This window comes from Sorex araneus, chromosome X, assembly GCF_027595985.1.
Source record: "Sorex araneus isolate mSorAra2 chromosome X, mSorAra2.pri, whole genome shotgun sequence".
NCBI classification, from domain to species: Eukaryota; Metazoa; Chordata; class Mammalia; order Eulipotyphla; family Soricidae; genus Sorex; species Sorex araneus.
The window spans coordinates 323376882-323448970 of record NC_073313.1 but is presented as its reverse complement, the minus strand read 5'-3'; positions in this window follow the sequence as shown (position 1 = coordinate 323448970).

The following is a 72089-nucleotide window of genomic DNA, read 5'->3' as shown; positions in this document are numbered from 1 at the left end:
CCCAAGGAAGCTACAGGACTACATAGATTTATGGTGAATGAAAGCAAGTAGCATAATACTAATCCTATACCATAAGTGTGAAGGAAAATAATGTAAATTCTTTACAAACTTTTCTGGGAAATTGATGAGAAAATATGCATCAACTCAATCAGAAATAGTCTGATAATGTAGCCAGATAAAGGCATTACAAGTCATTAAAATGACTAATCAGTATCCCTTATGCTTATATTGCATATTTCTCACCAGAATTTTATGTGCCAATCCAATCCCATTGTAACATATACTCATTACATATTGTAATATATACTTATACTATTATGATTATATGTTCTTTTCTTAGGAATGCAATACTGATTTAATATTTGAAAGAAAAAACAATTGAATTATCCCATTTGACAATTTTAATCAGAAGTATATAAATGATCATCTAACCATCTCAATAAATACAAACCAGAATTAAAAATAATACCCTTAACTATTTTGGCAAATTCCAACTTTTTCTGATATAAAGAATCAACAAATAAAGTATTGAAGTAAACTTCCTTGGCATTTTTTAATTAATTACAGTTAACATAGTCTTAAAGGCACTAGATTGAATGTTTTCTCCTTGCTCTCAAGTATAAGGCAAATCTATTTTTTTAGATTTGTTAAATATTTTTAATATTTACCAGGGTCTAGATAGATACATTGCAAAAAGAAAAAAAAAAGAAAAAACCCTCTAAATAGAGAAGGAAATCTGTATTTATGTATGGCATTACTGCCAATATATAAAATCTCATGAGATTTACAAAAAACCCAAACCAAACCAAAATAAAGAAACAAAATGCTTAAGCTGCAAATAACTAATAAATGGATTTAACGTCCTTGCAGGAAAGGTCAATATATACAATTTAATTGTATTTCTATATTCTAGCAACAATCATAAATTGAAATTTAAAATGTTATTTTTATAAAAGCATCTAAATTAAAATTAAAATACTCTAGACAAATATGATGAAAATTTTTGTAAGACCTGTGTTCTAAAATCTACAAAACAGTGGAAAGAGGAATTAAGGAAGAAGGAAGAAATTAAAACTTATGCAAAGATATACTGTGCTCAGGGATTGAAAGATTTGTACTTAGGATTCTCTACAAATGATCAGTCAAATAAAATCTCAGTAGTATTTTTCTTTTGGTAGAAGTCAACAAACTTCTAGTTCCTATGAATGCAAATTACCCAAAACAACTTGGAAGAACTATATTGGAGGATTTATTATAAAATTACAATAACCAAGACAGTGTGGTGTTTACAAAAGAGAACTAGGCAGGTCAATGGAACAGAATTGACACCCCTAAACAAAACAAAGCAAACGAAACAAAGCAAAACAAAATATTAAACACACTTCTATATTGATAATAACTCTTTTTTTCCCAACTTCTAAGTATTTACTCAAGAGAAATGATAGCACATGCTAATGTAAAGACTGGCTTAAAGATATTCATAGCAATTTCAATATATAATTGCAAAAATATCTAAACAATTAATTCATAAGCCCTTAACACTGGAATGGGATGTGATATACACACACACATATATACATATATATATATACAATGTAACTATAGCTAATAATGTTGTAGATATAAAGAAAAGTTAAGAGAGCAAATCCTATCCTAAGAATCCTTATTATAAGAAAAAATCATTTTTTCTATTTACTTTTTGCTATATCAAAGGAGAAAATGAATGCTAATTGAGCCTATTGTGGTAATAATTTTACAATAAGTGTAAAGTAAATCACGCTGCATGCATTAAACTTGTACAACAATGCATGTCAATATGTTTTTCAATAGAACAAAAATATCTCCAAGTTGAAAGGGTACACAAATTGTATTATTTCTTTATAGCAGGTAGTTATTCAATAATAAAAATGAACTGTTGACATATATAAATAAGATAGAGCACAAAATAATGATTTTGAGTAAAAGAAGATGAAAACAGAAAGAATATATTGCATAATTGCATTTATTAAAATATATCTAAAGGGGCTGGGGAAATAGTACTGTGGGTAGGGCGACTGCATTTCATCTGGAGAACCTGGGTTTGTTCCTCTGGAACTTCATTTGTTCCTCTGAGCCCTGCCAGAAGTGATTCCTGAGTGCAGAGTCAGGAGTAATTCCTGAGTAACTTCAAACCATAAATAATCATATAAAGCAGATAAATTATTGTCTGGGAGTGGTTTAAAGAAGGGAAGGGGCAAGAGAATGGACTTAATTGGCTTAAGGAAATACTCTTTATCATGCTGATGGATTCTTGAGTATACTTACATTCTTTAGTATACTTATATTTCAAACTTTTAAAATAGAATTTATTATTTGTTAGCAATACTAGTGATACTGTTAAGCACTGTTGTCCCGTTGTTCATTGATTTGTTCGAGTGGGCACCAGTAACATCTCCATTGTGAGATCTCTTGTTACTGTTTTTGGCATATCGAACATGCCACGGGTAGCTTTGCAGGCTTTACCGTGAGGGCAGGATACTCTTGGTTGCTTACTGGGCTCTCTGAGAGGGATGGAGGAATCAAACCTGGGTTGGCTGCGTGCCCTTCCCATTGTGCACTGTAGCACTGTAGCACTGTTGTCCTGTTGTTCATCGGTTTGCTCGAGCAGGGACCAGTAGCATCTCCATTGTGGGACTTGTTGTTACTGTTTTTGGCATACTGAATACTCCATGGATAGCTTGCCAGTCTCTGCAGTATGGGCAGGATACTCTTGGTAGCTTGCTGGGCTCTCTGAGAGGGACAGAGGAATCGAACCCGGGTCGGCCGTGTGCAAGGCAAACACCCTACCCGCTGTGCTATCACTCCAGTCCCCCGCTGTGCTATCACAACAAAAATGAAAACAGTATATTTTAAAATAAGAAAAGTCATATATTTGAATTCAAGTACTCAGACCTCTTTAAATTAGAATTGAGACTCATCATAATAAGAACAATATGTATTCAGTTACTGGGATGCAGAAAATCAATAGCATATAGCCAATAATGTTTTTTCTATCTTTACATTTAATTAGGCTAATAATTAAATTGGCAAGAGTGTATTTATAAAGAAGGTCCCTTCCAAATGCAAAGCCACATTCTGATTCAGCAGATCTGGGTTTTAAACAGAAAAAAAAGACTCTACAAATACTTTAAATAATTTGGTTACAAATGGATCACAAATTTGGTCACAAATGGATGTTAGAGAAAAAGCATGCCAAATTCTAGACAGCAAAATCTTTCTGTTCCTTCAAGCTTGGCTTGTGTTTAGTTTAGATTTATAGTTTGACGGGTCCCTGTAGTGTCTTCTTACTGGACAAAACCTACCTGCCTACCTTGGAAAAGAATCAATGCTCAGCATATTGTTACAACACAAGGCCTGGGAATTACCCCCTCTTCCCCCAACACACATACCACTACCACCACCCCCTTCCCCCACCCCCTGCCGTATAATTACAGCCACAAGAAAACTTCTTGGTCACATAGCCCAGGCCTTCTCTTCCCTAAAGAACAACCTTCCTTTTTAGACCATTTCAAAGTGAAGCTGGACTTTCAGATTCCTGGGCAGAGAAGCTCTCAGGACTTGCTTACTTACTTGATCCGGGGCCAGCAACTCATGCAGGAAGTCCATAGTGTTTTACTGTCTTCCTCCTGCAGCTGCCCTTGAGTGCTGTGACTTCTGCAGTCATTGAATAGATTAAGTCACTCATCTACTTAAAACCTTTTGGATGCTTTCCCTAGTTGGCAGGATAAAGCCTAGAGTTCTGACCTTGGCCCATAAACTCTATATGATTTCTGCCCTGATTGCTCCTTTTTCTGCACCTCCACTTAGTGCTAGGCCACCTTGGATTTGGATCTTGGTGTTTAAATACACCAAGAAACCCGCTTTGATCTCAGGACTGTCTCATACATTCTGAAAACTTTCTTTTTTCTTAGAAAAAATCATTACTGAGGTACCATTATAGTTACAATCGTGTCAATGTTGATGGTTTTGTTGTACAACTTTATTGCAAGCCCATCCCTAACTTGATTGCAAAAACCAGTGTCCTTCTAGTCTACCACTTCCTTCCAGTGTGTTTGGATTATTGTATGGCTCCTCTTACTCTTTCTTCTGCATTGTCAAGGCTCTGTCTCAGGGAGCCCCTCCCAGACATCTACTTTGAAGTTGACTTTTCTCTTCCATGTTATGCTTCATTATTTCATCACAAGTTGTAATTATTTTTGTTTTTGTATTTGGGTGACATCCAACTATGTTCAGTGTTTACTCTTGACTCTGTGCTCAGAGAGCACTTCTGGCAGTGTATACAGTGCCAGGGATCAAAGCAGGGTGGGTCTGATGCAAGGCAAGTGCCTTACTCTGTACTGTTTCTCTATCCTGAGTTGTAATTACTTTCATCAACTTTTTTCATTTCTTCCACTAGAATATAAATATGTTGAGTAGATCTCTGCTTAACTCACCATTAGAACATCATTATGTGTTAAATGAATAAGCTGCTCCAAGATTCTCTGATTTTTATAAATGTGCTTGTCCGAATGCCTTGGACATAGTATTTTCAAAATTGTTACAAAAATTCTGTTCAAATGGGTGGCAGTTCCCCCATCCTTTTATTTTTCTAGACCACCTACTCCATCTCCTATGCCTCAAAAGAAAAATATATTGCTTTCAAGCTCAACAATACAGAGCATTCAATGCAGATTGAAAAAGATAGAAGATACATACTAGTTACCAAACAATAGTCCTGATCCTGTTAGGCCAGGAGGCAACTTCCATATACAGAAAATGATTTGAAACTTGAGCTTAGGGCGTAGTTGAGTGTTTTCCTGATCTAATTTATGGTAGGACTCCACTATGAACTGGAGTCTTGGCAGTTTGGCTGGGATGGAACATGGCTAGATGTGACTCCATGGCTTTTCCAGGCAGAAGACTAATTGAAAGTGCTTCCTCTTGGGACATGGTGAACACCACATTTGTATGCAATTCTAAAGTCACAAATGTTGTAAATATTACTCCTTTTATTACTGCTTGATATTTGAAATTAGAACCAGTGGCCTAATTGCAAACTTTTGTAAGTGTTACTCAAAGTGCCACAGTAAGGTCTGACTAACAAGTAAACAGTTGAGTTTCCTTGAAAGTAGGGTTTTTGTAGAATCATTTTGACCCCATACTATTTCTCTCAGTGCATTTACATTTTACTTCTAGTTGTTTTCTCTCCTACCTCTTGTTTCTAATCCTTCTAATCCTTCTCTTTCATTTTCCATTCATCTCTAGATCTTTTTTAGCTTATCTCCATGACTCACCTTATATTCCTTTAATTTTTCTTTCCCCTCTTATTTTACTTGTCTCTGTTTAAGATTAGTAATCTTAATTAACCCTCTGATGCAAGGGACACTCTTTTCTCATCATTTGAACTTAGGTCAATGGTGACTGATTTTATTAATACCTATATGTGAATTTTAAGTGATATGCTTGTATACTCAATTGAATGTTTTTGTCATTGTAAAATGTCCCACTTTATCTCAGTGAACTGGCTTTTGTCTTAAATTCTATTCTATTTAAGATTAATTTCATTATGTCTGTTTGATTTTGGTTAATATTCTCAATCTTTTAGTATAATTATATTCAATGTATGTCACTTGTAAGTAGCATGTATTTTGGGGATTAAATTTTTTCTCATGTATGATAATCTTCCTCTTTTATTCTTTTTTATTTTATTGAATTATCGTGAGATACAGTTACAAAGCTTTCATGTTTGAGTTTTGGTCATACAATAATCAAACACCCATCTCTTCACCAATGCACATTTTCCACCACACAAATCTCCAGTATCGACCCCCCCGTCAACCCTTCCCCACCCTGTGTGCCAGACAATTTCCACAATATTCCATCTCTACTTTGACTACATTCAATATTTCAACACCAGTACCACCATTATTATTTGGAATTTTCCCGCCACTACTCAAACTTGCCGAAAAGGCAATGCTAGACAATTTATTTTGTATTGCTTGTTATGAATAGTATAGCTGCTCTTATGGCAGCTGACTCCTGGAATTCTAAAATTTTAGATAATTAGGGCCTGGGGAGATATCTGCAGGGAGCCGCTCGGTTCCGATTCTTTTGTGAGTCTCTGGATCATGGCCATTTAAGAGCTTAAATAGTAGCCCCATGCAATTCACAGCATCATATCGGGGTTCCATCAGGGCTGGGGGATGAGAAAGGCTGGCCAATCCCCTATCCTATGAGGCCTGGTGTTTGACATTACTGCTCCCTTGAACCTGGACTTCTCATTGTGTTCTGGAAGTTGTGGGCCAGGATTCCTAGTGGGCAGTCGGAGGACAGCACCTGCTCCTGTCTGGAGTAGCCCAGTGAAACGCGTCTGGTGCAAAGTCCGGAGGCATCTCTGCAGCGAGCTGCTTGGTTCCAAGATTCTTTTGTGTCTCAATCTTCCTCTTTAGCATGTTGTCAATTTGCTATTTAATTATGCGTGTATAGGTTTTCCTGATATCTGAAAGCAGAATGCTTAAGATTTTTCCATATGAATTAATTGTGGTATCATTCCCAGATCCCCAAAACGATCTACTAATAGGAGCATTCTACTTTTTTTTAGGAGGGCAAAACTATATTTGATTTATAAACCTACAGTCTTTCTGCCATATATTTGTCTTAGTTATAGTAGTACATGTTTTGACCTTCTTTCTTTCTTTTGGAGTTATTTTTAATTTTTTGAACTAGAATTTTAGTTATATTTTTATGGTTATTATATTTATATTCCCATCGTTGACACAATTGTAAAATGAATTAAACCTTTTGTTATTGGTTAAAGCAAAAACTCCCTCTCTTTATATGTGTGTGCATGTGTGTGTGTGTGTGTGTGTGTGTGTGTGTGTGTGTGTTTGTGTGTGTATGTCCTTGGTAACTTTTCTCTTTTACCTTATTTGCTACTATGATAATGAATATTAATTTTGTAGATATTTTAATCTTACAAATGTAATTGTTTTTCGTACTGACTATTCATTTAATTTGCTCATATATTTTCCCTTTATTTTGTTCTCCTGGTCTTCTTGCATCTTAAGATTCTATCTGGGGTCATTTTTCTTCAATATATAAATATTTTCTTTCCTTCAAGCCTGCTGAAAAAGTGTATTAGCTTTTGTTTATTTGAAAAAAGATCTTGATTTCACTGGTATTTTTCAAGGCTATTTCAGCTTGATGTGGTATTGTAGAGTAGCAGTTATTGCCTCAGCACTTTAAATATATTGTGACATTATTATCAGAGTTACAGTATTTGTGATGAAAATCAGATGTAAGTTCTATTGTTGAAATGTGATTATTCTTCTTAAATTCAAGGACCTCCATTTTTGATTAATTATTGGTTTTTTTTTTTACTTCTGATGAGAATAAGTTTTTAGTAGTTAAATTTTTAAAAGGCAATTTTTATTCTGCTCCATTTTTATAGTAAGATCTTTTTAAAAATGCATTCCTTTCTTTGTTTGTTTTAGCATTTTTGGAAAATGTTCTTTAAAAACTTCTGTATATTTTTCTTTTTCTATAACAATGATTATATACTTTGCTTCCTAAAAAGTTTTGACTAATTGTGAGCTTTTTTAAAAAATTATTTCATCTTAGTTATTTGTTCTGGATTTTATTATTTATTTTTTATTTGTTTTAGTGCCAGGGATCAAACCAGAGTCTCACACATACAATGCATGTATTCTATCACAAAGTCAACTCCACAGTCCTCCTTTTGACTTATTTTCTAGCTTACCAATAAGCTCTTCAGTTATGTTTATCTGTTGCTAAAAGCACCTGTTGATTTTAAATTTTAAAACAATGTATCTTCATTTCTTGCAATGTACCTTTTAGTCTGATTTTCTTCTTTTAAAAGTAATTTACAATTAACACTAGAATTTATTATGTTGCCATTAAATTTTCTGGATATATTAGGTATAGTTATTTTATCATCTGTGTCTGATTGCTATTATTTGAGTCCTACTGCCTGCCTGATTATTTTTGGAGTGAGTACTAGGTATAGCGTATGAAAAAAAAAATCAGAGATGATGCTTAGTATAAAGGTGTCTTACTTCAAAGAAGATTTAATTAACTTCTTGCTGAATGCTAGAAGTCCCAAGAAAGAAAAGGCAACTTAAATTAGGAAGAGAATTTCCAAACCTGACTTCTGTTCCTATTTTGAATCAAGCTGATCCCTAGAATACGGCTGTGCTCCTTTCAGGCTTTAACCCCATAGCTAGCAGTTTACTAGGCCCTTTGTCATCATGGATCCAAAATTTCTTCTCTATGTGCATGAGAATGTGCAAAGACCTATCAAGTTTTATATCTCTCAGCCACTTGACTTGTATGAGTTGATGACCCCCTACAGTTGGGGGGAATGTTACCTCAGAATGCCAGATTCACTTTCCTGGGTTTCCGTTTCATCCCACAATCTAGGCCCTGTACTTCTTTGTGGTCTTGGAACATCCCCAGTTCCAGATAATGTTTATTTATTGTCCAGATTTTCTGCCTGTTTTCTGCATGACGTTTGATTCAAGTTTCTGAATCTATCAAGTCAAGCAAGCTCTGCTATTATATTTCTGAGTAAACTTGGACAATCTTTTCCTATCTTTGGACCTCAGTTTTCACATCTGTACACCGTCTGCAGCACTGTCATCCCATTGCTCATCGATTTGCTCCAGTGGGCACCAGTAACGTCTCCATTGTGAGACTTGTTTTTACTGTTTTTGGCATATTGAATATGCCACGGGTAGCTTGCCAGGCTCTGGCGTGCAGGCTGGATACTCTCGGTAGCTTGCCGGGCTCTCCAAGAGGGATGGAAGAATAGAATCTGGGTCTGCCGGGTGCAAGGCAAATGCCCTACCCACTGCGCTATCGCTCCAGCCATTAGTATATAAAAAACAACAATAATCTAAATCCATCAGCTTTATCACCCAAGTACCTAAATGTTGAACTAACCCCTACCATCTCTTTTCCCCCACAAGATACAAGATCCTATTCAATTCTTGTTCTATAAATTATTAGGAAGGAACAATTAGGTCAAAATACATGTGCTTATACTCATTTCCACCTCTTACAATACACATCTATACAATAAGGAATTAAATTGGAAGACCTTCCATATCCATCTTTTGGTCAGTGCCAGCATTATTTTTTATTTATAAGCTGAAAGCCTCAGATGTGTGGGTTTGACTGTCAGTTTTATAGGGAAAGCTACTTCTTCCTTTATACTATGGGCATCTGCCCCATCTGAATAAGTTAACTAGTAACACTTTGGAGTTATGGTGATGAGTACATTTGTTGCTTTTTTTTGAGATTGAAAACATGCACTAGAATTCTAGAATACAGCTAGCTAGCTTGTAATAAATACACTACTATCCATATTGGTGTGAAATGTAGGCAGGATGTTTCATTTTTCTCTTGAACCAGAAATAGGATTCCCCAGGGCTATTTATCACAATCAGGAATGAGATAAATAAAGAACAGGGATATTGTTCATTTAGTCAAGCTCCGAACTCAAAATTTTTTTGATGGAGCAGCTCACTGGGAGAGCTCCGATGTGTTTCTTTCATGAACAATCCAGATGATCTGCCACTCATCTCACTTTATGTGCATGTGTGCACATGCAGACACATGCACATTCAGACAAACACACAACACACAATCCCAAAACCAAACATGCGAGTCCAATCATGTTCTTATTACAAACATGGTATTATATTCATGAATATATGAATATAATACCATGTTTGTATACTCATGAATATAATACCATGTTTGTAATATGATTACAACAAACATGATAGTATATTTATTCGCTTCCTTTGGGTTAAGAGTCCAGACTCTGGGGGCAAAATTGCTTGAGTTCAATTTCTGGCTCTGTCATACAGTTGCTGTTAAATCTGTGACAAATCATTAAATTTCCTGTGCCTCAATACCTTCATCTATACAATGATGATAATGACTAATCCATCCCTTTCTGTATTGTTGTGAGAATTAAATGAGTTGATACATGAGAAATGTGAGATGTTGGTTGGGACACTTAAGGGCTAATAATCCTTCTATATTTGCATTTCTGAAACTGTCAGACACAGGGAAGCACATAGGGAAGAGGACAAAGTGTTTGGAGCACTGAGACAGGAGACTCCTTGTTATGTGAGATTTGGATGTTTGCAACAGAAATTGCAAAATGTCAAGGATTGTGACTTTCTATTTTTATTCTTATGCTTGCTGTCTATCTGCATGACCCTCAGTACATGAACTGGCTTGCCGTGCTGTCCCATGGAAGGGATTTTGATATTGCCTCAGAACTAATCTTATATTCCACTTTTCTTCACTCAGGTTCTTGACTTGAAGACTCTAATCTTGGTATCTAATGGTGGATGTGATTAATTTGACCTACTGAGATCCTTGCTTCCCAGTGTGATCAGGATTTAAAGCCTCTCTGGAGAGACGATGGGGGAACCAAATCTTGGCATGGGTTGATCAACTAGATGTAGGTAGCCATATGTAATCAGAGCTCTGTGGTGGGTACAGGACAAGTGGCATGTTAGTTTCCTGTGGCTATATAATAAGTTACCAACAGCAGGTTATTCTTTATTGTTCTGGAGGCCAAATCAGTGCATCAAAATCAAGGTTTTGAAAAGCTCATGCTCCCTTCAGGGTTTCTAGGAAAGTATCTATTCCTTTTCCACAGAAGAAATTCTGTGGGAATTTCTTGTCTCTTGGCCACATAACTCTAATCTCTTCCTTTAGCTCCTCCATCATCACCTTTCTTTCTTTCTTTCTTTCTTTCTTTCTTTCTTTCTTTCTTTCTTTCTTTCTTTCTTTCTTTCTTTCTTTCTTTCTTTCTTTCTTTCTTTCTTTCTTTCTTTCTTTCTTTCTTTCTTTCCTTCCTTCCTTCCTTCCTTCCTCTTCTTTCTTTCTTTCTTTCTTTCTTTCTTTCTTTCTTTCTTTCTTTCTTTCTTTCTTTCTTTCTTTCTTTCTTTCTTTCTTTCTTTCTTTCTTTCTTTCTTTCTTTCCTTCCTTCTTTCTTTTTCTCACAGTCAGCGATGCTGAGGGGTTACTTCTGGGTCTGCACTCAGAAACTACTCCTGGTGATGCTTGGGGGACCATATGGAATGCTGTGGATCGAACTCGGGTTGCCCGTGTGCAAGGCAAATGCCCTACCCACTGTATGATCACTCCAGCCCCCTTCTTTCTTTCTTATGAGGATGCTTATGATGGCATTCTAAGGGCCCAAACAGATAATTCAGGTTTATATTCTCACCCCAAAACCCTCAATCAATCCTACAAAGACACTTTTTCCAAATAAGGCAATATTTACAATTTATAAATGTTAGAATATGTTAATCTTTTAGAAAGTCATTGTTTAGGTGGCAATACAGAAAATAGGGAAAGCAGGAGCACCAAATCTGAGGGATACCTAAAGTGAAGGCACTCATTATAGGGGATCTCTATGGACGGACAGAGGAAATTAGACAAAATTGGAAAGAAAACATATCTAAAAGGTGACTAACAAAGAAATCTTTGTCACAGTCTGACCTACGGCAGACACTGAATGAAAGAATGGCATTCACAGAACCCTTACTAAGTACTAAGGACTGTTCTAGGGGTTGGAAATAAAGCAGCAGCATTACATTTGCATTTATTCAATGAGTGAGTGAATCAGCAGAAGAGAAATGGAGGATGTTCTTTGCTGAGTAAGTTGGATCTCTGCTTCTGATCAGATCAGGTATCGGGAGCTCTCACAGAGTCTCTAGAGGTAAAAACTTAGAAAGCTGGTGTGTGGAGACAGTGAAGGAAGTTCCCTTTCTCCCAGTGAGAGGAGGTGAAGGTTTGTTTATTTTTTTATTTTTTTAAATTTTTATATTTTTTAGCTGAATGGTCTTAGCCCTAACTACATGTTGATCAGTTGGGGAGAATTTCAACAAATGTTTAGGTCATCACACTCTTTCCTTGACCCTAGAGAAATTCTAATTCAATTGGTCAGGGTAGGCTTGGGCATCTATTTGGTATAATTTTCTTAGGTGACTTTCAGTGTACAGTTTTGGGTGAAAACCAGGGTTAATGTCTATGCATTGCCTATGACTGAGAGTCAGATAGTCTTACTTCAGAGCAAGTGTCTGTGAGTTCCTTTAAGCTGGGTAACCTGAGGTGTATTCTACAATAACTGAGTCTTTATTTTCTCATTCTTAAAGTTGGGATAATCATATCTTATTAATCTCTGTAAGGAATGAAGTAGAAAATTCACTGAAAAACATTGATCATTCTATATTGCCCATAGTGAATATTCAATATTTCTCTTCTCTGAGGAAAGGATTAGTGTCCATTTTTCAGACTTGGGAATGAAAATTTAAATATGCCATTATAACTTTACTAAATTAAATAACTTTACTAGCACTATTTATTTAAATAGTGGTTATATAATTTAACCTTAATCATATATATCATATATATCACCATCCCATTGATCATCAAATTTCTCGAGTGGTCTCAGCAACGTCTCCATTTGTCCTAGCCCTGAGATTTTAGAAGCCTCTCTTTACTCGTTCTTTCCAAGGATGCCACATTGGAGGCTCTTTCAGGGTCAGGGGAATGAGACCCAGCTTGTTACTGGTTTTGGCATAGGAATACACCATGGGGAGTTTGCAAGGCTCTCCCAAGTGGGCAGGAAACTCTCAGTAGCTTGCCAGTTTCTCCCAGAGAGAGAAGTAGGCTATAAGGCTTCCAGGAGCTTGCTTGTAAGTCTCTGGATGTTGGCCATTGATGGGATTATACGGCGCTGGGGGCAGTCCCTGGATATGACTGCCTAGCTACTGGAAAGTGGGAAATCTGGGTGGAAGAGGCCCAATCCTGATCCGAGCAGGCTTGGAGGTCTCAGCCCCAGGTACCACACACCTGGGTTCCTCTGCCAGTACTTTCAGGCATAAAGCTCATCCAAACGTGTGGAGAGGGGCCTTGAGCATGTCTGTGGCTAGGGTCCAGTGGTCTTCGGCTGCTAGAAGCTCTGCTTGGGGTGGAAAGGGAATCTGGAGCCCATCCCCTCTGAGGAGCCCTGGGGAAGACAGCCAGGAGCGCAAGCAAGAGACTCTCTGCATCATATATGACCTAAGCTCTATCCATTATTTTTTGAGAGGGGAATCAGCAATGTAATATTAAAGGCAATGGAACGGTGTTGCCAGTAGAATGTCAAAACAATATAGCATTCATTCTGTCCCCTTTGGCCTCATGACTGTGACAGGGTATTGCACTGCTCCTCTGTTTAGCCCATGTTCTAGCTAAGAAGTGAAGTTGGGTCAAAATGTATTAGCTTTCAATTTTAGTCTAATCTCTTGCCTTGCAATAAGGAAAGGATAAGACTGCTGGGGAGCGGGCAGTTAGGACAGAAAAGGGATTACTATGGCAATGATAGTTGGAAATTATCACTCTGGACAAAAACTGAGTGCTTATAGGAGGTAAAGTGAAACGCATGATAATCTTTCAGTACCAATATTGCAAACAATAAAGCCCAAAAGGAGAGAGAGAAGATGAAGAAGGAGAAGAAGAAGAAGAAGAAGAAGAAGAAGAAGAAGAAGAGAAGAAGAAGAAAAAGAAGAAGAAGAAGAAGAAGAAGAAGAAGAAGAAGAAGAAGAAGAAGAAGAAGAAGAAGAAGAAGAAGAAGAAGAAGAAGGAGAAGAAGAAGAAGGAGTAGGAGAAGAAGGAGAAGGAGAAGGAGGAGAAGGGGGAGAAGGAGAAGGGGAGAAGGGGGAGAAGGAAGAGAAAGAAAGAAAGAAAGAAAGAAAGAAAGAAAGAAAGAAAGAAAGAAAGAAAGAAAGAAAGAAAGAAAGAAAGAAAGAAAGAAAGAAGAAGGAGAAAGGGAAGAAAGAAAGAAAGAAAGAAAGAAAGAAAGAAAGAAAGAAAGAAAGAAAGAAAGAAAGAAAGAAAGAAAGAAAGAAAGAAAGAAAGGAAGGAAGGAAGGAAGGAAGAAAGAAAGAAAGAAGAAAGGGAAGAAAGAAAGAAAGAAAGAAAGAAAGAAAGAAAGAAAGAAAGAAAGAAAGAAAGAAAGAAAGAAAGAAAGGAAGGAAGGAAGGAAGGAAGAAAGAAAGAAAGAAAGAAAGAAAGAAAGAAAAAGAAAGAAAGAAAGGGAAGAAAAAAGAAAGAAAGAAAGAAAGAAAGAAAGGAAAGAAAGAAAGAAAGAAAGAAAGAAAGAAAGAAAGAAAGAAAGAAAGAAAGAAAGAAAGAAAGAAAGAAAGAAAGAAAGAAAGAAAGAAAGAAAGAAAGAAAGAAAGAAAGAAGAAAAGCAACTGCCATAGAAGTAGGCTGTGGGGAGCATTGATTGGAGGGAAACTGGGAACATTGGTGGTGGGAAATGTACGCTGGTAAAGGGACATGTGTCAGAACATTGTATGACTAAAACTCAATCGTGAACAACTTTTTAACTTGTATCTCACAGTGATTCTATTTTGTTTTAAAAAGACTGCTTGTGGGGTGTACAGTAGACTAAACATTGCCCCTCTATAAAGATATGAAGTCTTAGTCTTCAAGAACAATAAAAGTCACCCTTTATGATAAAATTTGCATTTGTAGCTAAGAATATGACATGAGAAGATTATTTGGGATTATTTAGGTGACTTCTCCGTAAGTATTCTTATAAGATAATGGGGCAATGTGATCATAAAGGCAGAGATTGGAATCAATGTGGCCATAAGTCAAAGTGCTCTCAGCTGCCAGAAATTAAGGGAAGCAAAGAATTCTATCCTCTTTCATCTAAGGAAAATTTTTGTCGGGTATTCCTTTTAGACTTCTGACATCTAGAACTGTGTCAGAATAAATACATTTATTAAAAGGGATCCTTTCCCTTTGGTGCTAAAGGGCCTGGGGCGCACTTCCATGGTGCTCAGTGCTTAGAGAAACTACCAAGGCTACACCCAGAGATTCTGAGGAGCAGAGCTGTGCAGTACTGGAGATCAAACTCAGGGCCTTGCATATACAGGGCATGAACTCTACCCCTTCGTACTATCTCCTCTGCCTAGACAGTCCTTTCTTTATAAGCTACTCAGTTTGTGGTAATTGGTTAGCTAGTACCAGGGTCTATTTATTTATTTATTTATTTCAGAATTTCCCCTCAACCCCAGATTGGTTATATTATGTTAAAAAAAACCCAGTGAGCTTTACTTACATCTCTTCCAGCTGCCTCACTACTGGCTTCTTCTGCAGAGTAAGCATGACTCTACAGGGAGTGTATATATCTGCTCCCCAGGTCAGTAGGCAGAGTTTATTGCATTGTTCTACCCCTGACCTTTGCTGCCACATGGTTTGTGTGTCAAGGTTTACATATATGTACTTTTGTCACTTTGTTGCTGGAGGGAGATAGCATGTTCTCTGTTGGGGCCAGGGGGAGATGAGCAGAGGCAAATAGGAAAGGTAGCTGCCCCAGTTACTGTTCCACGTCCCTTTTTTGATATTGAGGGACCCCAGTTCAGTTTTTTTTCCTTCTTTCCACCCCTGTTGCTCAAGGGCAAGGGCTTTCTGGAACAATTTTATTCAGTGCAACAGGAACAAAAGAGAAACCAAATGCCTGCTTGGGAGCAACCCATATGGAAGAGGCAAGGCAAAGCCCAATGACAGGATAATTGCTTAAATACCTGCTTTAAGTATAAAGGCAGACTCTACCTCCAGCTGGAGTTCAGGTTCCCACAGGTCATGAAAACAAAGAGGGGAGTAGGAGAATTAAAGAGGAGTAGAAATGGAAATGATTAGGAAAGATTGGTGGGGGTGGGGGTGATTGTTGAGGAAGTTGGAAATTAACCCTTGTGCAGTTCTGCAAGAGGGGTGTGGGTTCATAACTCTTAGCTTCCCAACTCAGAATGGAAAATCTTAGAGACCTAAACTGATGGATAAAATGCCCTCTTGGGGACACCTCTCTCAGGACCCCAAGAAATGAGATGTGGGGCTCATCTAGGGCAGTGTGAGCTGGTGATGCCTTTGGGTGGTGAAGTGAGTTTGTGGGAAGCACATCCAGCTTTCACTATGTTAACACAGAATTCCTCCATCCTCCTCTGTACTTGAGTTATCTGTCTTCTAGTTAGTGATGCTTTATTATGTTTCTGCAGACCCCATACTCAGATAGTCCCAGGTTATTAGAGAACCTTTCTGCACTCATCCCTTGGCATGTTTCTTTTTTTTGTTATTTTCAGTACACTGATAATTGTTAAATTAGTTATATTGATATTTTCTCCTTAGATTTAGGAAGCACAGGATTGCACATTATTTGTGGAATTTGGACTTACCTAAATGGATATATTTAATGAGTCTATTTGATGTGGTCTCTCAGCAATATAGAACTAGTAGAATAGACATATGCCTACTATTATATATCACATATTCTATCTCTAAAGGAGTTGGCCTATCTGCTATTGTCTCTATCTCTGTTTAGCGAAAGAATTTCAAATGATTGTGGGAGAAGGCAAGTACAAGATCTGTAGGGTAGAACAGCAGGCTAGAAGTTCAAGTGTGCGTTTCTGTGTTGCAGTCTTGAGGCTACAATTACCTTTCTTTTCTAACCTTTAGCTTTTACTCTTAAGTCCTTCAAATGATTGGGTGAGGCTAGACAATTTAATTAAATAATTAAAATTAATTGACTGTAAATATTAATCATAGCTAAAATTTATCTTTACAGCAATATGTGGACTAGTGTTTGAACAAATAACTGGGCATCATAGCCCAGCTAAGTTGACATACAGCACTGTAGTGTGGGTGGTTATTGATTTATCTTCATTAATTTATTCATGTATTTTCTAAAAAATATCTATTGCAAAAGTGTCTACAGGACTGGGTATGTGGTTCAAATGGTAGAGCACATGCCTTGCACATATGAGTTTCTGGGTTTGATCATCGGCACAGTATGGCCCTGCCCTGCCCTCCAGCCCCCCACCCTCCAGCACTGTGTCAATAACAAAGCATATACACTCTTAGTGGATGTCTTTAGAATTGAGCTACAATGATATTTGTTTTGACTCTGACTTCTAATAGGTTTTGAGCTTAATAAAGGTGGTTCATTTGCTTCATATCTGCTTGTTCACTGCTGCCCACTCACTGCAGAAAACAAGCACATACTAGGTGCTCAATTTAGACTAACTGGTCGTTTGACTAAGTAGGAAATGAGTTAGATTCAGGTGCTCCTTGAACTTCTATTTCCTTCCTTTTGAGAGCATCACATACCTTTTTCTACTTCTTGCTGCCCCTTCTGCAGTCTGCATTGCTCCTTTTCTTCGCTCTCAGGCTTTCTGGCTCCTTGTCCCCCATCCCTTTTATTTGGCTAATGCCCTGTGCCTAATCATGTTAGCCAGCGCTGGCATTATAGAGATGTTTGCAATCCAATCCAGGTCTGATTATGAGCTTCAGCAGCCTGAGGCTACTCTAAGAATGTGTTGATTGGTGGTTGAGGGGGAGGTGGGAAGCCCCCAGACAGGGCTAGCATTTTTGGCTGGTGGAGCCTCCCACATGTGTGTCTGGGCACCACAAGGGAACTGGGGCTGGTTGGGTTCTGGTCCTCTCCTTGATCAGGTTCCTGGTGGGGTATTTATTCTGGCTGGGTGTCTAAGCCCTTCCTGATTGTATTAAGCCTCATGAAAGTGAGACCCCAAACAATCCGGCTAGTGTGGCTAGTGCTGTAACCACAGCAAAGTGTGCCCGGTATTCCTTGTCATTCTCTGTTAAAGCTCATTTTAACTTTCTCCCTACATGGAGAGTATAAAGAAACTGCCACGTGTTTCTATGGTTTGTAAGCATTACCTCATTTCCCTTGTCCAGGATATTAATTCAGGAATATTTATTAAGTGATTTCAGAATTTTGGGCAATTTTGAAATCATTCCATACAAATTCCAAGAAGGATACCATAGGCTTTAAAGTAAATTAGCTATCTCTTTCCCTCCATTTTCCACAAAAGTACTCTGTATTTTTATAAGAAGCACTTTGCTTTCTTGTCATTATTTCCTTAATTATTTACAACCAGTCATTCACTAACCATCCTCTCTACCAGACTGTAAAATTTTACATCTGGGTAGGCAGGGTCCATGAGGATTGTTGTCACTATTATATTCCCAGGAGCAGGGAGAGTAGTTTTTTTTTCATGTTATGGGTGCTAGGACTTGAATACACAGTAAGTTATTGAATCTTTGTTGGCTGCATTTTTATGGACTATTATAAAGTTTTTATAAAGCATAGGAAATGATTATATGTTATTACATATGCTTAAACAAGAGTTCATACTATCTCATTTAGAGAAAACTGAAGCAGTTCTTTGTTGTATTCTTTGAAAAGATCTGAGAAAATTGATTCAGAGTCCTTAGGGAGGCCAATATGAAATTATTATGTGTGTCAGATTGTACAATTGTGTTGATACTTATTAACATGAATGTACATATTGTTTGCTAAAATCTGTGATTCTGTAAATCAGACTTCCTAGATTCATGTCCTGGTTCTACAAGTATCTAGATGACCCATATCAATGTTGTATGGCCTTTGGCACAATATTTCCCATTACTATGGCTTAGTCTGTTTATCTATAGAAGATAAGAATAGTTCCCACTTCATGAACTTGTTTGGGATTAAGTGAGATAATTTATGTACTTAAGTCAATGCCTGGCTTGGACTAAATAAATATGTTATTATAATGTCCATAAATATTTAACAATAAAGTCGTCTTCGTATGCTTTGTGAGTCAAGGCAAAATATAGAGGGCTGAGCTATTTAGGAGGAGGAAAAAATCCAATTATTGAAAACCACCAGGGTTTCATGAGAGTTGAAATAATTCTGATGTAAGTAGCAGTTAGATTAATAGCCCAGGACATAGCACTTTAAGGAGAAAGAGAAGGAAGAGGTAGTATGGAGAAGATATATAGTCATCCTGTCAAAAGTATGTGTTAGCAAGGCATTGGGATGAGAGAAGAAAAAAACAGAAGATGCATTCAACCATTGACTAGGAGTGTCAATGGAGTTGACTCATTTGGCATCTGGTTGTTTCTATCCATGTTCATCTGGCATCAGAACAAGTGGTCATTTCAGTCTGAAAGTTCAGTCCAGCCAACATTCAGGGAATGCTGGTGACTTGCCTCTGTGAGGCTCACAGACTAAATCATCATCTGGCCTGGCTGGCTACTGGGATCAGTCAGTTCTGACAGCAGCATCTGTCATTCCCCCCTAGGACAGTTATTAGGGTCAGAAATTGTATTGCCCAGCAATTACTGGCAGTACCCAAAATGATTCTGATTTCAGAGTACTCTTGTAGTAAGACAGAATTGATCAAAAGTATATTGTCTTGCTGCTCAGAGTAAACACAAATGACTTGCCATAGAGCCTCAGCAATGCAGATTTATCATCCACATCCTTCAGATTAATTCCATGGAGTGCGGTTGAAAAATATTGTTGGATGTATCAACCCGACTGACACATTACCTTCCCAGTCTTTTCCTTGGCCTGTGATTGACTATTCAGCCAACCATGATGGTTTTATTTTTTTTTTACAAAGCCATCTATTTTAAAGGAAAATTCTATTTTTAATTATCTGAGAAATAATAGCAACATTAAAATGTAGTATGTTGCAGGTATTCTCGTGAAGCATTTCTATTTCAAATAACTCATATAAATACTATGAAGCAGGGTGGGTGGATAAAAATATTATTCAGTTTGTTTGAACTTGGAAACTCAGAAAGGGAAGTGATTACTTACCCAAAAATATATGATGGCTGAATTGGTGATAGAAGTATTTACTATGTACTTAGTACCATGTGTCAGGTACTATTAAACATGTTCATTTAATCTTCACAGTTACCAAATGAAGAAGAAAGTATTATTAGTCCTAAAGAGGAAACTGAGAGCTAGAAAGATGAAATCACTTTTTAATTTAATGTAGTCCAGTATTTTTATCCTTGCCAGTGGAGAGAAATCCTTTAAAACACCTCTGAGGTACATATCCTGGAGATTTCTGCCTACTTCAATGGGTTTATGGGTTTTATGGATTCAGGTCTAATATCAACATTTTTAATTCAGTTTGAATCAACTTTTGTATATGGTAAGATATTGAAGGCAAGTACAAAGGGTAGACCAGCATGCTAGGAACTCAGGTGGGTGTTCTGTGTTACAATCTTAAGGTGAGATTTATTTTCATTTGCCAACATTTAGCCCTAACTTCTTCTAAGGCTTTTATTTGTGTGGTCCTAACCATATTTTGGAGGATCATTTGCTTCATTTACAACTTGTTTTTTTTGGTAAATAGTAGTCACTGAAGAGACATTCTTTCTCCACTGTAACTCATAACTCCTTTGTCATACATTAATTTTCATAATTTTCATAATATTGAGGGTTTTTCTGGAAATTCATTTGTTTTCCTGAGGGTTGGGGGAGTTGAGACCATATCCAGTTGTTTTCAGAGTTTAATCTTGGCTTTGTGCTCAGGAATCACTCTGGTGATATTTAGTGGACCATCTTCTGTGTCAGAAATTGAGCTAGGGTGAACTGCATAAAGTGCCTTAATACCTGTGATATTTATTTGGTCCCTGGACTTTCAATTCTATTTCATTGATCTGAGAGTTTAACCTTATTCAAGTACCATACATTTTTTTTAAGTTTTTATCTTATAAAGTAAATATTACAATATTTGATTTACATTTAATATTAAAACACCAGTCCCACCACCATTACACCTTCCCACCACCATATTTTGAATGTTTCATACCAAACCCAAATCCCTACCCCAAAGTAGAACTGAAATAATATATTTTGTATTGTTTGTCATGAAAAGCTACTGAAAATGCTACAAAAAAGTATCCCTAGAGGAAAGAGTGTGAAGATTGTTGTATTTCACTCAGGGTCATTAAGCCTTTGTATAAGAGTTCACTAACATGTTGTTAAAGGTTGAGCCTTGTATGCTTTTATATATATTATATACATACATATTATATATACATATATAATATATACATATTATATATACATATGTGTATGTATATATAATCTGTAAAAAATGCTTCCCTCTGAGATTGGTTGCCTCCTACTTTGAACCCCATCAAATGTGATGTGGTACTCTTGGAGTATGGATAGGGTGTGTGGTTTGAAGTGTCTGGTGGTGGCGAATGCGGTCACACAGTCCAAGAATAGGTTCACTTGTGGGTGAGGCTTGGTGTGAGTGTGGAGAGTGGTCGTGAACATGGTGGCGGTTGAGTTCTGGAGGTTTTTGACTGCCAGGGCTGTGTCCTTGGGGCGGGGAGAGGTCTCACCTGGCCCTCTTTGGGGCACTCTGGGTGAAGCAGCCTGGTATGGGTCCCGCAACAAGTATCATACATTTTTGTTGAATATAGCTTCATAGTATAATTTAAAGTCAGAAAATTCAATGCCTCCAATCCTCATTTTTTAAAAGAATATCTTTGAATATTCAGGGAATTTTCTAATTCCATAAAAATTTTGGTGTATTCTATATGCAAAAAACAGCAACAAAAATGTGCTTCTCGACCATTCCCCTGACCCTGGAAGAGCCCCCAATACGGCAGCATTGAGAAGGATGAGCATGGAGATACTGCTAAAATCTCAGGGCTGAACTAAGCTGCCAAAATGAAGAAGGACTAAAATGACTGTCTGCACTTTTAATGCATGTACGCTGGCATCGAAAGCATCCATCAAGGACCTGATGGTGCAAGTGCAGAAGATCAAGTACGAAGTAATTAGATCCACCAAGACGAGAAATCATCTATCACATCATGCTGTTTTTAACACTGGAGAACTGTTCCTTGGAACATGTGAAAATAGAGGTGTCGGTGGTGTTGGTGTCCTCTTCAACACAATCTTGACCATGAGCATTGATTTGTTAGAATGCCTAACAACCCAAATCAGATGCTTATGTTTGAATAGATGTGCTTCATTGCCGGCAGTTTCTATCTTGTTGTCTATGCACCAACATCCAACTACGATGAAGAAGACACACTGGAGAACTGTGTAAAAAAAAACCATCATGTGATAGATGCCTTCTCCTCTTCGTGAATCTAATTATGTCATACTTGATCTTCTGCACTTGCACCATCAGGTCCTCGATGAATGCTTCCAATGCCAGCATACGTGCATTAAAAAGTGCATATAGTCATTTTAGTCCTTCTTCATTTTGGGAGCCTGAGTTCTACATGGAGCTGGAGAAGTTCTATAAAGAAGACCACACCTTCTACAAGGTCATTGTCAGTGATCTTAACACCAAGATAGGACCGAGAAGGTCACCTGAAGAACTCCACAATGGGACCCACTGCCTAGAATGGAATGAACTTGGTGAGAGACTCTCTGAGTTCATCATGTTGACCAAGACCATCCATGATATCTCACAGTACCAGAAGGCCGAATCTAAATGTTGGAAATGGGAGTTTCCTGGTGGACAGTTCCACAACAAAATTGAGCACATCATATTCAATCAATGGTTTTGCCTGACTGATGTCGCTGTTGTCCCAAAATTCCAAATGGGATCAGACCACCGTCTTCTTCATGTGAAATTTTACTTCATGGAGTGGGGAGAAAGGGCTGCAAGGTTTAAGAAGAGAACTCCCAGAATGACCACCAACTGGGAGCTATTTGGCACTATTGCAGTGATATGGGAAGATGCCGTCATTGACAACATCGATGAGGAATATGATTGACTGGTTCAGCACTTCCATGATTGTGTGAGGAATGCCGAGAGAGAGAGTGCCATAAAATGATGCCTGTCTTCCGAAACTCTTGAGCTAATTCTCCAACGTGGTTTGGCACGAGCCTCAGGTAATCAAAAACTAACATCTGAGCTTGCAAAGTTGTACAGAGAAGTCATAAAGAAATGCCTCAAAGACAGAAGAGAAGCAGTGTTGGCTGATGCAGCAGAAGCTGGGAAAAGTATTCCAAATGCCCGCCTGTCCTTGGCCAACTATAAGACCAAGATGATTGCCCTCCAACATCCTGATGGGTCTATCACATCTTCCAGAAGGGCAATGGAAAAGGTTATCCATGACTTCTATTCGTATCTCTTTGATAGACATTTCTACCTGCCCACATACCAAATTCCACAGGATGGATATGTCCTTCCCAGCATTCTCCCTTCCATTTCATCAGTAAAGAAGCTACAGCACCCAGTTCAGACAAGGTCAGACCCGAACACCTGAAGAATCTGCCTCCAGTACTCATCAATACACTAGTGAGAATCTTCACATGCTACCTGTCTGAATGCAAGGTTCCGTCCCAATGGAAAACCAGCAGGACCGTTCTGTTGTATGACATCAACAGCTATTGCCTAATCTTCCTGTTGTCTGTTGTCTACTCTACAAGTTATTCACTCGAGTCATCATGAATAGGATTGGCACAACACTAGATGAAGGACAACCATGCTAGCAAGCTGGGTTCCAAAAAAGATTCAGCATGATCAACCATATCCACATGGTGACCAAACTCATTGAGGTTTCTTGAGAGTTCAAGATGCCGCTCTGTCTAACGCTCATTGATTTAAAGAAGGCCTTTGATTCTGTTGAGACTGAAGCAGTCATCGAAGCTCTAGCCAAACAGGGCATTCAAACTCAATACATCAGGATCCTGCATGAGCTGTATTACGGATTCACCACCAGGATCTCACCATTCTACAAAGAATCGACATAACAAGAGGGGTTTGGCAGAGCAACACCATTTCACTGAAACTCTTCAGTGTCACACTTGAGAACGTCATGCGATGACTGCAATGGGAAGGAATGGGAGTGAAGATAAACAGTCGGCAACTACACTACCTCTGATTTGCTGATTACATCGTTCTAATAACACCAAACATTAGCCAAGAGGCACAAATGCTGGCCAACTTCAACCATGAGTGTGGAAAGGTCAGACTACAGCTGAATCTCACGAAGACAATGCTCATGAGAAACAGACTAGTTCCTGATGTTCCATTTGCTCTCAATGGAACAAACATCTCTGAATGCAGCAGTTATGTGTACCTAGGTCAAGAACTCAACAAGACAAATGATCTGGCACCTGAGCTGTGCAGAAGGAAGAGAGCTGCATGGAATGCCTTCAAGAGCGTCGAAGAAGTTGTTAAGAGAATGAAGAACCTCTGACTCCAGACACATCTTTCGACTCCACCATTCTTCCTGCACTAACATACGCCTCAGAGACCTGAGCCCTACAAAAACAAGATAAGAACACTATTCAGGTCTCCCAAAGAGGAATTGAAAGAGCTATGCTTGGAATATCATGTTTCACTCAAGAGAGAGAAAGAATCTGGAGTTCCAACCTCTGTAGATGATTGGCCATGATCTCAGAGACTCAGAAACAAATCTTGGAATCCAGTGGCTTTTGGCATAAATCTCTCCAAATTTAATTATTAAAATTCAAGAATTCCGACATCCTATGCTATTCATAATCAGCCATAGAAAACATAATGTCTAATGTTGCCTTTTTGGCAGATCTAAGAGTTGGGGAAAAATCTCAAATAACAATGGTGGGCATCATGTTGAAATATTGAATGCAATCAAAGTAGAGAGAGAGAGTAATGTGGACATCATCCGCCACACAGGTAGGATTAGGGTTGCTGTCTAGTTTGCCAAGGCATTGAAAATCAGATGGGCCCAACACTAATGCGATTTGGAGAGAACCGCTGGACTAGTGCTGTTACCGACTGGATTCCATGGGATGTCAAAAGAATGCCTGTCCACCCACCTACGAGATAGTCAGACTTCTTCCTCAGGACCATGAACGGATAGTTTGAGGCTCTTCATGTTCCTGGAGTGAGCAGACACCACTGGGCTACACTAGCATGACAGGGACAAATGGAGACATAACTGGTGCCCGCTCGAGTAAATTGATGAGAAACGGGATGACAAGTGATACAAGTAATATAAGCTTTAGTAGTTGGTTCTAAGTCTTTGAGGAATGCCATCAGAATTTTTATGGGAATTCTTTTGAATTTATGTAATACTTTGATTAGGATGCTCATGTGTATATATGAGAAGGATGGTAATGAAGAGGTGGACAAGAAATAACATAAAGACGTTGGTGGAGAGTCTTGGGCAATTCTTATAGTGAGATGCAGTGGCTCTACACCTAAACCATAAATGTTAAAACTAATTTGTAAACACATGCTTTAAACTATAATGTTAAATAAATTAAAGAAGTAAAAGAAATAAAGATAAAATTATGACCCCAAGAACATTACTGGTAAGTATTGGAACTGGGATTATAACCCAGATATCTTGGCTCCAAAGTCTTGGTAATTCTCTGTTTGTATTGGTTGAGTAATCCTCAGGGACTTTCAGGCAATTCTTTTTCAGATATTACCTCCCTTAACTGTTTCCTGTTTTCTTTAAGTAGTTCCAATGCAAGATGGTCGAAATATTTTGAGGCTAGGGATTAAAAATCTTATTACAAAAGCTATATCATTAACAAAAGTAGATAGGAGCTACCTTGAAAATGGCAATGAAATGAAGGAGGGGAAACGCTGCTAATGATGTCTGTTGGTTTTTGTTGAGGACTGCTGTTGACATCCTGATCTGTGCTGTTTTATTTTGCTGAGGTTTGAGGAGGTCTATCATCACTGAAGCTTCACAGTTCTCACAGTGGAGAAGTGGGTACAAGTGTTGTAAATTGTATTTGTTTGTTTAAAGAAACATTGACATCAACCAGATTTGAGGTCTTGCAGGTCAGGGTTTCAGAGCCACTGGGAAGGTCTGATTTCTGGTGAAGTCTTAGATTTATAGGATGTAGAATTTACAGGAAGCTTATTTAAATGTTCTGAAAGAATGATGTTTTAAAACCTTGAAACTTTTCTCCAAGGTATCTGTGCTACTAATTTAGGGAATGCTATTAAGAAAGTAGGTACTTATAAGTTAGGAGTCAAAATGGCAGAATTATTTTGAGATAGAAAGAATGTCTCTAGTACTTCTGAAAAACTGATGTTTGATTTATTGAACCACCAATAATTTTATGGATGAAAATAACGCCATTTTTTACTCTCATATTATGATGTGTTGAAAGCACCATTTTCTAAGGGACAGAATTTCTTCCATGAAGAGAATACTTCTGTTGGGTGCAAGTGGGGAAGTAAGTAAGATATTTTAGTTCTCAAAAATGCTTAGAAGTTTGTCTCTTGCCTGACTTCATATGCAGCAGGACATCTAAGTCGATAACTCCATGGGGACCTCACCTGGGTTTCCTATATAGTGTCTAATTTTCTTCCTGTCTGTGTTATTATGTAATCACATTATGTTGTCAAAACTTGGACAGTGGAAGAGAATAAGGTAATAGAGAAAGACCCGAATTCCCTAGACTCTTATGCTTTAACATGACTTTTATGACCTTTGGCATAAGTATTAAGCTGCAAATGCCAGTTTTGTCATGTCTGCAAGGCTGTGTGCATGGCTGGGCAGGGTGGGGGTGACATTACACATATGTTATGGGAGTTGAAGTAGACAACTGAAAAATGAAAATATTTGGCAAGTTAGTTTATATGACATCTTTAGACAAACTATATTGTTTAAGAGAAATTTCCCATTGAAAAAATAGAAATGCAGATAATATGGAGTTGTGTATAATATTGGATGCTTATAAAATAGTCTATACTTGTATATTGACTCTGCCTTCATGCAGTCTAATGTATTTATTAGTTTTTATTGATCTATAGAAGTATTAAAATAATAGGGACAATAACAAGAAATGAATTTGGAAAAGTGAAACAAAGGAAAAAACATGTTCCAGCCATGTTACTATTCTAATATCCTAACTTTTTTCATGTTTGAATTTTCCCTTTTTGCTGTTGGCTGACATGTTTCTGTGCAGTTGGAATTTTAACTATATAGACCTTTAATTTACCAAATATCATTTGCAAATTGAAAGTAACTTCAGTAGTAGATCCATGAAGAGATGAGAAAGAAGGGACATTTGACAGATCTTGTTCTGTAATGAAATGCCAGAAGCCAAAAGATGTGTGTGATTTGACCAAAGAACAAAGGTTGGGAGTGGCAGAATTGTTTCTAATACTGTGCTGCTTCTCACCACTTATCTTTCTAGCTTAGTCCTGAGATTCCCTATAGTACCATGCAGCTCTCCAACTTGGTATAATATCACTGTATCACTGTCATCCCGTTGTTTGTCAATTTATTCCAGCGGGCAACAGTAATGTCTCTATTACACTTAGCCCTGAGATTTTAGCAGCCTCTCCTTACTCATCTTTCCCAAAGGTTGGAGGCTCTTTCAGGGTCAGTGTAATGAGACCTATCATTACTGTTTTTGGCATATTGAATACGCTGTGGGTAGCTTGCCAGGCTCTGCCAAGCGGGCGGGATACTCTTGGTAGCTTGCCGGGCTCTCTGAGAGGAATGCATATATCTTTTACTGTATTTTGGGAAAGTATAATATAAATATTTGATATAAATAAATATATATGTCTATAAAATTTATATTTGTATGTTAAATATATGTGTATTTACATGTAAATATATATTTGTAGATGTGAATTGCTATTAAATCTGTAGCAAAGTTTAATTATGGTAAGTTCCAGTTTTACAATTATAAAAATTGAAGGCTGGAGAGATAATAGAGAGGATAAGGCACTTGCATTGCATGTGGAAAACTCTGGCTAGATCTCTAGCACCACATTTTGTCTCTTGGTATTGCCAGGAGTGATCTCTGTACAGAACTAGGAGTAAGTCCTGAGCACCACTGGGTAAAGCCCAAAGCCAAAAACCAACCAAAAAACTACCAACCAAGAGAAACAATTATAAAAGTGGAAAATATTTTGATAGAAAATATTTAAAAGTCATGAGCCTATGGAATTCGATTTTTTCCTCATATAACATTTTTCTTGCCAAACCTCCAAAATTGTTTCTTCTAAGATTTAACATTGTACCATCAAATTATTTATGATGGAATGTCACTTTGAGGAATATGGGATTCTTTTGGTACCCAAAAGTCAGCCCATAGGAGTTAAATGAATGTTAATTTGTAGGGTCAGCACGTTAGCAATGCAGCACTATCCCATTGTTCATCGATTTGCTCGAGAGGGCACCAGTGACGTCTTCATTGTGAGACTTGTTGTTACTGTTTTTGGCATATAAAATACACCATGGGTAGCTTGCCAGGCTCTGCTGTGTGGGAGGAATGCTCTCAGTAGCTTGCTGGGCTCTCCAAGAGGGACCAAGGAATCAAACCTGGGTCAGCCTTGTGCAAGGCAAATGCCCTACCTGCTGTGCTATCGCTCCAGTCCAGGGTCAGCACATTACAATGGATAATTGTTTTCTCACAAACAAAACTGTAGTTTACATATACCTTACAAAACAAGAAAATTACATTTTAAAAAAAATTTCTTTGGATATAAGTGATAATAAAGATTGATTTCCCATTAGGACAAGGCTTCAATTTTTTATTTTTAAATCCTGGTCTTTAATAATAGACTTTAGAAAAATTATATGAAAATGGCAGTCATCTTTTTGAAATGTTTTCAGTATCCAGGTGAAAGCTTTATTAATTTAGTTATAGTTAGCTGTATTTTTACAAATAAACAACTCCATAGAACTAAAGATAATATAAACATCTAACCAGATTTGCTTGAGAAGTAGATTTGTAGGTAGTAGATTTGTAAGAAGTAGACATTTTCTCCCCAAAACAATAAATTGATTTTGATAAAAAGATCAGAGGCAAATATTTTTCACTTTCAAATCATTTTCTTTAAAGAATACTGGGCTGTTTTTTTTTAATAATAGATGGTGCCCTATTATATTTCCTAATTCAGGAAGAATAATACATTTTTAGTATTTCTGAGTACCCTTATAAAAATAATGACCTAATGAATATTTCTTAAATGCATTGATTTTCTTCCTTCAATTTTCTTACTTTCTGGTCTGTTGGTGTTCTTCAGATAAAGACCTTCTCTGTAATTTGTATATCTTAGGTATAGTAGATTATCTTATAATAATAAACTATCCCAAAACTCTCTGTAGATTTATACTCTTCATACTCATCATAGACACAGAACAGGGAGGTACTGCTCACTTAGCAGGGTTTAAACTGATAAAGGTTGTGTTTTAACATATCAGAGCTAGAAGGAGTGGAGGCCAAATTAAATTTTCTCCTTTGAAGAGAACTTATCACTGTCTGCTTTGACTAAGGCAAAACACAGGACCATTCTAAGTTCAAATTCTACAGTGGAGTCAGGAATAAGGAACATCAGACTAAGTGGGAACAGGTCTAATGACTACAGTATGGCCATAGGATAGTAATAGTAATTCAGGTGTATTTTTCTCTGAAGAGTTTAAAAACGGTTCAGTTGTTTATAATGAACCTATATTGGAAAGAGAAAGATATGTTGTTGATGCCACTGCATACAGAGAAAGTAGCAGGACATAGAGAATAATTGACCAATAGAAGCCAGGAATGTGTTTTGAAATCCCACCACCCAATCCCTTTGCACTGTCTCTGGATTCTTTATGTACTCTCTCCAGAACCATCATCTTTTTTTTCTTCTTTGGTAATAATGCTTACTTCTGTAAGTGTCTTTCATTTCAGGCCTTTTAAGGGCCATGTGATGGGTTATAGCATGCAGTTTAAAGCACTTTAGAATGATTGCTTCTCTATTTTATTCTAAAGAAATGCTGGGAGATTGGATTGTGTAGATTAGAAGTAACGAAAAAATATATGGATTAAAGTTGGACATATCTGGGTCTAAATTTTAGTTTTGTCTCTCCCCTGTGTGATTTATGGGAAGTTACTTAAGGTCTCTAGGGCTTAGTTGGTTTATTTTTACCCTGCTAAAGAATGAATATATATATGTATTAATTTTTTATTGAATCACTATGAGACAGACCCTTACAAAGCTGTTCATGATTGTATTTCAGAGCAGTAGGGTGTTTGCCTTGCACGCAGCCGACCCGGGTTTGATTCTTCCACTCCTCTCGGAGAGCCCGGCAAGCTACTGAGAATATCTTGCCTGCACGGCAGAGCCTGGCAAGCTACCCATGCGTATTCAATATGCCCCAAACAGTAACAAGTCTCAAAATGGAGACGCTACTGGTGCCTGCTCAAGCAAATAGATGAGCAATGGGATGACAGTAGTACAGTGGTATAGTGGTACCATATTCCAACACCCATACCTCCACCAGTGTACATTCCAGTACCAGTGTCCCCAGATTCCCTCCATCATTCCCCACCTCCCACCTTCTCCCTGCCTCTATGGCAGGTCCTTTCCTTCTCTTCCTCGCTTCCTCTCTTTCTCTTTCTCTTTCTCTTTCTCTTTCTCTTTCTCTTTCTCTTTCTCTTTCTCTTTCTCTTTCTCTTTCTCTTTCTCTTTCTCTTTCTCTTTCTCTTTCTCTTTCTCTTTCTCTTTCTCTTTCTCTTTCTCTTTCTCTTTCTCTTTCTCTTCCTCTCTCTCTCTCTCTCCCTGTCTCTCTCTCTCCCTGTCTCTCTCTCTCCCTGTCTCTCTCTCTGTCCTTTTTGGAATTGTAGTTTGCAATATTGATGCTGAAAGTTTATCAAGAATACCCCTTTATGTACTTTTAACACTCAGTTCTTATCCAGCATGATCATTCCCAGCTATTATTGTCATTCCGCTCTCTTCTCTATCTTACCTACTCTCAGTCCCCCATAAACTTGTGGTTAGATTTAACCATTGACCAGTCCTCGTAACCCTATTTTCCTTGGCCATGGATTTTAGCCTTCTACTATATACAATTTTTATACAACACAAATGAATGCAGTCATCCTATATCTGTCCCTCTCCTGACTCATTTAACTCAGCATGATACTCTCTATGTCCATCCATTTATAGGCAACTTTCATTGACTTCATTTTTCCTAACAGCTGCATAATATTCTGTTGTGTAGATGTGCCATAGTTTCTTTATCCATTCATCTGTTCTTGGGCAATCAGGTTGTTTCCAGATTTTCTCTATCTTGAACAGTGCTGCAATGAACATAGGAGTGCAGATGATGTTTCTGCTGTGTGTTATTTTTGGCCCCCAGGGTATATTCCCAGAGGTGATATTGCTGGATCAAATGAAAGCTCAGTTCCTAGTTGTGTTTTTTTTTTGATAAATGTCTATATTCTTTTCCAAAAAGTCTAGACCAGTCGGCATTATCACCAACAATGAAGAAGAGTCCCTTTCTCCTCACATCCACACCAACACTGGTTGCTGAGGCATCACCTTCCCCAACTTCAAACTGAACTACAAAGCAGTAATAATTAAAACAGTATGGTATTGGAATAAAGACAGATCTGCAGACCAAGGAATAGGGCTGAATATCCTTACACATATCCTCAAATATATGATCAATTAATCCTTTATAAGGGAGCAAGAAATATAAAGTGGAACTGGGCTGGAGAGATAGCACAGCAGGTAGGGTGTTTGGCTTGCGCATGTGGCTGACCCAGGTTTGATTCCCAGCATCCCAGTGCCCTGAACACCACCAGGGGTAATATCTGAGTGCAGAGCCAGGAGTAACCCTTGTGCATTGCTGGGTGCAACCCAAAAAACAAAAAACAAAAAAAAAGAAAGAAAGAAATATGAATTACACCACTAGGGGTAATAATTCCTGAGTGCAGAGTCAGGAATAACCCCTGTTCATTGCTAGATGTGACCCAAAAATTAAAAAAAAAAGAAATATATATTGAAACAATGAAAGCCTCTTTAACAAGTGCTGCTGGCAAAATTAGACTGCTATGTGCAAAAAAATGAGCTCAGACCTCTATCTAACACCATGCACAAAAATCAGATCAAAATGGATTAAAAAATCTCAACATTAAACCAGAATTCATAAGGTACATTGAAGAAGTGGTTGGTCAAATGATATTGAATCTCCATGATACTGAAGCTAAAGGTATCTTCTAAGAGGAATCACCATGATCAAGCAAGTGGAAGCAAAGGTAAACAAATGGGACTATCTTAGACTAAGTAGCTTCTGCACCTCAAAAGAAACAGTGAATAGTATACAAAGACAACCTATGGAATGGGAAAGGATATTCACTCAATACCCTTCTGATAAGGGGTTTACACCAAAGGTATACAAGGCACTGGTTGAGCTCTATAAGAAAAATATCATCTAATATCATCAGAAAATAGGGTGAAGAAATGAAGAGAAAATTTCTCAGAGAAGAATTTTGAATGGCCAAAAGGCACATGGAAAAATGCTTGAAATTCAAGATAAAATTTAGGTTGAGCCCAGGTAGAGAGTGGCACCATGCTGGGCACTCAGGAGCTGCTGCTCTCTCAGTAGGAGCTGCTATGCACAGCATCATCTGATTGTTGCACTCTTTAATTTCTCACATTTTCAGAACCAGAATTGGTCCAGCAATGTTGGTGAACAGTTACCAAATGAGATGGATATTGTTTCCAGATAAACAACTTGTTTTTTTTTTTGTTGTTCTTGTTGTATTTATCTACTTAATTTTATTAAAATACCACTAAGTTCTATTAAATTCCACCATTCATTTTAGGGTCTCTAAAAAATTGTTTTTTGGGGGGGCCAGAGAAATGTACAATGGGTGGGGTCCTTGCCTTGCATGTAGCTGACCTGGATTCCATCAATTGCATCCCATATAGTTCACTGAGGCTTCTAGGAGTGATCCCTGAGTGCAGAGCCAGGAATAAGCCCTGAGTACCGCCAGATGTGACCCCCAAACAATCAAAAATTTAGTTTTGTTCTCCCATTCTTGGAATTGTATTTAGTCCAATCCAGTGGTCATGGGTCATGGTAAGGGTGCGTTGGCACCATAAATAAATTAAGCAGCAACTTCTAGGAATTGCCTCTGTGCCCTAGTTCCAAGTAGACCTTTCCTTACCCAGTCACTTAAGGAGCTTGTCTTTGTGTTCTTGTGGGGAAATTTGCCCTGAGGATAGCAGACAGGGGTCCTAAGCCTGGACTGGCTTCCTTGTTAAGAAGCACAGCTGCTCTAGGAAGAAGGTCTGTTCTCTCCCTTATTAATAGGACAACACTACCCTTTGCCAACTTTATCAGCTGTGATTCCGGTGGGCATGGTCACATGTTTCAGTGGCATTGGGTGCCCTGCAGTTCTGATTTTCACTCGTGTTTCTCCTCACTTTACTTTCAAGGTAAACTTCAGAGTGAGGCTAGTTGGACCTAAGTCAGGAAGAAAAAAACTTAAGTTAGAAAGAAAACAAAACATAATTTCCATTTAACTGTTGCTTAATAAGCAGCTGCTGACCAGGAATCTATCTCACTTGTTTTGACTATTGTAAACAAAAGAAAAACAAAGGAGGAAGAATAAAAATATTAAGGACCGAAAGATAGTTCAGGAGTCTGGAGTATAGATTCTATGGTCCTGAGTTCATGGTTCCCCAAGCACTGCTGGATATGGTCTTGGTGACCTCCAGTATTTCTGAACTGGAACACCTTAGTGCCACTGAGCCTGAGCTTGTACCCGTACCCATCTGGCTGGATTGACTGAGTATCTCCACAAGTGCTCCTTTGAGCACTGCATGGAAGGTTCTCCTGCCCTCTTTGCTGCGCCGCCCACCCCCCACCGTCCAATACACTGCAGATTCAAGCATGTTTATAAGCAGAGATAGCATATCAAAGTTTTGTAGAGCCCACAAATAAAATATAATTTTTGTGCACCTGTTTATAAAGACCCACACATTTTGGGTCAAGCATTTTACTGTGCCTAATTTTGCAACTCAAATGCCAAATAAGTTAAAATTTCACTCCTTCAATTTCATTTTAAATAACATCCCTGGCTTCTTCTTATCCCTAGCTGGCCTCCTTTATCCCTCCCACCTCTTCTGAGATGCTGGGAATGAATTTATGCATTGAGCAATCTATTCAAAACCAAGGAGGTCAAAGCTGTGTATAAATGATAACAATCCAGGATCTCCACCTAATACCTTCCACCCTACCTTTCTTTCTACTATTTTTTCTTTATTTTTTGTCATATACTGGGGAGAAAAAAAAAACTTTCCAAACACAGAACTTTTTGGCCAGAGACAATCTGGCTGCTGGAATAAACAGTCTGCTCCCTCGTTTACCATTCCATCGTGGGCTTAAATCCTGAGAAGCTTGCGGCTGCCCGCAATAGTTCTTGCCTGGCAGCAGGGAAGTCTGCCAATGTCCCATCAGGCTTGTTTCTTAAGCAAAGTTGTATAAGTTAACAGGTTTTATTGTTGGGGGTAATCTGGGGTTGTTCTTACTGGAGGAAGGGATGAGGCCCCCAGAGTGTTTGCCAGCAACAGCCCTTGGCTTTACTCATTCCCACTCCTCATTAATTTGTGTGAGCTCAGCTCCTATAACAAACGGTGGGGCCGGGAGATCCCATTCAGATGGGCCTGGCCCTGGTATGGCCTGTGAGCTAATTGCTCTAATTGAGTGGGAGGGACTGCCTTCCCCTCCATTCCATCCCTTCCTGGCCCTGTTTGGAGAGGAATGAATGGAAGCCCACTTCAGCTCCTGCTGGCAGCCCCAGCAGTCTGCTTGGCCTTGGGACTCTCTGCTGGGATGCACATCACCGACAGCCTTCTAACAACCGCTGCTCTGCCCCTTCTTTGTGAGAAGAGGTAACCCAATAGTCCCCTCCTGGACTCTTTTTTTATTCTTGCTTTCCTATGGGCTGAGAAGTGTTCTGCTATCATCTATATCTGAGAAACAGCATTGAAATGAGTTAGCATTCTTCTCCGGATGGACAGATCATTTACAACTCACACAATGCAGTAGCAATGTGCTTGCTGCTCTTCAGGACCTGCTTTATAATGGACACATACCGAAAGCGCAGGAGACAAGGATTTTATTTCACAGTCCTGAAAGGGGAACATGGTTTTGGGGAGAAATCCCACCCCAGGTGTGTGCGTGTTATGGGGAAGAGGGGGAGCAAAAGATGGGGTCTTGGGGGTACAGGGGGAACAGGGGAAAAGACTGTCTCTTTAAGACGGACTAGGAGGAAAACCAAAAGTCATCAACTCCGAAAGTAACAAATGGGAGCCCAGAGCTGTAGAGCTAATGTGCAAACTTGTTTCTGTCCTCTATGGCGCCATCATTTATTCAGGAGGTAGAAGCAGAAGACGGGGACTTGCATTTGCTTGATACTCAATTATACATTAGTGTACATCACTTGGCAATCTGTTCATATCAATTTAATTGGATTTTAATATTGCCTCTGATCTTGTTGTCCAATTAACAGTACTGGCTGGCAATAAAGCAGAACCACACACTATGTAACACCTTTGATCCCTGCCATATGGAGCTCTTCCATTGATTACCACATTTTCAAAAAATTTCACTCTCTCAATATGGGCTGTGATAAATGGGAGAAAAAGCACATCCCTGATGTGATAAAAATTTCACTTCAACTCGCAACTTCATTTATTTTGTTGACATTCGGCTCTGATTAAGAACAATAAAAAAATCATGCCCTGAATATCATATGCAAATACAACCCTGGGCATGAATCTAATCATGCCATGGGAGCATTACCATGACTAGCCTGGCATCCGCTCAATTTTTTTTAAAGTGACAGCATACACTTCTGGGCTCACTGTGCAAAGTAGTCGCCACTGCTATGCCATTTAATAAACATCTGATGTTTCGGTTCCCACCAAGGCATGGAGAAAGCATTTGAATTTCTGCCTGTTACTACAAGGCCTCTGTGTTCAGGTGATGTCTGCTATTGACACCCCACTTCCCCCTCACACACTCACACGCACACGCACACACACACACACTCACACATCATTCCCTGCTTCCCTTCAGGAGAACCAAGCAGCTGGTTATTGGGATAGGGGTGAAGGTCCTGGGTAACCCCCTCTGGCTTTTGCCTCCTCTTGGGGGCTATTCCTAAGACTAGCTAAGGAGATGGAGTTTTGATTTGGAAGGGGTTGCAACTCCAAGAACAAGATCTGGAGTGTGTGTGTGTGTGTGTGTGTGTGTGTGTGTGTGTGTGTGTGAGAGAGAGAGAGAGAGAGAGAGAGAGAGAGAGAGAGAGAGAGAGAGAGAGAGAGAGAGAGAGAGAGAGGGAGAGAGAGAGGGAGGGAGGGAGATAGAGACAGACAGAGAGACAGATAGGGAGAGAGACAGAGAGACAGAGAGGTGTGAGAGTGGGAGTGTGTGAAAGAGACTCTGTGTGTGTGTGTGTGTGTGTGTGTGTGTGTGTGTGTGTGTGTGTGTGTGTGTGTGTGTGCCTGCTTCCTGTTTGCCTCTTGGAGTTATGCAAGCAATTACGGCTTAATGCCCTGGAGACACTCCCAAATGACAGGATTAACCCCCAAGGGAAACTGGCTTCTGTTGTGAAGGATTACATCAACTTTCTAAAAAGCCCTTCCACAGCTCTGAGGAATCACTGATCCTTTTCATGCCTCCACAAGAAGGTTGCCAGTGGCCAGAGCTGGGAAATGCCAGCGAGGCCCCTTTCGGATCTGCGGACTTTGCTCTCACACTCTTTCCTGTTCTTCTTTCTTTAGGGACATACTCCAGGACCCTTTCTGTATTTGTGCAACTGGGTCCTACTCAGCCCCTGCTAGAGAGTTTGAATCCCAGTTGTGGAACAGAACTGGCACCCCAGACTTTTCCTGGGGACATGGGAGAGAAAGGTGGTAGACAAGGGGGCCAAGCTCAGTGACAGTGGCAGCCAGGGCTCACCCAGAATCCTAGCAACTTTGGAATCTGGAAGAAGGAAGAAGGCTGTCGGTTACGCATGTCATAAATTATTTCTTGACCATTAGCAGTGTTTCTGCCTCATAACTGTTCTTCAGGCATATTAAATCAGCGAGAAGGAAGAGCATGCTAGGACATCTGGGGCTGCCAGATAATTCAGTTAATTTCTATTCCCTTGAACCTGGAGGTGTTAATTTGGAAGCACAACAGAAGAGTCTGAAGAATGCTAATACGTCATTTGAATGATTAATGCAATCAGGGGGATTGGGGGACCTCTGTTTACTCTTTAATTTTGACATGGCACAGCAAGGAGGAGAGTGCCTAATTTTCTAAAGTTAAGAGCAAGTTGGTTTCATTTCAGTCATGTGATCCTAGCTAGGGTTTGGGGAGCTGGGTGACTCATAAGGGTTGCACCAGGCTACGGGGCCCAGTTTTGTTTATATGATGTCTATATAACCTGGCAAACAGATGAAATTGTTTGTGATCTAATGAGGCCTGTCCTTTGGGATGAAGATGCTCTCTGAGGGTATTGAAAACAGCAAACAGAAGGAAAGAAAGAAAAGAGAAGGAAAGAATGGGGAAAAAAGAAAAATGAGAAAAGAGGAGAGAAAAGAGGAGGAGAGAAGAAGAGAAGGAGAAGAGAAGAGAGGAAAGGAGAGGAGGGGAGGGGAGGGAAGAGGGGAGGAGAGGCTTGGGAAAACATATGTGATAGCCTTGTAATGTACTTGTACTTTTATCTGACATTTCCAAATTGGTTGACTTTATTTAAAAGAAGGAAAATATTTCCAAATTTATTTAAATGGAACCTTATTAGGGAAAGTTTAGGATTGAGCAAGTCTTTAAAAAAATGTATTTGGCGGAGAGATGCAAAGGAAGACATTTAATTCTTAGCCCACTGTAGGAATTTAAAAGAAGCCTCCTGTCTATTGATTGTGCTGCCTCTGATTAGAGGCAGCTTATGACTGTGATAACAGGAAATTTCAAAGGGCACTTTACCCCCACCAGCCAGACACTGTAGTGTCTCCTGTTTAAAACAAAGGAGGTATTGTGAGAGTGAAAGGGATTTGGCCCCAAGCACTAAACAAATTCTAGAGAGCAGAAAAAACCCTGTAATTATGTTAATAGTAAATTAACGTTTTGCAATTTATCCATATCACCTTAGAATAGGTGTTGTTCAGAAGTACCTATTGGAAATACTTGGTAGACATGCTGGGGAAGAGACGTCAAAATGTTTAGTTTCCCTATAAAACCCGTTCTAGAAATACCTGTTTTCAGAGGTGCCTCTCTGCCACTGCTTAGGGAATCTGGGGCACCATACCAGCTTCCCGAGAGTCCCTTGGTTGGGAATCCTTGTCTGAAAATGATGGGGAAGCACTATACTACCTAACCTTGCAGGCCCTTTTCATTTTCGAATTCTGGACTGGAGCTATAGCAAAGCGGGTAGGGCATTTGCCTTGCACACAGCCGACCCGGGTTCAATTCCTCTGTCCCTCTTGGAGAGCCTGGCAAGCTACCGAAAGTATCCTACCCGCATGGCAGAGCCTGGCAAGCTCCCTGTGGCGTATTGGATAGGCCAAAAATAGTACAGCAAATCTCACAATGGAGACATTACTGGTGCCCTCTTGAGCAAATCAATGAACAATGGGATGACAGTGCTACAGTGCTATAACTAACCCACACTTTGTAACACAGGTGTTACCATACCCTTGACTATTATTGTTGAGTTCCTCTGGGAGTCTAGTTCAGAAACTTGGGTTGAGTTGACTTCCATTGTGATTTACATGGAAAGATTTCTCCTTATAGATGAAATTTTTTCTAAAACTCAACATATAAATTAACAAACATTTAACAAGACACTATATATGACAAGAAATGTGCTGAGAACTTTCTGGAATATCTCTTTTAAAATAATTATTAATTCTCAAAATAGCCCGAGGGGCAGGAGTTATAGTCCATATTTTACTGATGAGGAAATTGATGCTAAAAATTAACTTGCCTAAGGTCCCAGGTGAGAGGGACATGAATTTTGAAGAAACTGTTAAGGAGACAGTTGTGAATAAACTGGTTCCATTGGTATCCCAGGCATTCACTCGTGTGTGTGTGTGTGTGTGTGTGTGTGTTTTCCTTCCCTCACTCCTTCAGTGATGTCACTCTCCACTCTTTGCTTTAGGCCTCCAGGGTATTTTCTCTTTATGCTCTATTTCAAAATCTAATTTCCAGAAAAGATCTTATGTTAGTCATTTATTCTTTAGTATGAATTGAAACCTAGGTCAGAAACTGTACTAGGCTTTTATTTTTAAACATATTTTTTTCTTCATTAATTCTCAAGAGACCTCAGTGTTTAAAATTTTGTAGCTAATAATAGAACAGTATATTTTACCTGCCTTTTAAAGTAGCAGAGGCATTAATGAGTAGAAGCAATTAAAGCAGAGTTGCCTTAATTTTTTGAGTAAAATAAATGCTCCCTTTTTCAACCATATACAGCTAGAAACACTCTAGAAACCAGCATTTATAATAAGCTTTATTATGGATAATGAAAATTGTAAATCAATTGAGACTATAAGGTGAGGAAACCTTGTTTTTAATCCCATGTCACTAAAATGTCTACTTGGGAGCATATAAGGAATGGAGAATGAAAGGGCTGGATCATGGCATGCTTTCTCCTTACCTCCTTACCATAAATAGAGCCTGAAACCATAAATTAAGTTTCAGGCTCTATCTGATTGAGCTTGGATGCTGTTTGGAATCTATCTCTACTGATCTTTCAAGCAGCCATTATTTATCATTTGCAGTTGGCACTCAAGATGACACCTATTGCCACCAAAGGACCAGATAGTGTCCAACAATTTTTTCCAGTTTAAAATAGGGAAATGGTTAGGTTTCTGTGCCCCAAACTGTCTGTGCATAAGGAAAGAGTTGGGGACTTTGAAATATATTTATTCAATAAAATTATCTAAGAGTGAAATTTGAGATTTTGTATTTTCATAAAGACCATCCAGTGATTGTGATAGAGCATTAGACTGGTATCTGGACATCAACACTTCAGAGTATGTGATTAAAATTTTAATTTATTTTTTTCCTGAGGAGACAGGGTGAGTAAATTTGGGCTATATCTGTTTGTGCTCGGGGCTTACTTTGGTTCTGTGTTCAAGGATGACTCCTGGCACTGCTTGGGTTATACACATGGTATTGGGGATTATGGTAATTGAACTGGGTCTGCCACCAGCTGACCAAGCACCTTACTCACCTGTACTATCTCTCTGACCCCTCAGGATTTTGTATTGGAAGCTTGTGAACTGGAATTATTGCCACTTATAGTGGAGCCTTCTCAATTCACTTTCAATGAACTCATTTTTTTAGATGAATTCATCAGTTACAATTTTATTGTTTTATTATCAATCCTCAAGAGTACTATGGGTACATTCACATTTAGGCTTATGGAGCTCTGTTCTGACGGGATCAGATATTGACACAAAATTGTCAGTTGTGGGCCTTGAACCAAGTTATTGAACATAGGTGAGTAATTTGTCTTCTTAGAAACCAATGTCAGAGCACTTGTTTTTCAGAGTTAGTGATTTCTAATATTATAATCGTTTCTTCTTGCTGTTGGGTACAATAGTTATTGAGCATCTACCATGAGCCAGGTGGAATAAAATCAAGTGGAGGGACAGGTGAATAAATAGAAACATGAATTCTGAAAGTCACCTAAATTGTTGGTTTACTTTTCTTACCACACTACCCACATTACATGTAGGGGTCTATGTACAAAGAAACAATAGAAACAAAAGGTTCAGAAAACAATATTTATCTTTGCTATGTGTAATGCTTTAATCTTTTTCATTGCATTTCAAGAAACATTTGTATGATGACCATATTAACTTCACAGGTCACTAATGGGTCCTTGCCTACACTAAACCATTCTCTTCCTCCATTCTTCTATAACCCTTCCACATGACCAACAACTGTATGTATACTTCAATGATGGCAATCTTTCAAAAACTAGGAAAATTTCTATTAATTCACTCCAGCTAATATTAATTGAGTATTTACTATTAGCAAAGCCATCAAACTATCTTCATGTTGCATGCTTATCTAATGACCTGTAAAGTGGTTACTCAGAATGTGGATTTGGTTTCTTTAGTAGTATTCTGCAGGTGCTTGGCTGTTTAGGACATATTCTGGTGCTAGTTTCTATTTCAGAGTGTTAAAATTTATTTCAGTCAAAACTCAGTTGTCCTGTTACCCAGTTTTGAAAATGTAATTGAAGTCTAAAGGTTCCTGACTAACAATGACTAGTGTTATACTGCACTTGAAGAACATTTTAAATGTTTTGAAGGCTAAAACAAGAGAATTTTCATAGGCAAAGCTAGCAAAGAGATTTGAGGTCATGAAAGAATTCTTGGAAATGTTTAAAACTGTTTCTATTAGGAAAATAAGGACAAGAACTTTGATTGAATATGTAGTTGTATGTAGAAGACTGACTGGAATGGTGGAGTATCTTGCCATGGTTCCTCTGAAAATCTGATGTTTAAGGAATATTTTCATTAAAATTTATTTTCAACTACAGGGCAGATGGGGCTAGGATATATATGTAGTTTAAAGCATTAGGGGTGACATGAAATAATTTTTTGGATGAGAATTGCATTAATATTGGTCAGATAATTTATGCGTAAGGCAATGTTAATGTACTTGTGTGTGGGGAAGCCCATGCCTGAATTTTATTTTTCTTTTTGGGTCACACCCGGCAATGCACAGGGGTTACTCCTGGCTCTGCACACAGGAATTACTCCTGGCGGTGCTCAGGGACCATATGGGATTCTGGGAAGCGAACTCAGGTCAGCTGCATGCAAGGCAAATGCCCTATTTGCTGTGCTATCACTCCAGCAGAAATGCCTGAAATTCTTATGTTATGTGAATACCAGAAATAGATTTCTTCATACTAATGACACTGAAAATCAGGTGAATTATTTATGTTGACCAATTAGTTACAGTGGCAAAAATATTTTTATTCAAAATTTGGAAAATCAAATATAAATTTGCTTCTTAGGTTTGAAAAGTATCATGATATCCTTGTTAAGTTGTAAGGAAGTTATGATGACCTCTACATTGTGTGTGGCATCAGCAGCAGCATAGTCAACTCAAAATCTTTAGTAACATCCCATTAACCGAGGATAACTATAGAGGAAATACATTTAACCATGTACAGATGCACATGCACATATACAAACACACATCACACAAAAATATATCCAGAAAATATACATACACAAATATATTCTCAATATTTGTGAGATTCAATTAAGAGATTAATAAATGTACACATCTATAGTTGTATACTTATTTTTAGAACTTATTATTATGCTACCACATAATATATTTAAGTAGGACTTCAGTAATAAAAGTTCTGTTTGGTGGAGGAATAGTACACGATTGCCAGGTATGTCTTGCATGTGGTAGATCCAGCTTCAATATCTGATGCCACATGATTTTCTGAACATGGACAGGTACAGCCTGGCAGACCCATGAGTGCATCCAGGGGTAACCAGGGTAATATTCTCCACCACAGACCAGAGCAGCACCACATCTTCAGACAATTGCACTGAATCTTGACCCAGTTGGCCAAGAATCACAAGAAGAGGCCTCAAGTTTCTCTGAACACTTCTGGGAGCCCCAACGATGTTCTCTGAACAAGAAAAGTTCTAGTTTAAGGACCAACCAATTGTATGACCCTTTGTCAAATTACTTTTGTCTAAACTTACTTAGGTTTCTACATTTTGGTAATAAAAAAATTAGAAAATAAGTTTTCTTGGTAAAAGTTAGGAAGTAAGTTTTCTTGGCAACTTGAAATTGGTATTATCCTATGTACACATATAAGCTGGACAACACACATTTATAATATGTTTATGCAGGTTATATTGAAACATTACAATAACTTCTAGGTAATTCTTTGTAGCACTGTATCACTGTTGTCTCCTTGTTCATCGATTTGCTCTAGTGGGCACCAGTAATGTTTCCATTGTGAGACTTATTGTTACTGTTTTTGGTATATTGAATACGCCACGGGTAGCTTGCCAGACTCTGCCATGAGGGCAGAGTCTCAATAGCTTGCTGGGCTCTCTGGGAGGGACAGAGGAATCGAATACAGGTTGGCCGAGTGCAAGGCAAATGCCCTACTCACTGTACTATCGCTCCTAAATTCATCCCTTCAACATATATTGAATTAAAGACTTTATTGGAATTTTATCTACTTAAAGTAATAAAAATTTCTCAGTTTCTTAAAGAACTGGTCACTACAAACTGAGTTTTAAACTTTTTCAAGCTCAATCAAGACTTAGGTCATGGAAGGCAAATTACAGATTCTGTCATGGAAAAGAAGCAGGGCAGCTTCAGGATTTAATGTCAACCCTACCTACTTAGGCCACAGACATTCCAATTCCTTTTTCTCCAGAGAGGTAGCGCCAGGAAAGGGTCTTCCTCATGAATTCAAATTTTTTCTATGCTGACTGATGGGAAAAGGGAGGAAGGGAGAAGTCACTGTCACTGTCACTGTCATCCCTTTGCTCATCAATTTGCTTGAGCGGGCACCAGTAACATCCCCATGGTGAGACTTGTTGTTACTGTTTTTGGCATATCAAATACCACGGGTAGCTTGCCAGGCTCTACCGCGCGGGCGAGATACTCTCGGTAGCTTGCCAGGCTCTCCGAGAGGGGTGGAGGAGTCGAACTCCAGTTGGCCACCCACGTGTAAGCAGAACGCCCTACCGCTGTGCTATTGCTCCAGCCCTAAGGGAGAAGTAGATCAACTTTTTCAGGAGCCAACCATCTATCTGCATCAAAAAAATTGAACTCTGGGACTGTAGAAGAGATAGTACAGTGGCTTACCTTGTACACAGCCAACCCAGCTTTGATCTCCAGCATCCCTTATGGTCCACCTGAACTCTCTAGAAGTGATTCCTGAGTGTAGCGCCAGGAGTCATCCCTGAGCATCTACGGGTAAAGCCTAAAAATAAAACAAACAAAAGGCAACTGATGACGTCGGTAAACCCTGCTTTCACCAATATGAAAATAAGGTTCTTACATTCTATGAAACTCAGCCTCTGGGGTAAGTTGGTCAGAGATAGAGTGAGAAGAACTCAGCGAGGAAAAGAAATCCAGTTATAATACATAAAATAAAGAATACTTGCCGACTTAATTTAAATCTTCTTTAATTTTTTATTCAGGTGTTTGAAGCTTTTTGCAAATAAAGCTTGTATATAGTTTGTTAGATTTATGCCTATGTATTTTATATTTTTATGCTATTTAGTTTTTAATATTTATTATTCTGAGTGGAGTGGTGATAATGGACATCTGGCTTATTTGTGACCTTAGTGGGGAAGCATTCAGCTTTTTATTTCTATGATGTTACTGGTAGATTTAAAAAAATAAAAGCTCCTATTAGTTGAGGCAGTTCCTTTCTACAAGCTAAAATTTTTAATCATGAGGGGTGCTGGATTTTGTCAATGGATTTTTTTTCTGCATTCATAGTATAGTTGCATAAATTTTCTTCATTGACCTACTGATGTGGTAGATTACATTTATATGATTCTTTATTATGGAACTAGCATCGCATACTTGAAATAAACCTCATATTGTTGTAGTCCATAATTTTGATATGTTGTTACGATTTATTTGTTAGTAATTTTAGAATTTTTGCATTTAGTTATAAGAGATATTGATCTATAGTTTTCTTTTCTTACACTGTTCTTTTTAAAATCCATTATTAGGTTAATACTGGTTTCATTGATTTAGTTTAAAAATCTTCCTTCTGCCTTTATTTTATGAAAATATTATGGAGAATTGCTATAATTTCTTATTTAAATGTTTAGTAGAATTTGCTGGTGGATCATCTCATCTGCACATATTTTTTGAAAATTATTAAAACATTTTTTCCAAATATTAGAACTTGTATATTTCTACTTGTATATATACATATATATTTTGCTTTTTGGGTCACACCTGGCGATGCACAGGGGTTACTCCTGGCTCTGCACTCAGGAATTACCCCTGGTAGTGCTCAGGGGACCATATGGGATGCTGGGAATCGAACCTGGGTTGGCCGCATGTAAGGCAAACACCCTACCAGCTGTGCTATCGCTCCAGTCCCAATATATATGTTTTTTTGTAACTGTCGGGAACTATAATAGTTGTGGTGGTGATAGCACTCTGTGATGTAGAGTGATACTAGGGATCAAGTTCATGGCTTCATTCATGTAAAGCAGGTACTTTACAATGAGTCATATAAATTAAGACCTGTTACTTTTCTTTAATTATTTTCTTTGAAGCTATTTGAATTTATTTTAAAAGTGGATTTGTTGTTAGCAACCCATGGTATTAAACAAATATATATGTATATAATATATAATATCTGGCAATATATTTTTAGTTAGCATATTTGACTCAACAATTATATTTAATTATTGTAGAATTTAATTAACTGCTCTTTATTATATTTGCTTCTTTTTCTCCCAATTTTTCACTTTTGATTTTTTTTGTACATTTTATACTTGGCATATCAATCATACATCTTTAATTTTTCTCCTTAGTGCTTTCAGTACACATTTACAGTTAATTTAAGTCCACCACAAGTAGAATAATGCTTTGTGTATTGTGTATAAATATAACAGATTGCTACAATTTCATTTTTCTCATACTCTGTAGTATTACTGTTATTCATTTCATTTATTCATGTACTACAATCACCCAATACATTGTTACTAATATTAGAACCAACATATGATAATGTTTTTTAACAATTAAAAAGATTTTACCTCCTTGCATCCTAGAACCTTTCTTTCTCTAGGTAAATTTTTTTATTGCATTATATCATTATTTCTTTTTCCTGAAGAATTCCTCAAAATTAAGAACTAAACTTTAGATATAGGAACACAAGCAAACAGAAAATTGAAAATTTTAATTCTCTACATAGATATATCACTTTCAAACTGAAGAAAATGAAATAAATGTGTTGCAGGTGGGGGTGGGGGAGGTACCTGTGTGCTTATGATATCTCCTGGCTGTAAAGATAAGGATAAGAACTACAGTAGTTACATCAGTAGCCAAAACCATGTGAGCAAGAATCACAGAAAAGTGTTGAAAGAAGAACACCAATCCTGAATTATATGTCCAACAAAAATTTCCCTCAAAAGTGGAGTCAGGAAGATTCTGGACTCCAGTTCAAATCCCAAAATCACATAGTCTTCCAAATATGTAGTTGGAAATGATGTACTGGATTATAAGAACCAACCTGAGTCTTTGGTGTGAGATTTTAAATTAGTCTAACTTGGGGTTGGAATGTGTTTAATGTGCCTGTAGCTTTAGGTTCCAGGAGTTTCAAATTCCTCTGGAATTCTTCTATTTGTATTCCCAATTTGGGTTCCCCTAGGAATTCTTCTTTAATGAATTCTGTCCCTACCTTGCAACTCTTTCAATAATAATTTGTTGTTATACTAGATTATGAGATATACGCACGCAGTGGCAAGATTGGAAGATAGGAAAGTTCTATAATGTTCTATAAGTTATATAGATATAGTTATAGATATAGTTATATATAGTTCTATAAGTTCTATAAGTTCTATAATGTTATAATAAAACTTGTCTTTTAGTGTCCCTGTGTCTCTGAGCTGTGAATTTTGCAAGAAGTTTTTTAGTTTATCCCCCTTTTAGGTCGGACAAGAACTCTATAGATTATTGGTGGTGAGTAAATGAACTTTCCTCTATATGAGATAAACTTCTGTAAGTAATAAGGCAAATTTTTTCCTTAGAGGATGCCTAGAGATAAAACCCACATAGGTTCTTTTTAAAGAAAAAAATTAATTTAACTTTTATAAAATATTCACAATATTTTATTGCATTCAATATTCTAATAGCAATCCCACCACCATTACACCTTCCTACCACCATACTTTGGAGTTTCCATCCTGATCCCCAACCCGTCCTAAAGCAGAACCAAAATAATTTATTTTGTATTGCTATGGAATGCTGCTGAAAGTGATCCGATAAAATTTCCTTAGAGGAAAGTGCGTGAAGATTGTTGTCTTTAACCCAGGGTCCATTAAGCCCTTCTCTAAGAGATGCTGTTAAAAATGGAGCCTTATGTGTGTGTGTGTGTGTGTATATATATATATATATATATATATATATAATATCTGTAAAAATATATTTCCCTCTAAGATTGGTTGCCTTTTACTTTAAACTCCATCAGATATTGTGCACTACTCTTGGAATATTAGAGGTGTGAGGTACGAGATGTCTCTTGGCTCGGGAGGTTTTTGGCTACTAGGGTGGGTTTTTGGGGCAGGGAGGGGAACTCACCTGCCCCGCTCTGGGTTGCCCGGAATGAAACAGCCTGACACAGTGTCCAGCAGCATGGCTAAGGCGAGTCGTTTTTTCCCACATAGGCTCTTTTATTTTATTTCATTTTATTTGTTTTTGGGTCACACCCGGCCATGCTTACTCCTGGCTCTGCACTCAGGGATCACTCCTGTGATGCTTGGGAGAGCACATGGGATGCAGAGGATCAAACCTAGGTTGGCTGTGTGCAAGATAAGCACTTTACTGGCTGTCCTATCACTCCAGCCCCCTCTTTTACATTTTTAGTAGAGAACTTCTTCCTCCTTTTATAACTTGAAGAGATTTTTCTTGGTGTTTAACTATGAGAAACTGCTTGGGTTTCTAGGAATAAATCCCATAATATCCTGGGTTTAACATTAAGACTGTGGCCCCTAGGAATTAATCACTGTCTTGTTAATCCACAGTCTGCCTCCAACAATTCATCTATATGACCTATTAAATGTTTTTTCCAGTTTATATTCCAGTGGATTTTGCTTCAGGTAAGCAGATTATATCTTTACTCTGCACTCATCTATGAAGCTTTAGGTTTAGACTACAGTTTCAGATGTTCAAAAATGAACAATTATAAGAACATTTTTTTGTCAGAAATATCAATAAAAGTTAATGACTAAAATATATTTTATTTTTGATAAGCCAATAAAATATATCTTATTTTCTATAGTATATAATTAAAATTATATGTTCATTATTCTTATAATAAAATTATAGATTATAATTTTGAAACAATTCAAAACTCATTGAAAAAATTTTAAATATTCTGAAGACTAAAACATTCAACCTATTGTTCATCAAAGAGAGAACATGATGCCATTTCTGCTGTCAAACAGTAATCAGCTGATTAGGTTCAGTGAATATTATGAGCATTCGAGACAATGGGAGAATTTACTAAGATATATAAATGTAATACATATTAGTAATTTTTTGTCAAATGATGAAGGATGCAGGTAACTAAAATAATAAAATAATGACTCATAACGTTAAGATGTGTTGAATCATGTATTCTTAGATGTATAAAGGATTGGCAGGTTCATTTATTACTTAATAGGCATAACTTTCCATTTGTATCCTCATGGCCAGAAAAAGTTTTTCAAGCATATTTACAAGCATGCTTCGTGTGGTCTTAGTGAGAATGGCTCTCATACCTAGTTATTGTCTCTTGTGAATTATCATCATACAGCCACAGAACTGAAAGGAAGCCCATGGAATAAAAACGGATCATATTAGCATGTAAAGCCAGCTGCCTGCCCATCTGCAGATGAAAGGTCACAAAGAAGATATTTGCAGTGAGGAACAGCAAGTTGTGACCACTCTCCAGATCTGTACCCGTCAAACAGAAGTTGACACCTGTGACAGGTACATTCTGATTTCCACATGCCTTGTGCAAAATCAGACGTGCTCATAACAGCATGGCAGCCAAATGTCAAGTGCTTCACCTCCCAGCACGGAAGCACTTGGAAACCATGGCTGGAAAAGGCAGTTGGATTTACCTCTGAAGTACACACCATGCTGGAGAGCCAAACCAGGATAGTGTTCTGTTAAACTTTGTCCTACAACCGGTGCAAGTCTTGCATGCTGATGCCACCCATCCCCAGTGCGCTGCATTTCTGCACCTTCTGCACTTCACTGACCTGAACTCACACAGCAGAGTGGCTCTGAAGGTTTCCTATCTCATTCTCTTTTTTCCTTTGGGCTTAGTTTGTTTGCTGTACAAACAGTGAGTGTCTTGTCCCCTTGTTGGTGTTCCTAGTGGAGTTTAGTGAAAAAGAGGATGGTAAGTGATTACAGAACAAGAAAGGAAGACTTTATGAATCTGAACTGTGCATGAAGATTCAGCCTGGAACTCTTCTGAAAAACTAGGTAGTTCTTTGAGGTTCATAAAGGAGATAATATTGAGAAGAAATATTTTTTGAAAAACTTAAACTGAAAATTAGGTTTTAGAGGGCATTACTGTTTTAGGTAGGTGCTTCAGATAGACTCCAAAGTTGTCTTTCACAAGACTAGAGCTACTCTTGAAGGAAAGAGCCATGCTCTCACCCCCTTATATGTGACTCCGAAGCACCTTGAGGAATATTCTCAGTATCACCTTGGGCATGAAATTATGAGACTGCTAGCTAACTCTCTGAAGGCTGGTGCTTTTCTCCAGGAAAGGGTGGCAGATTCCATGCCAATTCTCTTGGTAACTTTCTTGGAACCAAGAACACAAGAGGCTCTGGAACTGACAACATGACTATTCCTTTAACAGAAACCAAGAAGTATTTTTAGGAGACAGCTCTGCCCTGACTTATCTTTTTGCAGCATCACTTTTATTGAAATATTTCATAGGATATTTATAATGGGAGCAGAGATCCTCTGCCTGCATTCCCCAGTCTCCAGTAACCCACGAGTCACACCCATAAGCCACCTCCTGCCGCCGGTACCAGATAATGTCCTCATCGGCCACCCTCCAGAACTCACGGCTGCTTTTCCCGGAAGGGAGCATAAAAGGAGGCTCCCATAACTGTGCCATTGGACTCCGAGTCAGGCTGCTTCCATTCTGGGCACCCCAGAGGGTGGTGGGTGAGAGCCCTCCCTGCCCCAAGGGACCTAGCCCCGGGAGCCAACCTCCACTACCCAACCACCTTCATGCTCCAGGCCACTTTCCACACGCTGGTGCCGAGCCTCACGCATGAGTGAACATATTCCTGGACAGTGAGGCCAGGTGACACGTAATAAGACACTCCCTGCCCATTTTCCATAAAATCATAGAGGAAAATATATATATGGGAAATATATATATGGGAAATATGTATGTATGTGCCTCTCGGAGAGCCTGGCAAGCTACCAAGAGTATCCTGCCAGCACGGTAGAACCTGGCAAGTTCATATTTGATATGTCAAATACAGTAACAATAACAGGTCTCATTCCCTGGGTCCTGAAAGAGCCTCCAATCATTGGGAGAGATGAGTAAGGAGAGGTTGCTAAAAATCCCAGAGCTGAGATGAATGGAGGTGTTACTGGTGCCCGCACAAGTAAATCGATGAACAATGCGATGACAGTTATACAATGATACAGTGATTTACAACATATCCTATGCAATAGGATCTACAGTTGATTAGTATGAAAGTGTTGGCGATAGTGTTATTTCATCTGTGTTTCTTCACTATAAGTTTTGGGGAAATAGTAAATCTGATAAAGGTATTCTGTTTTTCTCCTTCATTCTTCCCTTTTTGTTTTATATCAATTCTAGAAAGTTCAGAACTGCAGACAGAAAGTCATAGGGTGTACATTTCTATTGACTTCTTTTTTTTCTCACCTCTTTTATTTTCTGTGGAGTGTCCCAGAGCCTGAATAGCAACTGGTTTTGCCCGTTATTTTGAGGGAGGCCAAATTAGTAAATGAACTTCTCTAAAATAATGAAACTAGATAAGGGATGACTTAAAAATACTACTTTTTCTGTTAAGTTATGTGAGAATATGAGCTTTAATAACAAAGTTTTCTGTTGGATTTCTGAGACTGCCACTTGCTCTGTGAGCTTCAGCAGGTCCCTGAGCCTCACTGATACCTCAGTGTTCTCATCAGTGAAATGGGAATTATGGCATGTGTCTGGTTGTTCTGAATATTAAATTCAAAAGTTTCCATAACACCTAGTCTATCGGTTCCTTATCCCTCTTCCTCTCCCTCAAGGACAAGATCAATGTGTTTGGAACTTGCTAGCTGTTTTCAAATCTCAGGAAAGTTGTGGACATCATGCCTTCTTTTGAAACACTCCTGGCACCCCTGGGACTTGTCCGGAAATTCAGCTCATGTTCGAGCCTGTTTAAGGGGCTTTTGCTTTCATCTTCAGGGGCCAAATGCCAGTGGCTGCTTTTAATGAAACCAAATCCTTCCTCATGCTGTGTGATTTGGGGATTTGCTTCCCCAGCCTGAGTAGCAGTCAGATACATTCTGTTTCCTTTATTTTCCAGTGACCCCAGAACACTTTGTGATTCTAAAACTGACCTACTGGGAGAAACAAAATAAACTCTTCCATTCTATCTTCTCTTTCTCAGAACGCATTTGGGAACGATCTGACTTTATACACCCACCGTCAAGCTTGCTGGCTCCACTGTGATAACTAACGTAAGTAGAGTTATCAGTTACCTATTATGGGGGCAGTCCTCTGCAGTGCATTCCTGATAAACAAACTTCTCCAGTCATTGGAGACTCAGTAGCTAAGCAGGGAAAAAATAAGTGAAAATCACAGAAAAAAGGAAAAACCCAACGAACTAAAAACATTGTATTTTTGTATATCAGGGGCTACATATCCCATTCCCATTTCTTATCAATAAAGTATAATCTCATCTTTTCAGAAATTGGGGTTGGGTAGCACAGTAATTCCCTATCTGGGCATTTTTTTGTGAACAATTCTGGGCTAGAGGGTAGTTCATAATGAGGAAACAAGTCAGTACAATGGTAATTCTTTAGCACTTTTTTGCTCTGCTGTTTATCTCTTTGGGCTCTTGCAGCAGACTGGTTTGCAGTTGATCTCAGGGTCTGTGGTCACCCCACACACTCCCTAGAAAACAATGATTTGGCCGTACTCTTTTCTTTTTTTTCGTTGTTGAGCTTACAGTCAGGGTTATTATTACTACAAGCACACAAGTATACTCTCAAAATTTACTTTAAAAATATTTTTTGTCTTGGTATTGAAAAATCTAGCTTAGGGGAGGAGGTAGCATGGGCTTTGGAATGTGCAAGGCTCTGAGAGGGATTCCCAGAACTGTCTGGACTCTGATTCCTGTAGGGTACATCCTTGGAAGAAAGCCCCAGGGAAGTTCTGGGTAGTCCTAATGTCCTCCAGCATGCTGGGCTCTAGTCACAGACTATCTGGCTCTGTGAATCAAATATCACTAGGAATGACCCTCCGGGTCCCGGGAGCCCTGCTTGTAGTGCCTCCCTCCAACCCCCTAAATTAACAAGAACCCTTCCTCCATGCTTCTCTCTTAAAGTTACTTCTTTCTTAACTATATCTTCTGTCTCATCAAATCAGGAAAATGTTATCTATAATAAATGTTTTAATTTCCTAAATACACTTTTTTCTTCCTCCTATATTATTTAAGTTCAAACTTGACTATTAAATACAACATTTCATAAAGTTCACTGCTGATGATAATATTGCCTCTTTGTTCTCATTTCACTCCATATCTTGCAATATTTCAGAGAGTTGATCATGTGCTCTCTTGGTACATTTTCTTCTCTTGGGTCCCATGACACTTCAGTCTTTTGAATTTTCTCTCATCCACTTCTTCCCAAAATCCACTGTTGCCTCCATTTCCTCTTGTGGGTATGTTAGAACAAACCACATGTGCTTTTCTTCTAACTCTGTCTGCCTTTCTGGGTAAGCCCATCAACACACAATATTTAGGTGGGTCTCCCTAATAGTGTGTGGATGTCAGTGTGTGTGGGGGGGGTGGTTGTCATTCCCAATCATACTTAGCCTGATGCTGTAGGCTGACAGTTCAGTGCTTAGGTCTGGTGATATAGTGCTTTGGCCCGGGTAGTGCTGGGGGCCACGATGGCCACCCCCGTTCTGCTCAACCTGGGCTTGTGGTACCAGGAATAAAACTCAGAATCTTTTATATGCAAGGCATGTGCTCTAGCCCTCTGAGCTAGCTCTCTACCCTCCAGGTTAAGAACTCAAATTGTAATATGTATATGTGGATGATTTCAACATTGACATCTGCACTTTATTTTATTTATTCATTTCAATTATTATTTGGTTTTGTGGCTATGTTAGAGGTACTCAAGGCTTACTCCTGACTATTCTCAGGAATCATTCCTGAGAGTGCTCAGAGAATCAAATGTGGTTTTAGGGATTAAACCCGTGTTGGCTGTGTGCCTGGCAAGTGACTTACTTGCTGTATTTTTTCTCTAGCCTATGTACATTTATTGATTTATTTTTTGGATCACACCCAGCAGTGTTTAGAGCTTAGCCCTGGATCTCTGCTCAGGTGTCACTCCTGATAAGGCTTGGAGAACCACATGGGATGATGTGGATTGAACCCAGGTTGGCCACATGCAAGGCAAGTGTCTTACTGGCTGTATTATCTCTCCAGCCCCCGCATTCTTTAAAACCATTACTTCAGTTCAGAACTCTTTTTTTCATCAAAGATGATATCTTTGACATCTCCATTTGTCTCAGAGGGGCCTCAGTTCTAACTGCCTGGGCTCCATCTCTGGCAGATGGGAGCCAGCGCCTCTCTCTGCCCCGGTGTTGCTGGCATCTACTCTGCATGATCACATCCCCTCCCCTGCTCTACAGTGCTGGGCTCCTCATGTGTCTCTGTGCTTTTAGCATCATTACCTTCAAACCTGCAGAGCAGACACAGCAGTATTTTCAACATGTAACCCCCATATCCTTTGTCTCCCCTGGTCAGAACTATCTAGTATTTCCCTGAGGTACTCTTGTTTTCTGGTCCAGGAAGAGCTGACTTCTGTGAGAAGCCCCAGTCCCCTCACACTCTCTGCTTCCCTGCTTGCTACACGGCCCCTGCTCATGCCCTGAAGATTGGTTTACTGGTCTTCCTAAGCTTAACCCATGAAGCTCTCTGCTTTGTATTTGCAGTGTCCTCTTCTGGGATGTTCTTCCTTTAGATTTGTATATGGGCTGCTCCCTTATCACTGTTTTCAATTTCTTTGTTCCTTCTCTTGAGGAGAGGTCATCTCTTGTATCACTCTATTCTGACATTCATCACAGCATGGGTCACTTCCTGATTCTTTCTCAAATATTATTTTGCTTATCTGTTGTCCTGTGTCCTAGCTACAAACAAAGCACTTTGATAAACATTCTTGTTCATCGCTTTGTCCCTACTTGGGCACATTGAAAGTTTTTGATGCATATTTTGAATGAATAACTGCTGTCCATCAACTTTTCCATATGTCTGGTTTTGCTGAGACTTAGGGCTTAGAATGAGGAAAATGTTTGTCCTCTGAAAGCTCAGCTCTAAGATGAGTCAGGATAGGAATGTGAAAGACTCTTCCAATACGCAGACTCAATCTCAGATCAAGATATGACTGTGAGGTAGGAGGTGTAGGATAACATTGATATGTCCTTTCTGCCTTGCCACAGGGAGCTTAGGTTTACTGGGTTACTCCCATCACAGTGCTCCCATTCCTCTGTGTTTATTTGTAACTTCTTTCTTTGTGCTCTACTTCCCCAACCTGCCAATTACCTTTGTCTCCTGCTCAGACTCTATTGACTTGTAAATATTGTTTTTCTCTTCTCCTTATGTTCTCTGCATAGTTAATTCATAGCAGTGTCCTTTTTGTATAAACACAGGAAGACAATTAATGCTATGCTTTTGTAACTTGGGAGTTAATTGTTCCCAGATAATATTATCTCTTGGACATCTGTTCTCTCGACCTAAGACTCAGTTGTCCTTACTTCCTAGCACCCCAAAAGCAGGGTCCCAACGAGAGACTGAATGGACCCAGGGCAAGCAGTGAGTTATGCTGACATTAAAATGGGCCTGGCCAAAGCGCCATAATATTTAACTATAAGTTAAAAGCTTGGTCATGGGAAAATTCTGTCATGATCCAAAAAATTATAACTAGATTTGGACCCTGCAAGGGTTGGGAATGATTAATTCAGCCTGAGCACTGTAGTCTGAGTCTATAGCGAGATGTCCCCAGGAGAGCCACCCTACAAGCTCAATGTATCTCTACTGTGTCCAGACAAAATAACTAATATTAAGAAGTAGAATTAAGATGTTAATTAAGATGTTAATTAAGTTACTGGACTAAGGAGAGGAGAAACACCCTAGGTATTTCTGCCCTTGAGCCTGATGGACCATCAGGAAGGGGCTTTGATATGTTGATACGCTACCCCCAATGCGGGGAGTTGAAGGGGGGTGAGAGAGCAAGGCAGCAAGATGAAGTGCGAGAGATTAACAAGGGGGACAGAGGGAGAAGAATATAGGGGAAGAATGTAGGAGCAGGCGTGTGGAGAGACGAGAGACGAGGCTGCGAGTGGAGGCATGGAGAGATGAGTGGGAGAGACAGGAAGAGATATGAATGAGGAACAATGTGAGATTAGAATGGGGGGGCTTAGTGAGACTGAAACAGGCGCATGGAAAGAATCAAATAAACGGTAACTGATCAATCAACTGGCTTGGCCCTCCTTTCGTCCTTCATCCACCCATGGCATGGGCTGCCTGGGTGGGGGAGTGGCCCAAGTCCACCGAACCCAGGCCGAGAGAGAGAGAGAGAGAGAGAGAGAGAGAGAGAGAGAGAGAGAGAGAGAGACAGACAGACAGACAGACAGACAGACAGACAGAGACAGAGAGACAGAGAAACAGAGAGACAGACAGAGACACAGAGACAGACAGAGACAGAGACAGAGAGACAGAGAGAGAGAGAGCGAGCGAGAGCTGTTGAGGGCTCTCTCTAGCCACCCTGGAGACTACACAATGAAGTATAATGAAAAATATGAGCAAATGTATTAATGACAATGGAGGTTAGCCAGCCTGCAAAGGCCTAGGAAAAGATAGGTTATTGATGCAAATATTTTCATTGTCCTATTTCCACTGATTCTGGGATCTATCACTGAATTTGCTTTTACTCTGTCATTGACAAGACCATTCCTACTATGAGATCAGACTATTGACCTGGGTGTGAGTAGATATTCACCAATTAGAGTCCTCCTTTATAAGAATCTGTGTGCATAACATAATCTTGTGATTATATTGGTTTCCACCAAACTGAATGTCTAAGATGTGAGGTGTACATGGATTTTAATCCAGCCTTGGGACAAGTACCAATCAGTGTACTAATACTGAGGCATTGCAATACCAATAACTAAAATGACTGCCCATAGTGCATGAGCCTGGTGGGCTTGGAATTATGTGGGTTTTTCTGTGAGCGATAGATTTGTCTTGCATGTGTTGACAAAAATCTGATCTCTGAGTTTCTAAGTGTATGGCTTGCTATTGACCAGGGAACAAAGGCCCATCTGGGAAATCTTCTGCGGACCATACAGGCGGACCACATCACTTTTCTACATGTCACCCTTTGAATTTATTAATTTCACAAACATATTTTGAACCTTGTTCTGTACTAGCTTCTCTCCTAGGCCGTGAGATATAGGTAGAAGTATTGATAGGGTTTATGCTTCCTTGGAATTTAGTACAGTGGAACAGACACAGTAAATAAATGAAGAGAACTTCAGAATAGTGATTTCTGCTCTAAGAAAAAGTGACTGGGTAATGTAGGCAGGAACTGGGATGCTCAATCATATTGGTTTTGATGGTAAGAGATGGCCTCTTTGAGGAGGTGACTTTGAATAAGAATCCCAAGAAAGGAATAAGGGAAAAATCGCTAGTAGGAGTTTTAGATTTTGGTTTCTAATGAGAATGTCAGAATTTGGCTGGAGATGGGTAGGAAAAGACTTTGGGAATCAAACTCAAAAATGCATATTTTTCTGAGCCTCACGAACAACCCTTCACCACCTTCTTATGCTGTCCTAACCTTCAGTGCCACAGAATGTGACTGAATTTAAAATAGCTTAGAATGAAGAAACTAGAATGATCTCTGATCTAGGGCAAAAATATACACAGAGGGAAGACCAGAGGGGTAAGATAGCTATGCACAAGCCAGGAACAGGGACCTCAGAAGAATCCAATTCTGCTAATCCCTTGGTTTTAGAGATCTCATCTCTAGAACTGTGATAAAATACATTTCTATCACATAAGACTACAAATCTGTGATACTTTGTTGTGGTAGCTCTAACAAACTAAAGTACTGTCAAAGATAAATTATTTGCAAGAAACAGTCTCAAAGCATCCAAAAATGGTCACTAGATGTCACAGGCAGTTTTGGCCAAGCCTTCATCCCTGGACGTGAGCTATGGTAGTGCTTTTGATGCTTCAGTCTTCCCTCCCTTCCCTATGAGACCATAGTCGAATTCCTGCTGATAGGAAACATTTGTGAAGCAGCCACAAGCTTTGCTCACTTGCATCCTTCCCAGGATTTGAACCACTGACCTTACTATTATGAACCAGTCAGATTATAGACAAGTGTTCTTACTTGCCTGCCCAGACTGTCCGTATATAATTAACTATGAGTTACAATAATGATGATGATGATATGAGGTGCTCAAGGGCCTTTGGAATTTGAGGTCTATAAAAATATAACATTATTATTATTGTTATTACTATAATCAGGTTTAGATACCTGGATAAAAAGACCATTTATCACCAGCATAATACAAACGACCATAAAAATCCTTAAAAATCTTTATTTTCCTCCTAGATATATGAGCATCAAGACATTATCATAGTAATTAAAGCATTTACAAACTGTGTCCAGGATCTGAATGGAAATGTGTGCTGAATTTTTTTCAGTGTGCATGTTCTCACTGGCTCCTATTAAATGGCTTATGAGAACTGGGCCTTCGGCTCTTTGTCTCAGCGACAAGGTACTGGAGACATTTGTTTTGGAAAAAGGAAATCGTCTATAAAATATAATCAGTCTATAATGGCATACTACCTGCAATGAGCAGGTTCCAGAAGCAGTAGAGCTCTGACTGTGCATATTCTACCTGGAGAGCATGTTCTGTAAATAAGGAGAATTTTATTAGCTGAAATGTAATAAAATTCTAAGCCAATTTGAAGGGTGTGTGTAACAGGTGAGGCAAATCTTACATGTGGTCATTGATTGTTTGGCAACTATCTCCAAAGGGGAAAAAGGACTACCTAAAACCATATATATATTTTTACTTTTTTTCCATGCCTCATTTTCATTTTCTTTTCATCAATTTACTTGATATAGGTTTTACTTTAAAGTGTTTAAAACTACAATATCCCAATAAGTATCATAAAATCCATGCCTTCTCAGGTTGGGGAAATTGAGGTAGGTGGTCTACCTAACTTAGTATAAAATAAAATTGCCCTTCTCTCCTCACTCCCTCCTTCTTTCCCCTTCTCTCATCTCAAGACTTCCCACACTTTGCTCATAAGCCAAAGAATAAACAGAATATAGCAGATTGCTGAGAAATCTTTTGGAGCTAAAAGCGAGTCTGAGGAAGTGTGGTAATTCTGAAAAAATCTTAATTAATGTCTCCTTAGTGGTTTTAGTACCTGGGAGCTTATAAAGAGAGGGAAACCAGAAACACCAAATCAGTCTAAGTCTCAGAGCTGCACAGAGAACCTAGTTAGAGAGACTACTTGGTGAAGATTCCTGGTTGAATGAATAAACCAGAGATATGGGAATTTATTCTTTGCGAATCCTCACTGAAAGTTCATTTCATTACTATGATCTTCTATGCACCTATCTATAAAACAGGTTTAACAGGAGCAGAGCATTTGTACTATTACGCGAACCAACAGCAAATGCTTCTTTTTCTTAGAATACTTCCCAAACAGACCTGAAAACAAAGTAAATTAGCTGGTTGAAAGAATATAATTCTAACTGGTCAGTTAGCATTATAGAGAAACTTAGGAACAAAACTAAGAAACCAAATTACATCACTGTACCTCTTCCTGAACACAACCTCCTTAACGCCCCAGATGACAAACTCGTTGGTAGCTAGGCCTGAGTCTCAGGTATGAAATCTGTTGAGTAACATATTGCCTGAGTCTAAACTATGCTTCCTGTTTCTTAGGTATTCTATTCTCTGCCTTATCCCTCTTGTCCCAGGAACACATATACCCATTTTCTAGCCACTCCCTAACATTTGAGTCTGACTGGGACTTTATTCCCATATTCTTCTCAATACTATCTCTATGTTCTTGTTCATGTTACTTTTCTTAACCTGTGTATGGTTCCCTTTAGTCATCGATCTATCCACTAATTCATTCATGTCTTCAGTGCAAGGCCAATGTTAAGCAGGTTCCTGTGGGATGTCGGGGGGAAGGGGCTACAAAAGATTTAGTCAAGGTCACTTTTTGACTCTTAATACGTTTTATGAAAGGGGCAAGGTGGGAATTAGATATTCACTGAACATCAATACAAGCCAATAAATGTTGCAGTGATGTATCATTCGATGCAAAGCTCTTTCTGGCATTTCTGAGACTTCCCAACTTCTGCTGACAGTACGTGGTGCTGATATCCATGTTCAGTCAGCTAATAGAGTATCTTCTCTTCTCATCCTGATTCTTTCATGTCATTGGATATGCTTAGATTTCTGAGCTCTGTTGCCATTGTTGTTGAATAATACTGTTTAGTAGATGTCTACCTCATTGCTGCTTCCTTTAGCAACTGTAGCTTTCTTGTGGTGCAAATGCCATAGGATGTACACTAACGCAAGAACCTAGGGAAATCATCTCTCCACACATTACTGATATGAGCAGGTAGTTGAACTTATTGATTTTACTCACAGTCATTATTCTCCCTAGGATAGACACATGTATGATTGAGGTTAATGGTTGAGACAATTATTGTCTCAATAACTAAGGCTGTTTTGCTTGACCTCCTCTTTATTTAGGAAAAGTTTGAGTCCAAGAAGCTGCTGCCCCACCTGTTTGCCAGATATCCCCAAACACATCTAATTCTCAATGCTGGACTCAACCCAGAGCTCTTTGTTTATGTCCTAAGTGTTATGTGAAAGAAATGGAATATTTCCTGTGAGAGTAGAAGAAACACCGGTAAGGAGGCAATGGAGGAGGTTTAGAAGAATGAATCATTACATGTTAAATTTGGGGAAAATCAACTCAAGCAGGAAAAGCAGTAAGCTGGACGCTGCTATGATCTGGTGAGCATCAGATAAATGCTGGGGAATGGCTGGAGCAGGGACTGTTCTTTAGAGAAGGAGAGGAAGTGCTGCAGGGAGATTAGATCTCAACCTGATTTCAAAAGGTCTTAGAGCCTAATGCAAAGCCCCTTTGTAGGTGTACGCTTCATTGTATTTTGATTAATAAAGTTTTGCTAAATATCACTTAAACTTATTATATTAATTCATATTTTAGTTTGGGGGCCACACAGAGAGGTGCTTAGGGGTTACTCCTGGCTCTGTGCTCAGGGCTCAATACTGGCTGTTCTTGGGAAACGTGTGTTGTTTCTGGAAATCAAACCTGAGTCTCCTGCATGCAAAGCATAAACTCAGCCCATTTAACTGTCTCTCTGATCTTGTTTGTTGAATTCAAAATGCATGACTATGTGACATGTTTCAGATTGTATTTAATGCATATTCATTGTTATTGAAGGAACTTCATATAAGTTCATTGCCTTCACTTATTTATTTTAATATATGTTTATTATTCAGAATAACCTTATTTAATAACTTATAAGTGAAATGCTACTCATGTACTTCTCTGTTCTGCTCTGTCATCCCATTGCTCATTGATTTGTTCGAGCGGGCACTAGTAACGTCTCTCATTGAGAGACTTATTGTTACTGTTTTTGGCATATCCAATACGCACGGGTAGCTTGCCAGGCTCTGCCGCGCGGGCTCCATACTTTCAGTAGCTTGCCGGGCTCTCCGAGAGGGGCGGAGGAATCGAACATGGGTCAGCCACATGAAAGGCGAACGCCCAAATACTTAGGTTTTTTAATATATATAAGACCATCTCAATTCTTAGATTTAAAAATTCTATGGAGGATAAAATGTCAAAATCAAAGATGTTGTATTTTTGTGTAAATTGAGTAAATTCTGAATTCTTTCAGGAGGCATGGCAAAGGAGACTTTTCAGTTTTTATCTTGAGTGAGTCCATGCATTTGAAATATCAGATCATGTTAATAGAAGTAGACCCCTTCATCATGTGGTATAGTTCAGATATTGAACATCTGCTAAGTGTTTCACATTGAAGGTTAGGAGCCAGGCCCTCTACTTCTTTTGTCTTCCCACCTGGGCCAGCACAATGACCTGTTTGGCCCTTTGAAATGACATTGAAGCATCAAAGATGGTAAAAAACTTGTCCTTGAGTACCAGGAAATGTTAGGGGTTGGGACTCAACTAATTCCAATATGAATCTTTTTGCTGTGTTGACTATTAAATGTGTGATCTTCGGTTAGTTAGTTTGCCTCTTTCAATAACTGTACTAAGAAGTAAACATAATAATATCTAATATATAGAGCTAATGAGAAAGTTTAATAGGATTATATTAGGCATATGGTAAACACTAAACTTTAAAAATAAATGAGGGCCATAGTAATTGTACAGCAGCATAGTAATTGTACAGCTTGCCTTACACATGGTCAACCCTGGGTTCTATTTCTAGCACCCAGTATCCTATAACTCTGCCAGAAGTGATCTTTGAGTACAGAGCCAGAAGTAAGCTCTGAACCTAGCTGGGTGTGGCCACAATCCCCCCACCCCCCAATCAATGAGAAAAGTAGAATCCAAAATATAACAGGTTAATAGCAATTCTACATTTTTTTTAAAACTCAAAATATATTATCTGTGTCTATAAGATAAACTCTGGCTATTTTGATTTATTAAGAACTCAATTTTGGGAGCTGGAGCAATAGCACAGCAGGTAGAATGTTTGCCTTTGCACACAGCTGGCCTGGGTTCAGTTCCCAGCATCCCATATGGTCCCCTGAGCACCATCAGGGGTAATTCCTGAGTGCAGAGCCAGGAGTGACCCGTGTGCATTGCCGGGTGTGACCCAAAAAAAGCAAAACAAAACAAAACAAAACAAAAAATAACAAACAAAATAAAGAACTCAATTTTGTTTCCATATGTTACATAAGGAAATTCCTTTTTTAAATTTTTCTCTTCCATATTAAATTTCCATATTAAATAGTACCGTTAGACTCCACCAAGCCCTTGTGTCCAAGCTGTGAATATATGGCCTCAAGCAGTAGAGGCACACTTTTGTATTTCTTTTGGAAAAGCTTACCTGAAGTTCAGAAGGAGAGAAGCATTCCAAATTTTCCCCGGAGAAAGCATTAAAGGGTCACCCTGGAAACACCAGTTGTTTCTGTCTCAGCTTTCATATCTCTGAATACCAATCACTACCACTTCAGAGTCTTGAGCCCACATTGTGGGAAGGGAAGGGAGGCCTGTCTAGATGTTTAGGGACCACACTGGGACTCCTTGCCTTGATAGTCCACCAAAAACTTAATCAGATTTTGTTCTGAATTCTAATGTTTGAACAATTTTGTTATTCAAATAGAACCAAAGTACCTATGAAAAGATGTGACTGTGTTCTGGAATCTGGACTTTTCTGCTCAGAACATTCTTGTCCTTTAGGGGATGTTATCTCCATTCCTTCTTCTTTCCCTTATTGCTTCATACCCTCAGAAGACTGGAGTCTCATGTCTTTGAGCATAATTGCCCACTAAAGTCCCCAAACAAGCTCATTCAGACTGAAGAGTTTGTGATTTAATGTATTGTAGCCTAATTCAATTTTGATAAATATTCATTCAATCTTTCTGCTCACTCAAATTGGATGCTAGAGATACAGAACAAGGAACAAGGTTCTAGCACCGTTGTTCAAGAATATTTGGGTAAAAATAGTTATATAGAAATAATTGAAAACTATCTCAGAAAGTGTGTGCGCCCTAAAAATAAGCATTAATTAGCCAGATTTTTAGTTTTAGATTCTTTGGTAAATATACTTCATTTCATAATTAGTATTTTTATGGAGTATGTTGGTTTATATCATTGTCAGTGCTTTAGGAGAGTTAAAGGACTGTTAGGTTACCCAGGGACAAACTACAACACATGGACTCTGAGGGTTGCCCTTTAAGAGTCTTGGGAGTCAGAGGTTGGAAGTTCTCTTGCACCTAGAATGGGAGAACTACTTACACTGGGAAACCCAATGTTTCCACATTACAAAATGAGCTCATAAAGCTAGACTTGCCTGCGTCCTCCCCTCAACTCCCACCCCGCTTCCCCCATATTTTCAGTAGAGAAAGTTTCCTGAGGATTCAAAGTCACCTCCAAAGACAGCAGAGGCTGCCTGCTGCTTCTGCAGCCACATGCACTCTTTGGGCTCCTGCGGTGTTTCATCAGGGCCAAAGAAGCACACCTGGCAGTCAATCCAGACTCCTGTGTTCTAGATCAGTTCTCTGCCTGCTGTGGAAAGCCATGGCACATTTCAGAGTCTTAATTTCCTGTTCTTGAGTTGGATAACTCCTACCTATTAGTTATATTGATAAAAGGGAGATAGTAAATCTAAAAGCAATTGAAAAAAACACTAGTATCCAATAAAGTTTTATTAATAATTAGTTGAAAAGCTTGAATATCCAACGTATACTCAGAATTTGACTGGGTGCCAAACAGTCTCCTTCAGTCAGTAAATTTCCAATTATGAAGTAATTTTTTCTAATGTATCTGGTGTAGACAAATAAAACGTGTGGAATAACACAATAAAACTTAGTGTAGCTTAATCCTAGAAATGACAGATTTTTTTTACTGATTAGCTCTAATATATTGATTAATTACCTTGGTTCTTTTGAATCTACAGTTCCCAGTCTATAAAATATAATGTTTACTGACCCCATTTTGATCCCCTTTTCCTTTGCCTTACAAATCTTTGTTATGATTGTGGGCTCAGCAAACCAAATACCAGTAGAATAGAGAAGACTATAAATAGTAACAGATATATTCTCACATGCATTGTTTTTTGGATCTTTATGACAAGTAGTTATAGTTGTTAGAAAGCATTTTATTTAGCAGAAGGAGGAAAAAGGATTTTGACCTAACAGATTAAGACAGTAACAAAGCTGAAACTAGAAACCAGGTAATATCATTTCTGGTCTAGAATTCAGTGTGACCCTCAACCAGGGAGACACATAAGGGAATAAGTTCCAAAGGGAAGTTCACAGACTCCAAAGTTTCTTAACTATAAGAGATTAAATACATTTGTTCACTGGTTCAAATAGGAATAATAAGTTTTAGCAACTCAGACACTGCCACTGTTCAGTAGATGTTTGTAAGTCAATCAATAAATCTTCCTTTACCATGCATGAGTACTCTATGGTAGATCTAATGGGTAATATAACGCATGCTTCTGCCTTCTTTTTTGCTGCCCCTGACTTTTTTCTGCAAGTAAAAGGAGAATTCTCCAGTCAAGGGTCCCATATTGTCAACTTGATTCTCTAAAAATTCAGTTTCATAATTCATTTTTGATGGAAGCTTAACTTTACAAAATAATAGGTTTAATCAGTCATCAAACACATTTTGAATAAGCAGAGTTCATGCACAAGTGGTCACCCAGGGTAGTGCTATAAAGACATAAGAAACAGATATTTTTCTCCATCTAGAACTTACAACTGGAGCCATAGCATAGCGGGTAGGGGGTTTGTCTTGCATGCAGCCAACCTGGGTTCGATTCCTCTGTCCTTCTTGGAGAGCCCGGCAAGCTACCTAGAGTATCCTGCCCATACACAGAGCCTGGCAAGCTACCCATGGCATATTAGATATGCCCAAAACAGTAACAAGTCTCACAATGGAGACGTTACTGGTGCTTGCTCGAGCAAATCGATGAACAATGGATGACAGTGCTACAGTGCTTACAATACTTCTTGATAAGTAAAAGCAGAGAAAATGCAAAGGTGGGCTCTAAAATATGATTATAAGTTCTTGGGTAGCTTATCCCGTGCAGCAGCAGTACTGATGCCAGTGTTATCCACTTACTCCAGTGGTGCTTTTCCATAAGTGTGCCGTCCTAAATTGCCTTTAATACTTAACAGTGACTCTGCTCTTTTGTTAAGGTAGAAGAATGGTTTAGGAGAATCCTGCTTCCCAGGTTGGGAGGATTTGGATAACCAAACACTCTGCATACTTCCTTTAGTAAGCTATGATGCAAAGAATAGAGGTGGCAGAACATTAAGTGGAGGCCACACTTCTATATAGTGAATTTTATTATTTCTTTCTAGTTTTAAAGTTGTTCCATGAAGTGAGTTGAGCTCACGGAAAATTATTCAGCCACAGGATAGCGCTGTAAAAACCAATGTTGGACCTGGTGGGCCTTTCACTTTGAAGAGACTTGATTCACATGTCTAGACAGGTTAACTTGAAGTTAACCATCTTACTTCATAAAAACCAACTTCTCAATTCATTCAGATTTTCTTTATTACCCCACATATATCCTAAGGCTTAAAAGACTCAGGGAAGGAGATGACCACTAGTTTGAAATTACCAAGAGCCCTGGGCTAACAAAAATGCAAGTAAGTATCATAAACTGGAGATTGCTTGGATTGTGCAGATTTGATCCTTTCTGAATCTATTTTATGTGAAATGTTGAACAGATTTGGTTCTTTTCAGATTTCCTTGGCTACTCATTTTCCTCTTCCCCATCAATCCCCTGGTTTGTTTCTTACTTCGGGGAGCTATGACTCCTTTTGAAAGAAAGAGAGCAAGAATCACTTTCTGTTTAGAAGGAACATAACAGACAATCTTAAAAGGAGCAGCTTCCCAACATTGATACAGGAGCTTTGATTTAATCACAGACTTTGGGCAGTAGAGAACTGTGTCCATTCTAATCACCATGCCAGTGCAATAACTCCATTATAAAATTTAAGTATGAGTGATTTCATATTGTTTCCTTTAACTTCCAGTGAAGCTGTGGATGATTGAGTAATGTATGTTTCTTAAAGAACGTGACAATTCTTTAAAAAACAAAATCAAATAAATTGTGATCTTATTTTTTCAAATAAACCCTTTAAAATTTATTTGGCTTTATTGATTATTGCAGTAACTGGTTTGTAATTCTGTATATGTTTTAGAAGTACAGGTTCAGACCATTTCCAATCGATGTCACCACACCATATCTACCACCGAAGTACCAAATTCTATTGGACCCCTTCTACCTTTTCATTCTCTTTCTCCTTTAACTCTCTGATAATATCTATTCTTCTCTCAAAATCTTCTAAGAATTTGTTTTGATTTAACTTTGTTTGCTCCTTTACTTTGATTCTTGATAGCCCATGTCTGAGTGAGATCATTTAGTATTTGTCCTTCTATTTCTGACTTATTTTGTATAGCATGACTGTCTCAAGGTCCGTATATATTCTCACAGATGACAAGATTTTAAGTAGCTGAATAGTATTCCATTGTGTATATATGTATATCTTTAAAAAAATTTATAACCACTCACCTATCATTAGGCACTTGGATTGTTTATCTTGGCTCTTGTGAATAGTGCTGCAATAAACATAGGAGTGAATATATCTTTTCAGACTGGTGTTGGAAAGATATCAAAGAGTGTAATTTCTTGATCTTATAGTAGGTATAAAACTTTTTTATAGTGGCCTAGGGCCTACTTCCAATGATGCTTTGTCCAGCAGTTCAGGCTTGATGGTTCATTTCTCAGAATTGGTGGTGCTCAGGGGCCACTAGGACCATTCTGTTGTTGCTCAGGGGGTACTAGGGCTACACCTGGTGGTGGTCTAGGGGCCATGCGGTGCCAGGGATCAGTTAGGAGCCTTATACATGCTAGGCATGTACTGCTTCACAACTTAAGCTTTCTGCCAGGCTTAGCAAACATATATTTAATATTTTTAGAAATCCCCATACTGTATTCCACAGATGCTAGATAAGGTTACATTCTTACCAACTATGCACATGGTTTCTTTCTTCACATTCTCACTGACATTTCTTTCCATCCTGTTGGTATAGGCTATTTTCAAACATGAAAATTAATATCTCACTTTTGATTTGTATTTCACTGATAATATGTGATAATAATATTTTTATGTGTGCTTGTTAGCTATCTGTATATCTTATTTTGGAGAAGTCTTCCCCTATTTTGCTCATTTTTTGGTGAGAGAGAATAGAAGTATTTGCAGTTGAGTTTTATGAGTTCTTTATATATATATATATATATATATTTTATTTTTTAAATTTTTTTATTGAATCACCAAGTGGAGGGTTACATAGTTATCAGGATTATGTCAGTTATACAATACTCAAACACCCTTCCCTTCACCAGTGCCCATCTTCCATCACCAACCCCCCCAGTACATCTGCCGCCCCCTCCCACCTCCCCAGTCCCCACCCTTGTATGTGATAAGTTTCACTTCGTTTACACTTTATCTCGATTACATTCCATGTTTCAACACACAACTCACTACCGTTATGGGGTTTCCCCCCAAAAAGAAAAAGACAGTCCTATTGCCAAGGAAGCATTTGATAGTTCTCCATTGCTAAGAATATAGAGATATTAAGTCCCGCTGTTTGTTACATAACTTTTCTTTTTCCCCCTTGCCCCGCGCCACCGAGTTCATGCCTGTTTAATAATCGCCACGCTGTCTGACAAAGGGAAAAAAAACCGAAGAGGATGGTTATTTCCCGTCATCAGCCGGTGTGGGGCTCTGGCTTAGTTGATAGTCTAGTAGAGTGTCTGCAAGCAGTTTCTGGAACCAAAGGTCTTGCGCTGGTATCGGCTCCGGCTGAAGATTCCACCAGCGTCCCGCTGTTCCATGTACATAATTTTTCCCCTTATATCCCATTCCCACACCACCAGGTCTGTTTGCTTAATGGACATCACACTATGTTTGACACCACGCCACGTTTCTTCCCGAGAAAGAAGGATATTTCTTCTTAGCCGGCGTGGGGATATAGCTTAGTTCAGTCTAGAGAGATGGCTACCACTTTGATTGCCTTCAATATTTCAGCAAAAGACTTACTATTCTTGTTAGGATCTCCCACAAAAGTCCGATCCATTAAGAAGGAACCATTACATATTGCTGATACTAAGATGACATTAGGTCGCGTGGCCGCTGCTGCGGCCGCGCGGTTTTGGGTTTCTGTATAACGTCCAGGGAAAGTACAACCAGAAATAACATCACTATAAACTTTTACCCTTTTATGGTACTCATAAGATGGAGAAACCTAGAGAGAGGTTCGGCGTCTCCATTTTGCACTCAGAAAGCCGTGGACCCTGCGCTGTGCTCGGGAGGAAGGGATTGAGAGAGAGAGGTTAAAAGAATTGGAAAATTCCCGGTTTCCACTCTCGCAGCCCGCCGTGGGGTCTCCGATCCCGTGCTGGAATTAGTTCAGTGGGCTGCTTGGAGTCCAAGGGCGCGCTTTTGGGTTCTTCCATCATGCTCGATCCACAGCACGGCCCAAAGGAACGCACAGTGGGGGAGGTGGGTTTAAGTATCTATCTGCGGTGGGCGGGGGTCACCGCCCCCCCCCTCCTGGGGTCTCCCGCGCTCGCATCCTGTTTCAGCTGGCTCGGTGTCTCCATTTTGCACTCAGAAAGCTGAGGACCCTGCGCTGTGCTCGGGAGGAAGGGATTGAGAGAGAGAGAGGTTAAAAGAATTGGGGATGATTAGATGACTTTAGGTCGCGCGGCCACTACCGCAGCCGCACGGTTTTTAGGTTTCTGTATAAAGTCCAGGGAAAATTCTGCCTGAAATTCTATCACTACAATCTTTTACCCTTTTATGGTGCTCATAAGATGGGAAAACCTAGAGAAATACCGGGCCCCCGCACGGGGGGCCTGGCGGAAACGCTCAAATCACATACTGCAGGTTGCTGGTGGGTTGCTGGTGTCCAAAGCAGCTCCCTTGTCTTCCTCAGTCATACTGGGGCTGCGGGCGCGGCGAAGTGGGAAAGCCCACGTGGCTGCACTCTCTTTAAGTGTCCAAAGTGGGCGGAGACCAGTACTTCCCCGCCCTCGATCCCCCGCCAGCCGTGCCGCGCATTTGGGTGCGTCTCTCCATTTTGTGCTCAGAGAAGTGGGGTGGATGCTGTGCTGTGCCCAGAAGAGGTTGAAGGAGAGAGAGAGAGAGATTAAAAAAGAGAGAGAGAGAGAGAGAGAGGAGAGAGAGAGAGAAACGCCGGGCCCCCCGCACAGGGGGCCTGGCGGAAACGCTCAAATCACATACTGCAGGTTGCTGGCGGGCTGCTGGTGTCCAAAGCAGCTCCCTTGTCTTCCTCAGTCATACTGGGGCTGCGGGCACGGCGAAGTCTCTTTATATATATTGAAAAAATATTTTTAAGGGTAGGGGAACACATCTGGTGATGCTCAGGGATTATTTCTGGCTCTGTGTTCAGGGATCACTCCTGGTTGTGCTCAGAAAATTGTTGTCCAACTTATTTTAGAAGAAAAAACTGATAAATGAACGAAACTATAATGGTAAAATGAAAGTTCAAGAAAAAGATACAATATTTAAAGCTATTAAATAAGTTCTCATATCTCTGTTGACAAACACTATAGACATAAAAATCTAGAAAGGAAAAGAACCATTTTTTTGAAAAGGTCACATGAACCTCAATAATTATACTATAATGTATTATTTTGTCGAATGCCCTTTTGGAGATTATGTCTTTGCATGCTTAGCTAAATTGCTATTGATACATTTTACAAAATGGTCAAATTGTAATGATTTACAGAGCTTTTATCCCTGTGCTGATTATGAAATCAATAAAAGAAGGAGTCCCCCTTGAATCTGCTGTCACCACTACTTGATTATTCATACAGTGTGTATGGTGGACTTTGAATCTTTTGAGAGAAAGTTGGTATCTTGACTTTCTTTTTCATGATTGAGACTTTTTACTCTATTTCTCTTTGTCTCTCTGTGTCTCTGTCTCAGTCTCTCTCTCTCCTTTAGTTCTGGGAATTTAAATCAAGGAATCATAAATTTCCCTCTGCATGTGTAAGAATCCACTGGTTTCCAAGTGCAATGAGGTGCTTGAGGGTCTGACTACTGCTATCACAGTGAGGATAGAAGCAAAGAGCAGAGGCTGTCCTGAACACCCGATCATGTCCTGCGTCAGAGATGGAAGTGGCACCTCTACATTAGGGTGTTTCAAACTCTTGGTTCTGGAACTTCATTAGGTTCCCAAATCAATGTAATCTGAAATGAGTGTATATGAACAACTTTGTAATACACACACACACACACACACACACACAGAGCTAATTGCTTTTCCCCAAAGCAGCACACAAACATGGTCTCTTATGTTGCAAATATGGATAAAACCAGTTGAAAACACTTTTTCATCAGTTTCATAAACCCAGGACAATATAGTAGTTTAAGAACAAGGCTAGGTCTGAAGTAAATTTCAAGATCCATTATTAGGATATAAAAGACAATGTCTTGATAAATTACCATCTAAAGGTAAGGCAGTTTTGAGGTCCCTATGATCATTCAAGATCCAGAAATAGAAAGAATTTTGGGTAAGTGCAGGTATCAGATATTACTGCCCTTGATATATGAACCTTAAACAAGCTGTGGAATTGATAATGAGAGCCACATGAAAAGAGATCTCCTTGCTATCTGTGGCATTGTTTCTGTAAATTTCTAGCTGAGGCGTTCATGCCAGAATTAATCTACTTAAATGGTAACATTCTGAAGCTTATGAAAGTAACTGACTAAATCTGCTAGCATAACTAATCTGACAAGGTATCTATACTAAGAGAAAAGAAAACATGCTAAGGACGAATCTCAGAGTAGGTGAAATTAATCTGAGTACTGGGGGGAGGGGAAATCAACTTACATAAAGATCTATTAGATAGTGGAGTGGTCTCACCGGGGGAAAAAGAATAGGGCTAGTGGGGTTGGAATCATTTACATGTTGGCTATTGAAAATTCCCAAGAATAAGCTGTGGGGAACAAGACTGAGTGGACAAGATGACCTCAAATTCATTTTCATCATTAGTATCTACAATTTTGGGATCATCCACTCTTAAATGAAGTATTCCAGCTATGGCTACTCTCTGGGGCCTAAGACATCTGAAATAATCGTAAGATATCCAGAAATGAAACAACTTTTAATTAATCAAAATCAAACATTTTGATTAACCTCTCATTATTGGACCCCTTTTTATATTAAAAATTAGGCTGGAAAAAAAGGAACAGAATGAAAGAAAGAAGACATTGGAGCTTTGGCTTTCAAAGTTAACACTATATTTCCGTCTGTATTGATTCATTAAAAATATTTGTTCAGATACAAAATTAACCTTACAGATAATGTTTAAATTTGAAAGTAGTTTCTTTGATACTATATCGTATTAAATTTCTTATTTCTCAACAGGTTGTTTTAGGATTATATAGAAATAACCAGTTTTAGAGATTGTTTAACAGATGAAATGAGTTCTTGAATAAGCTGCATTGTTCCATCTGCAACATGGTTAGAACTCTTATGCATTTGCATTTCTGTGTTTCAAAATTATTCAGGCAATAAATTACTCAGGATGTCAACCTTCTGCTGAGACAGAAATGACCTACTTTGTGAGGATCTCATGTATTTTAGATTTAACCTTGTGCCTTTTCTTCAACTGGGAATAAGAGAAAGTGAGTGAAGAATGGTGAAATCTGAGCTTCTTAAGCATGATCACAAGGAAACCAAAAATAGCTACGATATATTGAACTCTTACTATGTGCTGGACATTGTTCTAAGGGTTTGATGTGCATTAACTCATTAATTTTTTTTGGCAGCAGTCCAGGAAGTAGGTACTGTTAGTAGATTGAGGAAACTAAGACACAAAGTTGTTACAATTCCTATATATGGTCACAAAACCATATGAGGCAGAATTTGTATTTGCACAGGTAATTTAGGTCCAAAAATTATATTACTATTATTACCTAATTACTTCTTTATAGCTTTTTGTTCCTTTAAGAGTAGTAATGAAGGTGGGGATTTTTGTTTTTTATATTCTATGAAAATAAGGAAAACATACTTTTATTCTATGCTCATTATATCTAGAGCATAAATTCCATAATAAGCACTCAATAAATTTTAACTTGACGAATGAATAGTTGGTCCTGGTAATTCTGAGTTTTCAAGGTCAATGTCATCTATTCCAAATCTCCAACTAAAGGGTGACTCTGTCTTTTTGTTGTATGTATTCATTTTATTTTAAAGTTTTTGGCTTTGGGGATCATATCCATGGATGCTCAGAGACTATGCCTGGTTCTGTGCTCAGGGATCACTCTTGATAGTATGCAGGGGACCATGTGTGACACTGGGGATAGAATCCTAGTCAGCCACGTATAAGATAAGAGTCTTACCCCAGTACTACAATACTGTCTCTTTGGCCTATCTTCTGTTTATCTCCACCATCTCTTAGAGTCAGAATTTTTTTTCTTCAAGTTGCATTTTTTGATAGCTTTCAGAATATGTGAGCTGCTCTTGGAACAAGATCCCAAAGTTACTGAATTTGCTTGACACATTATTGTTGACACTTTGTGGTGTGCTGTGAGTTATATGAAG